We start from the raw sequence: 72089 nt of genomic DNA, 5'->3' as shown, positions 1-72089 counted from the left end.
CATCGCTACATGCGATCTCCTCTTGCTGCACTTGAAGTTGGCCAGGCGAGAGGCCCGAATCTATAAATGGAAAAGTGAACAGGTCTTCGGAGTGTCCAAATGTGGGATCATTTGTCTCTGGGCACTCGGCAGGGTGGGAGGAAAGAGGATCAGGGTGAGGAATATGCGGTCCAGACTCATGGCTACTGAGACTAGACCGTGTGAAAGACAGTGTACTGGTGGTGGTGTCAAAGTGACTGGAAGGATTATCTACTATCCAACCAAGAACCTTTTGACACTGCTCTTGGTTCAATAGTGTTGTGCTAGTAATTGGGACAGGAACGTCGAGTGACAAGATGTGCATGTTTCTTGTGGCACAATTTCAGCTTGCCCACGGCCTCGGCCTCTGTATCCACCATCAGCATCACATCCACTTCCCCGTCACTTGCCACATGCCTTGCCCATTTTAAATGGAAGATAATATTTTTCACGGTTGCTAGAAATGGCTTGAATTGTATCGTTGTTATATGTGATACGTCTGACACATGACTTTGGTATCGTCAATCTGAGGTGTGTTGGTCATCTCCTCCTTTACCCCCCAATAACGACAGACACCATGGCTTGGATGCAGTTGGCCACAGTGGCCTTTATTAACGAATAGTTAGGAAGCATTGTGTATTCTAGACATAAAGACGCGTTACGGTCCTTGAAGCTAAGAAGGGTCTTGTGATCCCAATGACACAATTCCACTTGCTCCCAGCCACCCACCACGAGCCCAAGAGCACCACAAACCTCCCCCCGAACCGTTGTGGGGGTCCAAACGGTTTAAAACCGCCACACCCAGGACTCGACATCCATTTGTCGTAAGTCTCACAAATCACCAGTTCCCAATACCACATATAACCTGAGGGATCCATGTCCTGTGGACATTCCCATACCAATTTAGAACCTACTTCAAGGACCCTAAGCACGCATGCCCACTAAGGGTAGCCCGGGCACACCTCCAACTCACAAAGAGTCGTCCTACAGCACTCAGGAGAGGAAAAAAAACCTTTCGGGGAAACCTCCAGGGAACCATGGCTGACGGACTGCCTTCCCCTGGGCTTAGAAGGATGGTGCTCCTAGCGATTCCAGGCTATGCACCTTTTTTTTTTATACATATATGACGTGGAGTACCCAATTACCAAATACATAGCAAAGCATCTCTCGCATTCCGGATAGGCTGCCCATCGTAGGCAATTGTCACTGCGACCCGTCTGGTCTACCAATCACTAGGGGAGGGCGGACGGGACTTGTGTTGTGGCCTGAAGATAGGAAGAAAAGACCAAGCCACTCCCCCGGTGGCCTTATAAGCTGCCCCCACCTTCTCTATACCTTTCCACACCTTTGCCATACCCCCGTCATGCCGGCTTCCGCTCTATTGCCTTGGGCCAATTGCTCCAGCCTTTTCTTGATGTTGGCACCGTCAATCTGAAGTGTGTTGGTCATCTCCCCCCTTACACCCCAAAAACGACTGACACCATGGCTTGGATGCAATTGGCCGCAGTGGCCTTTATTAACGCATAGTTTGGAAGCATATATTTATATACATAAAGACGGATTACGGTCCTTGAAGCTAAGAAGAGTCTGGTGATCCCAATGACACGATTCCACTTGCTCCCAGCCATCGACCACCAGCCCAGGAACTCCACGAATCTCCCCCCGAACCGTGAGGGGGTCCAAATGGTTTAAAACCGCCTCACTCGGGACTTGACATCCATTTGTTGTAAGTCCCACAAATCACCAGACCCCAATACTACATATAACCGAGGGATCCATGTCCTGTGGACACTCCCATATCATTTTAGAACCAACTTCAAGGACCCTAAGCACGCCACCATGAGAGCACTTGACGCCTTAAGTACTCGAGACCCCCACCCCCAAAAAGCTGTGAAAGAGACGTCAGGCACGATTTAACTAGTTCCCTACAGGGCCGAATTCCCAAGCCATTACCCCCGCGTGCAGCACCAGTATATTCGGGGGGCGGTCTAAGCGTACAACTTTTGTTACCTCCTGCAATACCCTGCTCCACCTCATCCCTCTAAACCCCAACCAGTGTATAGTGGCCGTGTCCCTTGGGATGCCGAGTTGTTTTCGTCTCGCCTCACGTCTGCTCGTGATGCCTTCTTGGGATGCCGAGTTGTTTTCTTCTCGCCTCATGTCTGCTCGTGATGCCCCCAGTGGACGTAGGAGTGTCCCATTATCCAGGCCAGCAACAGGGATCCTAAGCGGAAGACAATATTGATATTATAACATGAACACACAAATTTATTGCAAGTTAACTGTTGCCTCTGGTCTCACATATGATAAAAATTGTTTTGATTCCCACCTTTCTAAGCGTTTGATGGTCTCCGAGCTTAGACAGCATGCCTCCGACTCTGTGGCGGCCCCTATCCTGAAGAAGTGAGGGGCAAAACTGATCCAGTCCCACCTTCTTTAGGCATTTTCTAAAAATGCTGGTGAATTGTTATCTTGATAGAAATTTGCTATGTTCATGACATAAATGGGGCCCACTTGGATTCTCCCCAAGCTTCTTGAAACTCTCAAGTCATGTCACATGATCTCCTTTGATAAATCATGTGATAGGTCATGTGAGTAACACACAGAAGCTTTGGTCACATCTGTAGACGGTAAATGACGGAAATGTTTTTCCATTATGTACACAGCCCTATACATAACATAGCGCTATACATAATAGAGCAGGGTGGGAGATTAATTTTCCCAAAGGGGCCACATGGGAGACTGTGACTGTTGTGGAGGCCGAACCAAGAGGCTGAAATTAATTCTGCTCAATAATAATATTAACAAAATAATAAAAAATAATTCTATTAATTGTATGACTTAATATTGAGCAGAATTAAGTATGCTGACATCCCCTTAGATACAGTATGAGCCCCCACATAGCCTCCTAGATACAGTATGAGCCCCTGCATAGCCTCCTAGATACAGTATGAGCCCCCACATAGCTCCCTAGATACAGTATGAACCCCCGCATAGCCCCCTGTATATAGTATGAGTCTGTACATAGCTCCCTTTTCTGATCAACTGTAGGTTCCACAGCCAGCTCAGAGAATGGTCGAATGCAAAATGCAGCTGCCTGGGAGACACCTCTGACCACCGCATGAGGTGGCCTGAAGGCACCCCCCTGGCGGCTGTACCCAGGTCACATGCCCCCCCTTCAGTCCCCTAGGTATGGCCCTATACAGTCTATATGACAATACATGACTGGTTATCTATAGTATAATCAGGGATGTGTCCATCTGTCAGAAGCCTCTATAGACTGCACAAGCACAATACCTGCGCAGTCTGGCCGCAGACAGAAAGACACATCCACATCCCAGACAGGGATGAGGAGTGTGGCACCGGAGATCGCGGTATGCGAAGGCACTGAATGCATACCGCGATCTCTGGAACCATAAACACATACCTGTTCGGTCCTATCATCTCTGGACAGGCCGGGGGAGGAGTGTGGCGCCAAGATCAGAGCCCGCGCATAGCGCGATTTTCAGCGCCATTTTAGTGAAGACAAATATGCACAGTGTCTTCAACAAAATGGACAGCGTGGTATACGCAGGCGCGTACTCTAGCACCATTTTGTTGAATACACTCTGCACAATTGTATTCATTAAAATGAAACCAGTTATCGCGATATGCGTGGGCGCCGATTCCTGTGCCATTTTAGTAAAATAACGCAGGTGATGCGCTGCAGTGGAGCGGTGGAAAAGCAAGTAGGAGTGTTTTTTTATTTATTTATGGATGGGGGAGCACATATCAGGATGGGGGACCAGGACTGGGGAGCATATACCAGGATTGGGAAGCATGGACCAGGATGAGGGGGGAGCATGGACTAGGATAGGGGACCAGGATGGGGGGGAAGCATATACCAGGATAGGGGACCATGATGGGGGAGAAGCATATACCAGGATAGGGGACCAGGATGGGGGAGCATATATCAGGATGGGGAACCAGGATGGGGGGGGAGCATGGACCAAGATGGGCGAGCATATAACAGGATGGGGGGGGAGCATGGACCAGGATGGGGGAGAATATACCAGGATGGGGGACCCGGATGGGGGAGCACATACCAGGATGGGGGGGCATATACAAGGGTAGGAGACCAGGATGGGGGAGCATATATCATGGTAGGAGACCAGGATTGGGGAGCAGATACCAGGATGGGGGACCAGGGTGGGGGAGCATATACCAGGATGGGGGATAATATACCAAGCTTGCCACCCGGGTGTAGAGCAAGTTCAATAGCTAGTACGATATACTGTGATACAGACATCAGATGTTATATTCTATACACATTGTTAAATCCCATCTGATGTCTTTACCACAGTATACCATACAGTAATCTGTATACTGGATGTGATTTATTATGTACAGGGATATACACTGTACTGATCACACCTGCCTATAGGACCTCACATATTATATATGGAGCAGTATAGTATGTGATGTCCTGTAGGTTCAGGGTTGATCAGTCAGTGCAGGATCCTGTATGCTATGTCTGTGGTCGCTATGCTGGGGCTCACTGTGATTTATTGCCGGACTGTGAATTTTCCTGCGGATCTGGTGACAATGGAGCCGATGACCCAGAGTGACCTGATCTGCAGCAAAGGTCAGACCCCTGCAATAGGTCGCACTGAGCCCCAGCAGAGCAACTGCTGACCTGACAATATGGAATCCTGTAGCATTCTTCAGGAGTGGAGAAGCATCCTGCAGCCCCCTCCTCACTCCAGACAACCTCCCGAGATCTCATTTTTACTGCATTACCGCCATTCACTGAAGTCTGATGCAGGAGATCCTCTCCGGCAGAATGATAAGCTCCAGGCGCCGCTGTATGACGTCAGCTCTAGAGACGCAGCCACAACGTGCAGGGGGCATGTCTGCCTCCCTGTGATGCGGCCGGCATCTGAGGCACAGTGCGGTCCTCCTGCCTCTGCCGAAAACATTATAATGAGGGCAATCTGGCCATGGGCCCCGTCAGAGCCACGGGCCCCAGGCGGTAGCCCAGATTGCCCTCATTATAATCCGCCTATGCTTATACCCCTTTTCCGACCCTCCCACAGCCCCCAGGCTCTCTGATATGCCTTCCACGTGTTAAGGGATAGGGATGATTTAATTAAAGGTTGGGCTGCATGAATGACAATTTCCCTAATTGTTGTGGGCACTCGGGCCCCTTCTCCTCCACTTCTAGGGCCATTGACCAAAAGCGATTGTACTGAAAACGAGAAAGGGCATCAGCGATCGAGTTTTTTTTTCCCCCTGGTATGTGTGAGGCCGTTAAACACTCCAATACTAGTTGCCTTAAAACCCTTATCACTGGTGGGGAAGAGGCGGACAAATTGTTAACTGCCATTACTACCCACATTATCGCAGCTGAAACAAATCCGTTTGTTGCGCACCTGCTGGCCCCACAATGTTACTGCTACCATGATGGGGAAGATTTCGAGCAACGCTATGTTTTTTACTAGATTTCGAGCAACGCTATGTCTCCGTCCAATCGTTGGGCCACATCCCTGCACACCATTAGCCTTTGAAGTAAGCGCCGAACCCTGTGCTACCTACCGAACCATGAACAGTTCTAAATCAACATTGTCCGTCACCTCCTCCATTATCAACGAACGCCTGTTATATCGTTCTAAGAATGTGGCCCACACCGTCAAGTCCTCTCTTTGATCTTTTGTCAGTCTGATGTAGTGATGTGGGGCCCACACCCCTGCCAACCTTCGGGAGAAGATGCGTCCCATGGGTATCACCCTGCATGCGAAGTTCAGCTTGCCTAATAACGATTTCCGGTGACTACCTCTTGAAGCTCATCAAGAGAATGCCAAGAGTGTTCAAAGCAGTCATCAAAGCAAAAGTTGGCTACTTTGAAGAATCTAGAATATAAGACATATTTTCAGTTGTTTCACACTTCTTTGTTAAGTATATAATTCCACATGTGTTAATTCATAGTTTTGATGCCTTCAGTGTGAATAAACAATTTTCATAGCTATGAAAATACAGAAAAATCTTTCAATGAGAAGGTGTGTCCAAACTTTTGGTCTGTACTGTAGGATGTCACCCACCTTATAATGCCCCATGCAGGATGTCACCCCCCTCCCTTATAATGCCCCATGCAGGATGTCACACCCCCATATAATGCCCCATGCAGGATGTTACACCCCCATATAATGCCCCATGCAGGATGTCACCTCTCCCCCCCATATAATGCCCCATGCAGGATGTCACACAGCCCCCCTCCCTTATAATGCCCCATGCAGGATGTCACACCCCCCCTTATAGTGCCCCATGCAGTATGTCACCCCCCCTATAATGTCCCATGGAGGATGTCACCCCCCTTATAATGCCCCATGCAGGATGTCACTCCCCTCCCTTATAATGCCCCATGCAGGATGTCACACCCCCATATAATGCCCCATGCAGGATGTCACACCCCCATGTAATGCCCCATGTAGGAAGTCACCCCCCCCATATAATGCCCCATGCAGGATGTCACACAGCCCCCCTCCCTTATAATGCCCCATGCAGGATGTCACACCCCCATATAATGCCCCATGCAGGATGTCACCTCTCCCCCCCATATAATGCCCCATGCAGGATGTCACACAGCCCCCCTCCCTTATAATGCCCCATGCAGGATGTCACACCCCCATATAATGCCCCATGCAGGATGTCACCTCTCCCCCCCATATAATGCCCCATGCAGGATGTCACACAGCCCCCCTCCCTTATAATGCCCCATGCAGGATGTCACCCCCCCTTATAGTGCCCCATGCAGGATGTCACCCCCCCTTATAATGTTCCATGGAGGATGTCACCCCCCCCCTTATAATGCCCCATGCAGAATATCACCCCCCTCCCTTATAATGTCCCATGCAGGATATCACCCCCCCCCCCTTATAGTGCCCCATGCAGGATGTCACCCCCCCTCTCTTATAATGCCCCATGCAGGATGTCACCCCCCCCCCTTATAATGTCCCATGCAGGGTGTCACACCGCTCCTCCCATATACTAATGTGCCACAAACAGGAAGTTGATATCACCAAACATTCCCATTTTATTTAGGTGTATCCATATAAATGGCCCACCTTGTACATAATTAGATATGTTGTGGAACCTATACTAACTAATTAACAAGCAAATCTCTCCGTGGCTCAGCAGCACCTCTCCCTACTCTGCCTGTTTTCCGTGGTAGACTGTGACGAGCATAGCGGCGCCTGGTCTTAAATAGACCCGATGACGCTATGTGGCCAGCCAATCACTGTAATGCCACAACCAACATGGCTACAGCATTACAGTGTGTGGCAAGCAATCCCTGCATGTTGATTGGCTCTCTAAAGAGCGCCAAACATGCAGGGAGGGGACCCAAGCTCCCGCCCGAGCAACCCGGAAATACGCCGAGTGCCAAGCATGTCGAGCAGGGTGAGGCTCGGGTGAGTACCGAGTAGTGGCGAGCACGTTCGCTCATCACTACTAGTTACTCATATTTTAAATTTAACAATTAAAAGTTATGATTGATAAAATGGGATTTTCTGGCCTTTAACTGTTGCAAAAACTGTTGTAAACAGGTTTTTTTCTATGTAATCTGAGGGCTACATGCGGTAGGGCCTGCGACATAGATTTCAGTGATGTGTCACTTATTAGGCTGTGTGCTGTTGTTTCAATACAATGAATGTTTTTTCACCAGGAGATTATCACTGCCAGGACTGCAGCTCATGTGAGCCCTGCTCTAATCGCGCCAGTTCCTGTGATAAGCAGCTCACTGTCAATATACAATGTACACAAAAGCAGTGGTGTGGGTGGGGATAGCTTTCTGAGCTCTGCTACATCTATAAACTCTGATTGTGTCACAACTGCTGCACCCAGTAATCATGGTTCCTTTTCCTGCATCATGCTGCTCTCAGATAAGGTAGCAAAACCTAGTGACAGATTCATTTTAAATATTAGTTAATCCCTCCCGATACCATTGAGCAATTTCGGTGTAATCAAATATTTATCTATATACTGTAGATGCAATATACACACATATATAATTCTAGACAATCGTGTTAGAAATGCTGGTCGGCTTCCAGAAAAAAAAGAGATCTCCCAGACAAGTAAGCAAATGTCCTGGGCACAGCCAAACTCTACTGAAACCTAAGCTGCTTTTCCAATACTTCTTATATGTGAACCTGAGATGCTTCATTAACAGATGGAGCAACATGTCCTTAGGACCACCACTTTTATGGCCTGGTATTATTGTAGCTTGGATTAGGGCATACAACAACCATGCTTTGTGCACTGCAGTCTATACTAGTCCAGTCCAGACCTACCTCCCTGACTGTTAATCAGTATGATATGTGTATTTTCTGTATGATACAGTTGGTACGGAAAGTATTCAGACCCCTTTAAATTTTTCACTCTTTGTTTCATTGGAGCCATTTGGTAAATTATAAAAAGTTCATTTTTTTTCTCATTAAAGTACATTCTGCATACCATCTTGACTGAAAAAAAAAACAGATATGTAGAAATTTTTGCAAATTTATTAAAAAAGAAAAACTGAAATATCACATGGTCATAAGTATTCAGACCCTTTGCTCAGTATTGAGTAGAAGCACCCTTTTGAGCTAGTACGGCCATGAGTCTTCTAGGGAATGATGCAACAAGTTTTTCACACCTGGATTTGGGGATCCTCTGCCATTCTTCCTTGCAGATCCTCTCCAGTTCCGTCAGGTTGAATGGTGAACCCATGGTGAACTTGGCTAGAAAACCCTTGCACAAGTATGTTAGCCCAGCTGAAAACAGTTTGGCCGATTTGAGAAGCTATAAAATTGACCTTCCTTTGAGCTAGTTGAGAATCTGAAGCATTACATTTGTTTGTTCAATGAAACTCAAAATGGCCAGAAAAAGAGAACTTTCATGTGAAACTCGACAGCCTATTCTTGTTCTTAGAAATGAAGGCTATTTCATGCGAGACATTGCCAAGAAACTGAAGATTTCCTACAATGGTGTGAACTATTCCCTTCAGAGGAGAGCACAAACAGGCTCTAACCAGAGTAGAAAGAGAAGTGGGAGGCCCCGCTGCACAACTGAGCAACAAGACAAGTACATTAGAGTCTCTAGTTTGAGAAATCGACACCTCACAGCTCCTCAACTGGCAGCTTTATTAAATAGTACACGCAAAACGTCAGTGTCAACGTCTACAGTGAAGAGGCGACTCCGGGATGCTGGCCTTCAGGGCAAAGTGGCAAAGAAAAAGCCATATCTAAGACAGACTAATAAAAGGAAAAGATTAATATGGGCAAAAGAACACATACATTGGACAGAGGAAGATTGGAAAAAAGTTTTATGGACAGACGAATCAAAGTTAGAGGTGTTTGGATCACACAGAAGAACATTTGTGAGACGCAGAACAACTGAAAAGATGCTGGAAGAGTGCCTGATGCCATCTGTCAAGCATGGTGGAGGTAATGTGATGGTCTGGGGTTGCTTTGGTGCTGGTAAAGTGGGAGATTTGTACAAGGTAAATGGAATTTTGAATAAGGAAGGCTATCACTACATTTTGCAACGCCATGCCATACCCTGTGGACAGCGCTTGATTTGAGCCAGTTTCATCCTACAACAGGACAATGACCCAAAGCACTCATCCAAATTATGCATGACCTGTTTAGGGAAGAAGCAGGCAGCTGGTATTCTATCTGTAATGGAGTGGCCAGCGCAGTCACCAGATCTCAACCCCATTGAGCTGTTGTGTGAGCAGCTTGACCGTATGGTACACAAAAAGTGCCCATCAAGCCAATCCAACTTGTGGGAGGGGCTTCAGGAAGCATGGGGGGGAATTTCTCAAGATTACCTCAGCAAATTAACACCTAGAATGCCAAAGGTCTGCAATGCTGTAATTGCTGCAAAGGGAGCATTCTTTCACGAAAGCAAAGTTTGAAGGAGAAAATTATTCTTTCTAATAAAAATCATTATTTCTAACCTTGTCAATGTCTGGACTATATTTTCTAATCATTTTGCAACTCATTTGATAAATAAAAGTATGAGTTTTCATGGAAAATACAAAATTGTCTGGGTGACCCCAAACTTTTGAACGATAGTGTACATAACCTCATATTTAAGTAACCCTCCAAGGGAGCATCATTATGAACCCTAAGGTGTCATTAGAGGTGTCTCATATGGTCATCAGCTAAAACATTGAAAAAAATGATGGGACATCTGAAATGTAATCCTTCTTAGGCTATGTTCACACATCATGTTTTTTTCAGCATTTTTTGCTACAGATTTTTATGTACATTTTCTGCTGCCTTTTGCAGTATCAGCAAAGTCTATGAGAAACCAGAATTCTCTGTTCACACATCTTGTTTTGTTTTTTTGTTACGTACTTTGTGCCTTGGTTGGGTTTTTGGAAAATAGAGCATGTCACTTCTTTCAGCGTTTTTCCACCCATAGGAAGTAATGGGTGGTGAAAAAAATGCTGAAAAAAACGGACCAAAAAAGCACCAAAATTTGCATCAGCGTTTTTAAAGCGTTTTTGATGGGAAAATAGAATAAGGTTCTTTTTTTTTCACAGAACTTTATGTACATGCATAAACAGAGACAGAAAGACAGTGAAAAAATGCTAAAAAAAACACTGAAAAATGCAGCACAACCTGCGTTTTTGACGCAGCTTCTTTCCTGCCAGAGATCAAGTTTTGCTGCAGATTTGTGACTCCAAAAAAACTATGATGTGTGAACATAGTCTTACATGGGAAATGTAGACAATCAACCTTCCATTTATCCTGTCTCCTATAGCTATACTGACCTATTCTGTAGTATGTGTGCAGATATTGTAATCTTTTGGCCACTTTACCTGCATACAAATATACTTGTATGTCTTTCTGTGCTACAGCTCTGTGTGCTGCTTGGTCTGGAATACGTGAGCTGCGGGGACTTTAACACCTTCCTACTGGAGAAGGGGCGGCTTGACATCCCCAGCGCAAGGTACATTTTATGTTACTTACAAACCCGATTATAACTATATAAATGTCTAAGATTTGCTCTGTTCACTTCGGTGCTGAATTATTGGGTTCTGGTGTTTTTACTATAAAAATATTGAAGATTTCTGTGAAATTAACAAGAACATTGACGGAAACCTCAGAGGATCCCATTATTCATCAGTGGGATCTGGCAGGATTTGTTGTATCTTCTGTATATGCTCCTCTTATTCTAGTCGATCATGTAGATAATATTGGCTGGAAGAAATATCTACACTCATTCATGTCTTTTTATCAGATTCTATGCCGCTGAACTGGTCTGTGGAATCCAGTACCTCCACTCCAAGGGCGTCATCCACAGAGACCTCAAGCCCGAGAACATCATGGTGGCTGAAACGGGCCATATTAAGATCACAGATTTCGGTCTCGCAATTGACAACATGCACGGAGACCGAACAGCCACCGAATATGCTGGAACAGCAGGCTACATGGCTCCTGAGGTGGGACAATAGTGCTTTCCTATTTAGTTTTCACAAAAATTACAGTCCATGGGAATGTTAACATTTTGACCTTTTTGTTCTCTCTTCCGTGATAGATTTTTGCTGGCGAGGAGTATAACGCCGGAGTAGACTGGTATTCTCTTGGTGTCATCTTAAAAGATATGGTTACCAGTGAGTGTACGTACCATCTGACACTCGATGAGGCATCCTCCGGCATTGATGACATCATTAAACAGGTCAGTATAATTCCAGGTTATTAGTACAATGGGTTGTACAATATTCATTTAAATGGTGATGTTGTGAGAATGTTTTATTGTCTCTACCGCTTACCTTCATGGGTTTTACTTTATTGTTTTTAGCTCCTACAGAAAGATCCTGCCAGACGCTTAGGAGCCCATGGTAACATCAGAGAGCACATGTTTTTCCAGTGTATTGACTGGGTCTCTGTGGAAGCCCTGAAAGTGCCTCCACCACACATCCCTGTAGTAAGTATATGGCCAGATCACATTGCACCATCATCTCTGTACAGGGGAACACTGATGGGTAGAGAACACTTATTGAAAGCTGATAGTTGTTTCTATCATTTTTTGGTGTTGACTTTCTGTTAAGTATTACTTACCGCTGACACTAACATTGGAAAATCAACATCATCCAGTGCTGCTGGTCCTTATCTGATGATTCAGATCATTTCACTTTAGCTGTATGCAAGTTAATGTGGACATCATACTTCTCCAGAAGGTTTAAGATTTTGGTCATTTTAGTTCAGCTTAAAACAAGGACTGTAATAAAAAGTCATAATCCCAATGTTATAATTCTTTTTTTTTTGTTTTATAGCCAACTAAAGCTCATCACAGTTCTCAACCACTCCATCTGGAGAATTTAGAAGCAGCAGAGGCCCAAAGGTCACCTCTTTCAGCAAAGGACCAGGCCATGTTCAAGGGATTTTCTTTTGTCAACTTGGAAACCCTTGACAAGACACCAGCTCTATAGTCACCAGAGCCAGCTGTCTTCCTCAGCCTCCAGAAGACCGAGAAGAACTGAAGATTGGACATCACTTCGATGATCATCTGGAAGCACTGCTGGAATGAAGATGACCATGGACATGACAACGGGGGGACCCCAAAGACAGATCCTAAAGATGGAGAAGCCAGATAGTGTAATCATATTCTGGCGGTAAGTATAAGCGCCACAACATCTGCGCTTCCCTATACTCCTAGGCATGTGCAGAACTTTTTACACTAACCGGTAATTGGATTTCCTCTTGCTCATGACAGCTCCATTTTTCGGTGCTGTCTTGGGCTAAGAAGAAATAACATGGTGCGCGATGGCCGGCTATTAAGGGGAGGAAGGAGGCCGGATTTTTTTTTTTTTAAATAAACATCATTGCACATGTCTATGATCATTTTTACCATTACCGGTAGTAAGATTTCCTCACACTCATGAAAATTCTGTCATGGGTGTTGGGAAAAGGTGTGTGATGGCCGGCTATTAAGGGGAGGAAGGAGGCCGGATTTTTTTTTTTTTGTTACAGGTGAGCATAAAGAAGACAGCAGATCCCAGTGGAAGACATGGAAGATAGAGATGCCAGCAGATCTACTCATACGCTGGCGGTAAGTATAAGCGCCACAACATCTGCGCGTCACTATACTCCTAGGCATGTGCAGAACTTTTTACACTAACTGGTAATTGGATTTCCTCTTGCTCATGACAGCTCCATTTTTCGGTGCTGTCTTGGGCTAAGAAGAAATAACATGGTGTGCGATGGCCGGCTATTAAGGGGAGGAAGGAGGCCGGATTTTTTTTTTTAAAATAAACATCATTGCACATGTCTATGATCATTTTTACCATTACCGGTAGTAGGATTTCCTCACACTCATGAAAGTGCTGTCATGGGTGTTGGGAAGAGGTGTGTGATGGCCGGCTATTAAGGGGAGGAAGGAGGCCGGATTTTTTTTTTATTACAGGTGAGCATAGAGATGACAGCAGATCCCAGTGGAGACATGGAAGATAGAGGTGCCAGAAGATCTACTCATACGCTGGTGGTAAGTATAAGCGCCACAATATCTGCGCTTCCCTATACTCATAGGCATGTGCAGAACTTTTTACACTAACTGGTGAATAGATTTCCTCTTGGTCATGACCGCTCCAGTCTTTGGTGCTGTTTTGGGCTAAGAAGAAATAACATGGTGTGCGATGGCCGGCTATTAAGGGAAGGAGGAGGCCGGATTTTTTATTGTAACTAACATTGCACATGTCTATGATCATTTTTAGCGTTACCGGTAGTAAGATTTCCTCACACTCATGAAAGTGCTGTCATGGGTGTTGGGAAGAGGTGTTTGATGGCCGGCTAATAAGGGGTGGAGGAGGCTGGATTTTTTTTATGCAGGTGAGCATAAAGATGACAGCAGATCCCAATGGAAAACATAGAAGATAAAGGAGTCAGCAGATCTACTCATGCACTGGCGATAAGTATAAGCGCCACAATATCTGCACTCCATTATAATAATAGGTATGTGCAGAACATTTTACACTGTCAGTCAGTGCCAGGGTGCAGTTACAGCAACCCATTACTATGTACTGAACAGTGGCTTTATTAAGCCCCGGGACGCCAGTCACTCACAGCCGCAGCTACTTACATTGTATGGCCGCTGCAGAGGGGGCCGGCCGCATCCTACATCAGTGAAGTCAGACGCTGCCGGCCCTCCTTTTGTTCCTAGGCTGTCGGCGCGATAGATGCAAATGACTCGCCCCCTGGGCCATGGGGCACTCGGATCCGGGCAGTAGGGGAACGATGGGAATAGTAGTGGCAACCCGGTTCCGTGGCTCAGGGTGGTCAGGCCAGTGGTAGTCCGTTATGTGCTATTGATTATGTCCGACTACGCCACCCGTGGATTGCGGTTATTAGGAACCGCCGCTGCATGCAGACCGCTGGGGCTGATGAGGTGTGCAGCTAGGGTAGTATGACTCCCCACGGGAAGAGTGCGGCCCCAGGGCAGTATAATGGATGGTGGGAGTGATGGTGGTGAGAGTCCCAGTACCGGTAGTGCTGGAGGAGCAAGGAGCACGCAGACAACAGGTTGCAGTCCAGGGTCTTTACTAGAACAGGTAAATTGACCCACAAACAGTCCCAGCTAGGAGGGGACCTGGATGTCTGAGAGCAACGGGGAAATTGGTGAGGGTGTAGGCCTACCGTGCTTTCTGTGCTCCTTCTGGCTATCTCCTCGTTATAGGGTAACAGCCCACGCTTCCGAGCTTTCCGTGTATTCTCGCTTGTATGGCCTGCGCGTGGGTTCCTTTCTGCTCCCAGCCTTGTACGACTTTGCTGGTCCCTTCTGTTGTGGCAGGGCCTCCAGGCTTCTTAGGCCAAGGAATATACCGTCCCCTGCGGACTGGTTATCTGCTGGGGGATGTGGAATCCTCCCAGCCTCAGACACCAAAGTCTGGTAAATTAAGTCCGTTATCTGCCAAGACAGGCTCTCTTCGCCTCTTGTCTCTGGCTTGTGGCTCTCCTCCTGCCACACTTCCTCTTAGGTGCAATACAACTGTCCCTCTCTGCTCTGGCACCTGAATCCTGAGACAGGTCATCCAGCTCTCGCTAACCCTGCCCCCAGTACCAGCTTTTATAGGGGCAGCCAGCTCTCCCTACTGGCCTGAGACAGGAGGCATTGCATGCTAATGTTCCCCTGACTAGAGAACCTCCCCCTTGCTCTCAGACACAGCTTTATTACATTTTGTGGCATCCAGGCCAGGGTGACACACAAACGTCTCATCAAATGCTTGAACATACTGCTTCATCCAGTGAAGTGGCTGCCCCTTCAAGCATTTCTTCAGTAATGGAAGAAGAGGCTGCAACTATACCAACTGGTGCGGTAACAGAAGAATCTGCGGAAACACGGTCCAGTACCATGTCACCAAAGAGTCCTTCTCACAAAAAGCTCCCTCCCACTGTTTTTATAGACATGGAAGAAGTGCCAATGCCTTCATGTTCAAGTTCCATTTTAGAACATGTGTATGAAGAGCCATCTTGCGGCCAGAGTGCAGAGTGTCTTTCTCCAGAGGAGTGCACTCATGTAATATTACAAGAAGAAGAAATCGATTGGAAAGACCCAGCAATGTGGCCAGATGTCCTCATGGATAAGGAATGGGAGAAGATTGTTCTTTCAAGGCATTCTAATGAAGAAGAATTGAAGCAGATGGTACAATCTCTTCCTAAGGATGATGATGACCATACTTCTAGTGACTTTCTCCTGTATGCCAAGTCATCTAATCAGCATGAAAATTTTTCAAGGGATTGGCTAAGATGGAGCCCAAGTAGGAAAATATTGTAATGTGTAACATGCATGGAGTTGGAGTTGGAGAACACTCGAAAAGGCCCTAGGTGGCCATGCTGTTGACTTTGAGATGCAAAGAAGCAGCCTTCTTGTGGCAATGGACACTATAATTTCTGATTTTTAACAGCACTTCAGATCAATGGAAGATGTCTGCAAGTTGTTTGCTCCAGTTATTAAGATGAGGACAATTAGTGAAGAAAATCTGATGGCATCCACTGAAGAATTGATCTCTGCATGCCTTGAAGATCTTACATCATCGTTACTTTCGAAGTTGCAACATCTTCGGAAAGTTTATGAAGCTACATTTACAGAAAACATGGGTCCACTGGATTTACTAAACGCCATCTACAAATTTGTGCTTCAAGGAATATTTGGAGAGGAGTGTATTGCACTCAGAATTTTTATCACCCTACAACTTTCATTAGCAGAAGGAGAGATAGCATTTAGCAAACTCTCTTTGGTCAAGAACTATCTGCATTCTAAAATGACGGAACAACGGTTGAACAGCCTAGCCCTTCTGTCAATTGATTATGAGCTCGCCAGATGCCTGAATTTTAAAGACCTGATTAAGGATTTTGCTAACCATAAGGTAAGATGACTGCCTGTTCCACACATGTAAATTTGCACTTCACATCTTCTACATGTAGCCTGTTTTACATTAGTGTATTATTGCCATGTACACGCGTGGTCAAAATTGCTGGTACCCCTCGTTTAATGAAAGAAACACCCACAATGGTTGAATCTGACAAAAGTAATAATAAGTTAAAAATCTATGCGACATGGTGTGTACCACACTCAACATGGACCAGAGGAAGCAAAAGAAAGAGTTGTCTCAGAAGATTAAAAAGAAAATTATTGACAAGCATGTTAAAGGTAAAGGTTATAAGACCATCTCCAAGCAGCTTGATGTTCCTGTGACTACAGTTGCACATATTATTCAGAAATTTAAGATCCATGGGACTGTAGCCAACCTCCCTGGAGGTGGCCGCAGGAGGAAAATTGATGACAAATCAAAGAGACGGATAATACGAATGGTAAAAAAAGAGCCCAGGATAACTTCTAAAGAGATTAAAGGTGAACTTCAAGCTCAAGGAATATCAGTGTCAGATTGCACCATCCGTCGTTCGTTGATCCAAAATGGACTTCATGGGAGACGACCAAGGAGAACACCATTGTTGAAAAAAAATCATAAAAAAGCCAGACTATAATTTGCCAAACTACATGTTGACAAGCCACAAAGCTTCTGGGAGAATGTCCTATTGACAGATGAGACAAAAATGGAAGTTTTTGGCAAGGCACATCAGCTCTATGTTCACAGCCGGAAAAATGAAGCATATCAAGAAAAGAACACTGTCCCTACTGTGAAACATGGAGGAGGCTCTGTTATGTTCTGGGGCTGCTTTGCTGCATCTCGCACAGGGTGTCTTGAATCTGTGCAGGGTACAATGAAATCTCAAGACTATCAAGGGATTCTAGAGGGAAATGTGCTGACCAATGTCAGAAAGCTTGGTCTCAGTCTCAGGTCATGGGTCTGGCAACAGAATAATGACCCAAAACACACAGCTAAAAACACCCAAGAATGGCTAAGAGGAAAACATTGGACTATTCTGAAGTGGCCTTCTATGAGCCCTGACTTAAATCCTATTAAGCATCTTTGGAAAGAGCTGAAACATGCCGTCTGGAAAAGGCAACTTTCAAACACGAGACAACTGGAGCAGTTTGCTCATGAGGAGTGGGCCGAAATACCTGTCTAGAGGTGCAGAAGTCTCATTGACAGCTACAGGAATCATTTGCAGTGATTGCCTCAAAAGGTGGTTCAACAAAATATTAAGTTAAGAGTACCATCATTTCTGTCCAGGCCTATTTCATGAGTTTAATTTTTTTTTAAATTCTGTGGAAGCAAGGTTGAAAAGCAATGTCTGACTTTCATTTGTTCATTTTCATAGATTTTTAATTTATTATTACTTTTGTCAGATTCAGGCTATTTCTGTGACCATTGTGGGTTTTTCTTTCATTAAACGAGGGGTACCAACAATTTTGACCACTTGTGTATGTTCCCCCGTGTTATGGATGAGTGTCCTAGCCTGACTATGGGTTTACTGACCCAAAGTCATAGCATTAGAGATGTAACAGATCAGTTAGTAATGTTTCAGTTGTGGGACCTGCACCTGACTGACCCTGCGATGCACTGTCAGTACCCCAGATGACAATATACCCATTTAATATTAGGACTCAGTTCTTAGGATAGAGCGTACTATTGTTTGTTGTTCTTAGATATATGGAAATACGTCTTTATTATTATGGTTCAGCTCCTTAGATCGTGAGCAATACTGTTTGTTGTTTTTATATTATGTTTTTCTGACCTCACAAAATGACCTTATTTTCATTGTATTAATTGTTTATAGATGTTGTCTTTGTTTTTTTGTGTGTTTTTGTGTGTTTGGTTTGTTTTTTGTTTGTTTTGTTACTGGCACTATAATTTTGCACTTGACATAATTGACCAAAAGATTTAACTAAATGACTCTTATGAAAAATAGATTTAGTTAGTGAAATGTTTAGTGGGAATGTTTTTACGAAGCTTTTATGTTAAGGGCATTGACCACTCACTGGTTATTGTTAACCAATGTGTTTGCGAGATGATTAAAAGGCACTTAGTGCAGAAATTCAACAAAGCCCATATTTCTATTTCCCATATTTGGTATTTAGTGCTGAAGTTCAAGAAAGGCCATAATAGTAAGTGCATTCTCATCATCTCATACACACTGGTCAACAATAACCAGAAAATTGCCAATCCTTTTAATCATAGTTTAATGTTTTGGAAGAATTTACTTTAAAGTTTGTCACTCCTTATATCATAAATAATAAATAAACAGAAACTGCTTTTCTAATAGACTAACAGGTCCAGAAGAGATTCCTTTGCAGCAGTCACCTCATTATCATAACAAGCAGGATTACAATGAGAGATAACAGAGTCCACCATTCACATTAGGTCGTGTCACAGCTCACCTCTTCCCTCTTCCTGCACAATGACATCTGCATGTCACTAAACATGAGAACATGTATAGAAAACTCTCCCTAGGAATTAGAGTCCCCTATTTTGTCTTGTGATATATATACATCCATATATCTAATGTTCACATCTCCAAACAAGCAAGAAAGCAGCTTCCATAAATGTACAGAAAACAGAATACAATAATCTGAAGAAATACAGATTATAAAAAAATTATCACAGTCTGGTTTCAATTAGTTTAAAAAATGTATGTGACTCATTCCCTTAAAGAAAAATAAGTAAAATATACCTAAAAACAGTATTGTATATTTTAAGAAATATGTAATAGGATAGAGTAGAGTAGGGCCCTGCCAAAAGAGTCTACCTTGTCGTGGTGGCCGGCTTAAAAAATCTTTTGGCCAAAACAAAAGCTGATGGCTATGTATGTGATATGGTGTTCGATGGGAACTGTTAATGTGCAACCCTTTGGCACCCCACAACCACGATGTAAGGGCGATGATGGGCAGTTAGAACAGTGCGACCCACCTGGGCCAGTCGCTGTAAATGCTGCCGTCAGAGACTGTTAGCGGCATTTAACAGTATAACTGCCGCAGGTGGAACTTCTCTCCACTCACAACTTTTAGAGGCAGATGATGGCTGAATAACGCTGCCATCATCTGCCGGCTCAGTTCCCAAGTCCATATCAAAGAACGGGACCTGGGACGTATATATATATATTTTTTTATAAACCATTTTGCTTTTTACTTTTTTTATTTTAGTCCCATTACAGAACGTGAACCTGGTGGAGCTTCATTGCATGATCCTGCGAGGCATGATTTAACATTGCTGCTGTGGGGGCCATTGTGTGAGTTGGCTGACTAAGAGAGCCCCGTACCTTTATTTGACAACCTAGATGCCACTGGTATGTAGGTTGCGGCATCAAAGGTGTTAATTAAAGATAACAGCTAGGATCAAAGACATTGACTGCTCAGTTCCTGCAGGAGCCCCTCAGTGATCCAACTGGAATGGCACCAGCATCGGAGGTGAGTATAGCTGTTCCTACTTTACTTTGTGGAAACATAGTGATTGAGAAGGGTTGCTCCTAGTAGTGAACAACCCTTCACGTCAGAGAGAGACATGCAGCCTAACGGGAAAGCCCGGTGACCCCTGCTAGGGCCAGAGCTTCAGAGAGAACTTATGTGGTGACTCCCACGACTGGGCGCACCACCTTTGTGAAGAGAACATTAACGTTAAATGGTGAAAGACTTTCTCTGCTATTGCATCCAGACACCTACATTACATCAACATGCTCACTATACATCTAAATTAATAGAAGGGTACAGCTATTTTTTTTAAAATGGGGTAATTTGGGGGGGGTGGTTCTTCTTTTCTGGTACTTCAGAGGTTCTTCTGATGTGGCAAGGCACCCCAAACCATTCCAGAAAAGTTTGCACTCAAAATTGACACACCTTATCTTTGCAGTGGCCGAATAGTATTATCTTGCCACATATTAAAGATTTGCATTTTCAGGAGAATTTGTGTTATGATTTCCATGGTTCAATCTCTCTTGATGTCCTTGTCAAAATGCTAAATTTGGGGCTAAAAAAACATTTAAGTGGAAAAATGTAATTTTTCAATTTCACCTCCAAGTGTTTAGTGAATCGTCACCCAGTTGAAGATGCTCACTATGCACAGAAATGAATTCCTTGAGACATACAGTTTCCAAAATGGGATAAATGATGGGAGTTTCTGTGGTTTTCTCACCTTAGGGGCTCTTCAAATGTGACATGTCATCTACAATCTATTTCAGGTAAAACTGAGCCAAATGTTTTATAAAGCTTCTTCCCTTCCGAGCCCTTCCATGTGCCCAAAGAGTAGTCTCTGACCACATATGGGGTATTGACGTACTCAACGTTTCCCTTGTAAAAACTAAAAAAACATATTAGTGGAAAAAAAAAATATTTTTCTTTTTCACGGCCCAGTGTTCTAAAATTCTCTGAAGTGGATGTGGGTTCAGGATGCTCACTACACCCTTAGATGAATTCATAGTAGGGCGTAATTTCCATAATTTGGATCATTGTGGGAGTTTTTTGCTATTTTGGCACTACGAACAGAGGCTCTACAAACATGACACGGCTTTACAATCTATTACTGACAAAATAGAGCATCAAAAGCCCCAAAAATAGATTTGAGTCTCTTATGGGGTATCAGAGTACTATGGAGAAATTGTTCAACACATTGTGGGGTCCATTTTCTACTGTTACCCTTATGAAAATGAGAAATTTGATGCTAAAGTAACATTTTCATGGAAAACATTTTTCACGTCCCAAAGTTATTAATTTTTGTGAAGCATCTTTGGATCTAAAATGGCCATCACACCCCTAGATTGATTCCTTGAGGAATGTAGTAACTAAAATTGGTTCTTTTCTTGGGGCTTTCTGTTGTTTGCGCAACTCAGGTGCTCTGCAAATGTAACGTGGCATATGGAAACTATTCCAGCCAAAATTGCCCTCCTAAGTAAAATTGCCCTCCTAAGTAAAAATTTTGCTCCTTGCCTTCCAAACCTTGCCGTTCATCCAAAAAGTATCTTCCAGCCACAAATGGGGTATTGGCCTACTCAGGAGAAATTTCACAACAAACTGTATTGTCCATTTTTTTCTGCTCCCTTATTGAAATGACAAAATTTGGAGCTAAAGTAACATTTTTGTGCATAAAAAGTAATTTTTCATTTAACTATGAATCCCTGTGGGGTATACAAAATGGTCCCGAAAAACTGAGGGATGGGAAATTTCATTGGCATACAAAATTCAAAGTTCAGAAATTGAGAATTTTTCTAAATATTTGTAAAATTTCCAATATTTTTTATATAAATGTCTATCATATTGACCTAAATTTACCACGAACATAAAGTACAATGTGTCAAGAAAAAAATGATTACCACATAAAATGACACATATTAGTTTAAAAAATTTGGCCTGGTCAGGAATGTAAAAACTAACAGGTGGGAAGGGGTTAAAGAGTTATTCCCAATATATGTAATAACTCTGAAGTGGAGCAGACTCAACAATACAAACGGTATATATTATTAAATAAATTTCTTAGACCTGATGAGGCTTGTTTGGTTACATTGAAAATCCACTTGCTTTTGAGCTGAAATATTTGTACCTGTTCACACGGGCCAATAAATACACCATTTTTTATGTAATTTTCTATTAAGTACTATCATCTTTTTGCTTACTTACAGGTGCATATCACAAAATTAGAATATCATCAAAAAGTTAATTTATTTCAGTTCTTCAATACAAAAAATGAAACTCATATATTATATAGAATCATTACAAACAGAGTGATCTATTTCACGTGTTTATTTCTGTTAATGTTGATGATTATGGCTTACAGCCAATGAAAACACAAAAGTCATTATCTCAGTAAATTAGAATACTTTATAACAACAGCTTGAAAAATTATTTTAAAATCCGAAATGTTGGCCTACTGAAATGTATGTTCAGTAAATGCACTCAATACTTGGTCGGGGCTCCTTTTGCATCAATTACTGCATCAATGCGGCGTGGCATGGAGGCGATCAGCCTGTGGCTGCTGAGGTGTTATGGAAGCCCAGGTTGCTTTGATAGCAGCCTTCAGCTCGTCTGCAATGTTGGGTCTGGTGTCTCTCATCTTCCTCTTGACAATACCCCATAGATTCTGTATGGGGTTAAGGTCAGGCGAGTTTGCTGGCCAATTAAGCACAGTGATACTGTTGTTTTTAAACCAGATATTAGTAGTTTTGGCAGTGTGGACAGGTGCCAAGTCCTGCTGGAGAATGAAATTTCTATTTCCAAAAATCTTGTCTGCAGAGGGAAGCATGAAGTGCTCTAAAATTTCCTGGCAGACGGCTGCGCTGACTTTGGTCTTGATAAAACACAGAGGACCTACACCAGCAGATGGCATGGCTCCCCAAACCATCACTGATTGTGGAAACTGTTAGAACCTTGCTCTTAGGTTTTTTCCTTTGCTGGTCACATGACCTTGTTGGCCTATTTAATCCTGCTCCGCCCTTCTGGCTTTGCTGGACTTCATTGTATAACTACTTTCTAGCTAGCCTGTGCTCTGTATCTAACTCTGTTAGTTTGCTTGGTCTACGGACCTCTATGTTCTATATATTTTGTTTGTTCGTCTGTCTGCTACTATTTCTGTTAGGAGGTGTCCAATTTTCCTCCCAGTCCTTAGTACTTGTAGGGATTCCTTCCCCACATCTATAGGTCTCCGTACAGACTAGCTTAGGACTTTAGCAGGTCTGATCGCAGGATCAGGTTCCCTGTTCCATCGTAGGGATTCAGCTGAGTTCTATCGTAGGGACAGATCTCCTCTCTTTCCTTAGCTCTGGTAGCAGAACATAACAGTAAGTCCAGCCTGCAAATTCTCTAAGGAAAGATTTTTCTGTTCCATCATGGTGTCGGTTCAGGATTTGGCTCATCGCCTGCAGGGACTCTCTCTGGAGGTGGCCGAGCTCCGTCAGCACGTGAGTAACTGTCCTGGAGCACATTTCTTGGAGCCTAAGGTATGTTTGCCGGATTTATTTTTTGGTGAACACCGAGAATTTTTTTCATTTAAAAATGCTTGCTTATTGTATTTTCGTTTGAGACCGAAGTCCTCTGGGGATGAATCCCAGCGCATAGGGTTCATAATGTCACTTTTGCGCAAAGAGCCTCAGGAGTGGGCCTTTTCTTTGCAACCTAGTGATACATGCTTTAGATCAGTGGATAGTTTTTTTTCTGCTTTGGGACTATTATATGATGATCCTGACCGTGTCGCATCAGCTGAGACTGAGTTGAGACGTTTGAAACAGGGATCAGGTAATGTGGAAAAACATTGTACTCATTTCCGTCGTTGGTCTACTCAAACAGGGTGGAACGATTCTGCTCTGAAAAGTCTATTTCTTGCTGGGCTCAATGAAAGGGTTAAAGACCTGCTAATTGCTTATCCTACACCTGAAGATTTGCAACAGGCTATGCAATTAGCTATACGGGTGGATAGGAGACTGCGTGCAAGGGTTAATGAGAGCAAATCCTCTGCTATGTCAGTTTCTGGTTATGAGAATGTGTGTACTAACAGTGGTGAACCGATGGAGATTGGATCGGTGGCACCTCGCTCTCAAGAAAAAGACCGTAGATTTTCTGAAGGCTTGTGTTTCTATTGCGGAAAATCTGGTCATTTGATTAAAGGCTGTGAGCTTCGTATGAAGAAAGAAAAAAAAATGGTCAGTCATGCCCGTATTGCCTGTTTAAATTCCAAGGGTGTATTTTTAGCTGCTTCCACGATTGCTCAGGAAAAATTAATGGAATTTCGGGTGTTTGTTGATTGTGGGTCTACTCTGAATGTAATTGATGGGGGATTCTTGGAAAGACTCAATTTAAAACCCGAACCTTTATCATCCCCCATTGCTGTGGTTTCTGTGGATGGTTCCCCTTTGAAGAATATTACTCTCAAGGTCTGTGAATTTCCCCTCACTATTAATGGTGTTCACCATGAGAAATTGGATTTGGTAGTTTTGAATAACTTGCCTTCTCCAGTAATATTGGGATTGCCCTGGTTAAAATTTCACAATCCTGTACTGGATTGGTCTACCAGTGAAATTAAATCCTGGAGCCATAAATGTTATGACAAGTGTTGTAACGGGCGTATTGCAGCTTTGGATAGGGGAGAATTGCCTGTTCCTATTCAGGATTTTTGGAGAGTTTTTTCTGAGAAGGAATCGCAGGTTTTGCCTCCCCATAGAGACTATGAATGTTCTATTGAATTTGTCCCTGGAGCGACTCTTCCTAAAAGTCGTTTATTTAACCTTACTATTCCTGAGAGGAAGGCTTTGGAGGAATACATACAGACAAGTTTGGCCGCCGGTCACATTAGGCCCTCTAAGTCTCCTGTGGCGGTTGGATTTTTTTTTGTAAAAAAAAAGGACGGCGGTTTACATCCTTGTCTGGATTTTCATGAGATTAACAAAATTACTGTACGCAATCCTTACCCACTGCCATTGATTCCTGATCTGTTTAACCAGTTAATGGGGGCCAAGTGGTTCTCTAAAATTGACCTTAAGGGGGCATACAATCTGTTGCGCATGAAGGAGGGTGACGAATGGAAGACTGCTTTTAACACTCCTGTGGGTCATTTTGAGAATCTGGTTATGCCTTTTGGTCTTACTAATGCTCCTGCATTTTTTCAGAATCTTATTAATGACATCCTTAGACCTTTGATCGGCAAAAATGTGGTTGTGTATTTGGATGACATTTTGATTTATTCGCCGGATCTGGAGTCTCATTGGCGGAGCGTACGTGAGGTATTACAGTTATTAATGGACAATTCGCTTTTTGCTAAGCTGGAGAAATGTGAGTTTGCTGTACAGAGAATTAGTTTTTTGGGTTACATTATCTCCAGCGAAGGTTTTGAGATGGACCCGGTTAAAGTTCAAGCTGTACAGGAATGGCCTAGGCCTATTGGTTTGAAATTGATACAGAGGTTTTTAGGTTTCGCCAATTATTACAGAAAATTCATAAAAATTTTTTCTAGTATTGTCAAACCTCTGACCGATCTCACCAGGAAAGGTGCTGATGCGGTTCAGTGGTCTTCTGAGGCCATTGAAGCTTTTGTGTATCTCAAGGAGAGGTTCACCTCTGCTCCCATCCTTATGCAGCCTGATGTGACTAAGCCGTTTTTGGTTGAGGTTGATGCTTCCTCTGTGGGGGTTGGCGCAGTATTGTCTCAGGATAATGGGGATGGATTACATCCCTGTGCCTTTTTTTCAAAAAAATTTTCGGAGACTGAACTGAATTACGATATTGGTAATCGGGAATTATTGGCTATTAAACTCGCATTTGAACACTGGCGACACTTCTTGGAAGGTGCGGAATTTCCCGTTCAGGTTCTTTCGGATCATAAAAATCTGATATATCTTGATGCTGCCAAGCGCCTAAATGCCCGTCAGGCTAGGTGGGCACTGTTTTTCTCGCGGTTTAATTTCTCCGTTACTTACATCCCTGGTACTAAGAATGTTAAGGCGATGCCTTGTCTCGCAGTTTTTCTCCCATAGTCGGTGCTGAGAAAGAGAACATTTTACAAGAAGGTGTTGTGATAGCTGCTTTGGACTCTGTTTTGGAAGATGAGATTCTTAAAGCACAGGAGAATGCCCCATCTAACACTCCTCATGGGAGGTTGTTTGTGCCTGGGACCTTTAGGAGAGATTTGTTTGTTGAGTGTCACGAATCTCGGTTGGCAGGTCATCCCGGAATCTCTGAGACCAAGAGACTGGTGGGTCGCAGTTTTTGGTGGCCTGGATAGCAGAAGGAAGTCATTAAGTGGGTGCGTCAATGTACTATATGTGCTAGATCTAAGTCCTCACATACTCCTGCTGCGGGGTTGCTTTGTCCTTTGGAGGTTCCCAGTGCTCCTTGGACACATTTGGCTATGGACTTTATAACTGACCTTCCCCCCTCTGAGGGTTTCACTGTCATCTGGGTGGTCGTGGACCGTTTTAGCAAGATGTGTCACTTGGTTCCCTTCGTCAAACTGCCCTGCGCTAAAACTCTCGCTAAGGCCTTTGTCAAGGAAATTGTCAGACTTCATGGCGTTCCTGCTGACATTGTTTCTGATAAGGGTCCTCAGTTCGTGGCTCGTTTTTGGCGTGCCTTTTGTGACAGGTTGGGAGTTCATTTGTCGTTCTCGTCCGGATATCATCCTGAATCTAATGGCCAGACAGAAAGGAAAAACCAGGATGTTGAGCAGTTCTTGCGTTGTTTTGTGGCAGACAATCAAGAGGGGTGGTCTGAGTTTCTGCCACTTGCTGTATTTGCTCTGAACAATCATACATCTTCTTCTGCTGGTTGTTCGCCTTTTTTTTGTTGTTCTGGGAGACATCCGTCGTTTGGGTCGTTCTCCAAGTTGGGATCTGCCGTGCCTGAGGAGGAGAATTTTTCCGGTGATTTGGAGAGAGTTTGGACGGATGTGCGTGGTAATCTTCAGGAGGCCAACAGAAAATCTAAAGACTACTTTGATAGGAAACGACAGGAGGTTTTGTTCGCTGTTGGTGACATGGTTTGGTTGTCCTCTAGGAATCTGCGGTTGAGGATTCCTTCTAAGAAATTGGGTCCCAAGTTTGTAGGGCCCTTTAAGGTGCTTCAGGTTGTCAACCAATCTGCTGTTAGGTTGGAGGTTCCTACCTCCTGGAGAATTAATCCGGTATTTCATGTCTCTCTGTTAAAAAAAGCTGTTGTGTCGGATGGTGACGCCTCTGCCTCTGTTCCTCCGGTGGTGGAGGACGGGGAATATGAAATTTCTCGCATCCTTAACTCTAGACGGTATAGAGGTAGTTTGCAGTATCTTGTGGCCTGGAAAGGTTTCGGACCCGAGGATAACTCTTGGGTGAGGTCTGATGATGTTTCCGTGTCCAGACTTATCAGAGCGTTTCACAGGAGATTTCCTGATAAGCCTGGTCCTAGGGGATCCGGAGGATCCTCTTAGAAGGGGGGGTACTGTTAGAACCTTGCTCTTAGGTTTTTTCCTTTGCTGGTCACATGACCTTGTTGGCCTATTTAATCCTGCTCCGCCCTTCTGGCTTTGCTGGACTTCATTGTATAACTACTTTCTAGCTAGCCTGTGCTCTGTATCTAACTCTGTTAGTTTGCTTGGTCTACGGACCTCTATGTTCTATATATTTTGTTTGTTCGTCTGTCTGCTACTATTTCTGTTAGGAGGTGTCCAATTTTCCTCCCAGTCCTTAGTACTTGTAGGGATTCCTTCCCCACATCTATAGGTCTCCGTACAGACTAGCTTAGGACTTTAGCAGGTCTGATCGCAGGATCAGGTTCCCTGTTACATCGTAGGGATTCAGCTGAGTTCTATCGTAGGGACAGATCTCCTCTCTTTCCTTAGCTCTGGTAGCAGAACATAACAGAAACTTCATACTAGACCTCAAGCAGTTTGGATTGTGTGCCTCTCCACTTTTCCTCCAGACTCTGGGACCTTGATTTCAAAATGAAAATTGGAACTCTGGGACCTTGTGGAGTATGTCAATGACTGCCTTCTGGACATCTGTCAAGTCAGCAGTCTTCCCCATGATTGTGGAGCCTACTGAAACAGACTAAGGGACCTTACACTTAGGAAGCCTTTGCAGGTGTTTTTTGTTAATTATTCTCATTTACTGAGATAATGACTTTTGTGTTTTCATTGGCTGTAAGCCATAATCATCAACAGTAACAGAAATAAACACTTGAAATAGATCACTCTGTTTGTAATAACTCTATATAATATATGAGTTTCACTTTTTGCAATGAAGAACTGAAATAAATTAACTTTTTGATAATATTCTAATTTTGTGAGATTCACCTGTATGTGCCATAGCTTGGTGGGTTGCAGTCTGTGTGCTGGAGCCAGGTCCGGTCCGGGGTCCCCCTTCTTGTGCTTCTGCTCACCGTGCTCCAGGGTATCGTGTGCCGGGGCCTGCCGGCAGTGGCATACATCTCCTCGGCGCAGGGAGCCTTGGAGCTCTCACAGCCGTCAAAACTGAACGGCCATGCAGCTCCAAGGGAGTCCTCCGCCTCTTTTGTGACGCGTTGGTGAAGGTGTGTACGCGATAATGTCATCGCATACGCGGCTACATAGAGCACCAGGATGCCAGTACAAAAGTGCCGCTGCAGAGGATCATATGAGAGGTAAGTATGAAAACTTTTTTTTTTTATAGAATTAATTAAATGGTCTTGGCGGAGAGCAAATGATGAATTGGGAGTGGGGGTGGGGAGAGCAAATAGTGAAGTGTGGGATGGGGAAAGCACATGATGAACTGGGAGTTGGGGGTGGGGAGAGCACATGGAGAATTGGAAGTGGGAGGTGGGGAGTGCACATGGTGAACTGGGAGTGGGAGGTGGGGAGAGCACATGGTGAACTGGGAGTGGGGGTTGGGGAGAGCACATAGTGAACTGGGAGTAGAGGTTGGGGAGAGCAAATGGTGAATTGAGAGTGGGGTGGTGAGGAGAGCAAATGGTGAATTGGGAGTGAGGGGTGGGGAAAGCACATGGTAAATTGTGGGTGGGGAGAGCAAATGATGAATTGGAAGTTTGGCTTGGGGAGAGCAAATGATGAATTGGGAGTTGGGGGGAGAGCAAATGATGAATTGGGAGTGGGGGAGCTGGAGCTGGGGTGGAGCCTGGGCAGAGTCTCAAGGGGGCCCGAAAATTTTGCCAGGGAATAGGGACTATGGGGATGATGGGTAGGGACTGTGGGGATGATAGGTAGGGACTGTGGGGATGATGGATGGGGGCACATCCAGGGTGGTGGTTATGAAAGTCCATGGCATATCACAGCTCTTTCTTTCTCGCAGCCTATGGCATGCGCTCACATACTACGCTGCTATCTCCACTGCACTCTCTTCTTCCCGCAGTAGGATATATGTTTTCTCTTCCTCCTTCATGGAGTTGAAATCCGGGAAGAGATCGAAGGTTCTCCTGAAGTGAGTGTCCCTCACTGCTGAGCATTTGGTGTAGTGTAGCAGGAAGTGGGTCTCATCCTCCAGGGCCTCCAGGTCACAGTGTGGGCACAGTCTGTCCTCCCTGGGCTTGTAGTTCTGTATGTGCCAGCTGGATTTTATGGCCAGATTGTGGGCAATGAGTCTATACTGGCTCAGGATCTGGCGGTCTCTGGGGTCCGGGAGTTTCTCCAGATATGGAGCCAGTCTGTAATCTTTCTGTAGACTCCTGTATATGGTTAGTTTCTGTGAGGTGATGATATTGTTCCTCCAGTTACTGACATACCTCTCCTGACCCTCGTCTAGCATCCTCCTGATTCTGGCTTTTGTCAGGCTGCTGTGATTGGTGTTTTGGTCTGGATGGGTTTGGGTGAGCTGTTGCGGGGGTCTTGGTTCGTGTGGACCACCTAAATGTAGCAGGGCTTTATGGTGATGGGAGCTTGGACTTATCACTATGTAGGACAGCGTCCTCTTCAGAACTGCTAGGTGTAGAGGGAATCTGCCAAACTCAGTCCGACAGGCACTGTTGGTGGTGCTCCGATGGATCTGGAGAAGGTGCTTACAGAATTACAGGTGGAATATTTCTGTTGGGCTGAAATCCCACCTTGACCAGACTGAGTATGTGTGAGGACCCCAGATTTCGCTACTATACAGAAGGATTGGGGCGATGATGGCATAGAAGATTTTTAGCCAGACCTTCACTGGTGGCTTCAGATGGTAGAGTTTCCTACGGATGGCATCGAAGGTTTTGCAGGACTTGTTCTTCAGGGTCTCTATGGCTTGTTTGACGATCCCCGACTGGTGAATTTCCAGGCCCAGGTAGGTGTATTTGTCCGTTCCTGTAAGAGTACAGTTGTTTAGCACAAATGAAGGATGCTGGTCCGATTTTGGCTTTCTCCTCTGGAACACTATGATGTTGGTTTTCTTTGGGTTGATTGGTAGTGCCTACGTGGAGCTGAATTTCTCCAATATTTTCAGGTAGTCTTGGAGGTCTTTTTCGGTTGGTGACAGCAGCAGTAGGTCATCTGCATACAGAAAGAATTTCACCTGGGAGTCATGGAGTGTGAGACCTGAAGCCGTGGAGGATTCCAGAGCAGTGGCCAGCTCATTGTTAAAGAGAGATGGACTAAGGCTGCGTGCCCACTATGCGTTTTTCAAGCATTTTTGATGCGGAAATTCCACAGCGAAAACGCTAGCAAAACGCTTTGTAATCAGTGCCCCATGATCCCCAATGAAAATCTGCATGTTCTGTGCCCATGCTTCGGAATTTTCCGCAGTGGATATTCCTTGCGGAAAAATCCGCAGCATATCCTTTATTTGTGCGTTTTCACATGCGGATTTGAGGTCCCAATGCATTTGAAAAACGCAAGTCAAATCCGCATGTAAAAATGCTGCAAAAACGCATCAAAAACGCGTGTAAAATCCGCAAGGGTTTTTACTGCCAAGAACATGCAGAAACGCTGCGGAAATTTTCTGCTTCAATTCTGCAACGCGGGCACATAGCCTTGCGCTGCAGCCCTGTCAGGCACAGCGACTCTGCTGGAAATCAGCCGTTCTTCTATTGATCACACGCACGCTTGCAACGGTTTACGGTGTAGGAGCTTTTGATGACATCATATGTCTTTCCTCCTATCCCTCTCTCCAGCAGTTTCAGGAACAGGCCCGAGTGCCATACTGAGTCAAAGGCCTTTTCAAAGTCTACAAAACAGGCATACATCTTCCCATGTTTTATGTTGTGGACATGGCTCTAAATAAGGCTGTGCAGGGTGTAGAGGTGGTCAGTAGTACGGTGGGTTAGCATGAACCCTGCTTGGCTTTTGCTGGGAATGTTGTGCTCGGTGAGGAAACTTAGGATCCTCTTATTCAGGATGCAGTTTTTCCAGGTTGCTGCTGACACGTATGCCTCTGTAATTGACAGGGTCATACCTGTTCCCACTCTTGTGGATGGGAGTGATGAGGCTTTGGTTCCAGGTATAAGGGAAGTATCCAGCACTCAGCACTATGAATAGTTTAACCATTGCAGCCTGTATTTCTGGTGGGCTGTACTTCAGCATTTCTGGTGGGATTCCATCCAGGCCACTGGCTTTTCTACACCTAATGGAAGAGATTTTCTCTGTAACTTCCTGTAATGTAATTAGTGTATCCAGAGGGTTTTGGAAATTGTTGACTTTTTCCTCCATTGCCTTTAATTTTGCCGTTATGTTTTTCTGTTCTTGGCTTACTCCTTCCTTTGAGATGTCTTTATAGACGTCTATGAAATATTGGAGTCAGATGTTGCCGTTTTGGATATGGATGTTGTTTTTTCTTGTTTTTTGTGCCCATGTGGTTCCATAGTTCCCAGAAGGAGTTGTCTTGGAGGGCGTCTTGGAGTTGGTTATGTTTTGTAGAGATGTAACTCTGCTTCTTCCTCCTGAGGATTGTTTTGTACTGCCTTTGTATGGTTTCAAAGGCATCCCTTACACCCGGGTGGTTGGGGTCTCTGTGTTTCTTGTTTGAGGCTGTTCTCAGGATCTTCCGTACGTCTTTGCATTCTCTGTCAAAACAACCATTGATCGGTTTTTCTTTTGGCCTCTTGTAGTTGACTTTTTTAAGGTCGGATAATCTGACCATGGTTTAGAAAATCATTGAGGTCTTTTGCAGCTTGACTCATTCCTTCTGGGTTAGGCTTGTAGTCGTAGTTATAGAAGTGGTGGAGCATCTCCTGTATTCCAAGTCTGCTTGGAATCTCTTTGTATGTTATTGCCGATGTCTTGGACCATTTACAGGATGGAGGCAGGTTGAAGAGTCTACTCGGCTGAGGTTGTTGTTTGGATAGTTTCTATGTAGATTTAATGTACAGAAGAAGTTGGCTGTGATCTGACAGGTGCGTTTGTGGGGTGACTATAAAGGCGCTGATATTTGCCAGGTATATATCTGTAATGGCATAATCTACTACACTCCTTCCTACATGGGAGTTTAGTGTACACCTTCCTAGAGAGTCCTAAACTTCTACATAAGCTCAGGAGCTTTTTTCCACTTTTGTTGACTGTACGGTCATAGCTGTTTCTCTCTGTGTGTACTGAGTTATGGCCATCAGTCTCTGCTCCAAATATATAGATGTTTCCATCCGTGGTCAAAAAGTCTTTTTCTCTCCCTGTTTTTGCATTGAGCTCTCCAAAGATGAGAACTTTGCCCAGGACCTCATAATGGTCTTCTCCTTGTAAGATCTCAAAGCTGTCTGGATTGAAGTAGGGTGACTCTGGTGGTGGTATGTAGGTGACGCAGAAGTAAACATCAGACTGAGAGGTGAGGATGGAGCTGCTGATTCTGATCCATATGTGGCTTTCTCCTCTATCACTGGTTTGATGTACTGGTGGAGCTCTTCTTTATATCAGATCAATATTCCTCCTGAGCAGCGGCCCTGTTTGATGTTTTTATTTTTCTGGGCAGGGACAGAGATTTCCCTGTATCCGATGGGTATCAGGGATTTGTTTTCAGCTCTAATCCATGTTTCCAGGAGGATCTGAATGTCTATAGGTTCAGTCTTTGTATAAAGTCGGGGTAATTTGTTTTACATCCAAAGGCCTTGGATGTTCCAGCTGCTGATTGTAAGTGAAGTCTTTTTTTTCTTCTATATACTTTGTGTATATATACCTTGGAATGAGTGTGGCTGTGTAGGACCCACCGCATTTCTGACTGGTTTATTAATGACGTTGGTTACATCCAGTCATATTAGTTTCCTGCACAATGTATTGAGCAGGGTCTTTATCTCCTCTATATCTCTAGTCTGCATACCTCGGCTCTGGATGCCTCTGTTTTGCATGGCTCTGTGTGTCCCCTCCATGGTGGTCTCTTCCTCTGATGGCTAGATTTTGGGTGAAGGGCTTTGTTTCCAGTTTCCTGTGATAAATTGGGGTTTCCTGTCTTTTCTCTGTTGGTGGTATTTCCATGGGATTTTGCTTGCTGTTGGATCCAGTCCTAGGGTCTCTGTTTAATACGATGTCCTTCAGTTCTTTGGCCAGAAGGCTGATCCTTAGTTTATTCAGGTGCTTGTTGTCATACAGGTGATGGTGATTTATAGAGTGTTGGGCCAGAGTCACGTCTGGCACTGACATTATTCTTGCTGTCAGGTCCATGTTGATGCTCTGGATGGTTTTACTGGATACATCCTTTCTTCGGAGCAGAGGTGATTGAATGATTTTGCTGTCCGGGAATTTTAGTTTTGCCATCATTGCTAGTTGGGTCAGTTGTCCTACAATCTGCTGGTGCTGGTCTGGCAGATTGTTTGTACCTGTGTGTATAATAATATGGTTTGGGTTGGTGAACCGTGTATTACGGCATATACAGTGCAATTTTGCTCCTATTGAAGACCCTTACTGTTATCACTTCCTTTTTATGGCCCCACAAAGTATGATGCTTCCAAAAATGCATCTAACACATTGCATGATACACACACAGTACATTGACCCCATTGTCTCCAAAACAGTATGACAGCCCCACAAGTAAATACGTCCACACAAAATGAGACACCCATATCACCTCGAACAGTATAATAGCCCCATCAGTACAATTCCCCCAACACACACTGTATGAGCGCTCCCTCAATGACCCTCACCACAGAGTATGATGGCCCCCTATAAGTACTGACTGATAAAAGGAAAATACTACTTGCCTAGACATGTTCCACTCTTGCGCTGCTCCGCTCTGTGCAGCTTGTGGACTGAGGCTGACCCACCCGCTGCCAGTGTCACGCGGTTACAGTGACAGGTTGGAGTCAGGAGACCTCAGCGCCGGGCGACTCCTGCTCCAGCTCAGAGAAGAAGCACTTCTCCGTCATTTTAAATGTATTTAATGTATTTATTTTATTCTTATTTTTACACCAGGACACAGTGGGAGCCGCCTACTACTCTCAACATTGTCCCCTTCTGGCTCTGATCACAGAGCCGGCAGAGAACAATGATGAGAGCAGCGTTCAGCAACCGGCGCTTGGGAACAGCGCAAACTGTACAGTGATTCACAAGCGCCGGTACGTGTCACTCTGATGATCCGTGGATGTCATCCACGTGTCATCAGTGTGGGACGTTTTGCGGCCCGCAGCCACCCCGGAAATAATTTAAAAAAAATTGACGTGGGACTTCGCACTATATTTGTGCCCAGCCAGGTACAGCAGGCAGGAACGGGCTGCGCCCAACCGCCAGCTGCCTATTTGTACCTGGCCGGACACAACAATATAGGGAAGCCCTTTTTTTCTTTATTATTTCATGAATTTCATGAAATAATTAAAAAAAAAAATACGTGGGGCTTCTCCCTATTTGTGTGTCCAGCCAGGTACAACTAGGCAGCTGGGGGATGGAATCTGCAGCGCAGGGAGGCCCAAGCTTTCTGCCCCCCCCGGTGCAAATTGCAGTCCGCAGCCACCCCGGAAAATGGCGCGTTCATAGAAGCTGGATGCTGTACCTGGCTGGCATACAAAAATATGGCAAAGCCCACGTCAAAATTTTTGGGAAAAATTAATTAAAAAATAAATAATAATTTAGGGACTGCATCTTTATTAACTCCTCAAATGTCATTTAGTGTTAAAATAAAGGATTTATTTAAAAAAAAATTGGCGTGGGATCCCCCATAATTTTAGGCTCTAGCGGAGGTTAAGCAGACGGCTGGGGCAGATGTTTGAAGCCTGGGAAGTGGGTAATACCCACGGAGCTTCCCAGACTACTAATATCAGCCCCCAGCTGAATACCTAGCCTTTACTAGCTATTAAAATGGGGGACCCCCCAAAAAAAATGACGTGGGGTACCCCCTATTTAATAGCTAGCAAAGGCTAGGCAGACAGCTGGGGGCTGATATTAATAGCCCAGGAAGGGTGCCATGAATATTGGCCCCCTCCCAGGCTAGAAACACCAGTCGTCAGCCGCCCCAGAAATGGCGCATCCATAGGATGCGCCAACTCTGGCACTTAGCCTCGCTCTTCCACGCTGCCCTGGTGCGGTGGCAGGGGGTAATAGGGTTGGGGTTCATGTCAGCGCCAGCTGCCATGAAGCCCAGGTTAGTAATGATGGGCGTCTATAAGACACCCCCATTACTAACCTACAAAGTGTTAAAAAGAAAAAACACACTACACCCAGAAAAAAATAATTTATTTGAAATAAAACACACAATTTTATTTATTCTTAGTTTACTAAAAAAAAATAGTTACCTGTCCACGTTCCAGCGCTGATCTCCCATGCACAGCTGTCACATCTGGAGATGGTGACAGCTGTGCATGGCTGCTGTAAGCTCACACTGCCGGGAACACGTCCGCTCCCGGCAGCGGGAGCCACTGACTGAGGTCACCGTAGTGCATTCAGGCAGCGCAGCTCCGGAGACCTCCTTTACGGCACTGCTGTACCGTGGGAATTTCTCACGATACAGCAGGGCCGTAAAGGAGCTGACCGGAGCAGCGCTGCCTGAACTCCGGCGAACCCGCTTATGCAATGACGGGGCTGCTTTACGGCCCCATCATTCTAGCGGCGGCAGCGGTTCAGAGCGGTCACATTCTATGTGGCTGCTCTAAACTGGAGATCATCGTGGGACACTCGTGGACTACTACGGAGGGGTAAGGATAAGGTTGTGGTTTATTATTTTATATTTTATTACAGGAGATCGATGGCTTCGGGGAATTAGGTGTCTAGGTGAGTATAGGTGTAGTTTTTTATTTTTTACTTTATTTTAGGTGGCGATCGGCGGGGACAGGTAATGTATGAACTAATTTATTGTAGGTAACCACTGGCCACCAATGACATGTATTTAAAATTTATTGGGGAAACAGTAGGGCAATTTAAATAACAGGATCAGGCTGATGGGAACTACTGCTCCCATCGAGCTGATCCTGCTGGCACGAGTGGACGGGGGACAGACATAGGCCGATGGGAGTAGTAGTGTCACATCGGCCTATGTCTGCCTGCACCACACACCCGCACACACTCGCAGACATCGCACAGACACCGCACACACCCGCAGACATCGCACAGACACCGCACACACTCGCAGACATCGCACAGACACCGCGCACACCCGCACACATCGCACAGACATCGCACAGACACCCCGCACACACTCGCAGACACACACACAGACACCCCGCACACACTCGCAGACACACGCACAGACACCCACACACACCAATCATGACGGGCTGATCGTCTGGGAGGTGAGGCTGACCTGCGCGGCCGTGGGAAAGTTCATGTGAGTTCGTGCAATGCAGTCAAGCATGAACTCACGTGAACCCTCTGAGGGCACCGCGGCTACTTCAAATGAACAGCTGATCAGCATCACCTGATACCTCAGCTGTTCATTTGAAATAACCGGCGGGAAAGCGCAGCACAGAACGGGAAAGCCGGCGGTGAAGTCTTTTCACTGCCGGCTTCCCCGCCCGGGTCCTTCGCTCCCCGCTACTTGGTGCTGCGCTCCCCGCCCGGTCCTAACTTACGATCGGGATGGGAGGTGGCGAGGGGAGCGGAGGATCGGGGTGGGAGGCTGCGGGGAAGCAGTATGGGGCTGTGTGATTGTTTAAAAGCCGGCGGCTTTTTACCGCCCGCCGGCTTTTAAACGATCAGGAGAATTCTCCCACGCTGGGATGGCATTCTGATGACAGGCTGGATCGCAGCTGAGCACTGCCATCCAGCTTGTCATCCTTCAGAGACACTGCAGAGCGCAGGCATTATGGGAACTTCCGATTCCGGTATTCGATATTGTAAAAGTATCGGAATTAAGTATCGGAATTCCGATACAGCGAATATCGGCCGATACCCGATATTTCAGTATCGGAATGCTCAACACTACTCCTGACCCATAAATTGTAGGCTTTCAGTCCAGGAGAGGTGACAAAACAGGACAGGGACCCAACAATGAAAGACGACCTTGACGCTAGCTGTTGGGCACACATATATTGGCCAATGTATGCACTAAGTGCTTTCCTTTACTGTAATTTTTCATATTAATATTACAGTAAATGTCATGTGCACATTTTGTAGCGCTTTCTTATGTTTCTATTGTAGTAATTCAGTTTCAATGTCTTAGAGCAATCACTCTTAGCAATTTAGGAGACAACGTTGACCTTTTTTATATGAGATATGTGTTCATTCCCCAATTACCTACATATATTCCATGTACATTCCCTACCTACCAAGTACAAGGAATATAATATACACCTGTTTCTATGGGATATGTGTTCATTCTCCTATTATCTACATATATTTCATGTTCATTCCCCTCCTATCAAGCACATGGGATATAATATACACCTGTTTATATGGGATATATGTTCATTCCCCTATTATGTACATATATGTTCATTCCCCACCTATCAAGCACAGGGAATATAACATACACCTGTTTCTATGGGATATCCGATCATTCCCCTATTATCTACATATGTTATATGTTCATTCCCAATCAAGCACAGGGAATATAATCTACACCTGTTTATATGGGATGTGTGTTCATTCCCCTATTATCCACATATATTATATGTTCATTCCCCTCCTACCAAGTACAAGGAATATAATATACACCTGTTTATATGGGATATGTGTTCATTCTCCTATTATCTACATATATTATATGTTCATTCCCCATCAAGCACAGGGAATATAATCTACACCTGTTTATATGGGATGTGTGTCATTCCCCTATTATCCACATATATTATATGTTCATTCCCCTCCTACCAAGTACAAGGAATATAATATACACCTGTTTATATGGGATATGTGTTCATTCCCCTATTATCTACATATATTATATGTTCATTCCCCTCCTACCAAGCACAGGGAATATAATATACACCTGTTTATATGGGACATGTGTTCATTCTCCTATTATCTACATATATTATATGTTCATTCCCCACCGATCAAGCACATGGAATATAATATACTCCTGTTTATATGGGATATCTGTTCATTCTCCTATTATCTACATATATTATATGTTCATTCCCCATCAAGCACAGAGAATATAATATACACTTGTTTCTATGGGATATCTGTTCATTCTCCTATTATCCACATATATTATATGTTCATTCCCCTCCTATCATGAACAGGGAAATATAATATACACCTGTTTATATGGGATGTGTGTTCATTCTCCTATTATTTACATATATTTCATGTTCATTCCCCATCTATCATGAACAGTGAATATAATATACACCTGTTTATATGGGATATGTGTTCATTCTCCTATTATCTACATAGATTTCATGTTCATTCCCCATTTATCAAGCACATAGAATATAATATATACCTGTTTATATGGGATGTGTGTTCATTCCCCTATTATCTACATATATTATATGTTCATTCCCACCTATCAAGCACAGGGAATATAATATACACCTGTTTATATGGGATATGTGTTCATTCCCCTATTATCTACATATATGTTCATTCCCACCTACCAAGCACAGGGAATATAATATACACCTGTTTATATGGGTTATGTGTTCATTCCTCTATTATCTACATATATTATATGTTCATTCCCCTCCTACCAAGCACAGGGAATATAATATACACCTGTTTATATGAGATGTGTGTTCATTCTCCTATTATCTACATACATTATATGTTCATTTCCACCTATCAAGCACTGGGAATATAATATATATCTGTTTATATGGGTTATGTGTTCATTCTCCTATTATCTACATATATTATATGTTCATTCCCCACCTACCAAGCACAGGGAATATAATATACACCTGTTTATATGGGATATATGTTCATGCTCCTATTATCTACATATATTATAGGTTCATTCCCCACCTACCAAGCACAGGGAATATAATATACACCTGTTTATATGGGTTATGTGTTCATTCCCCTATTATCTACATATATTATATGTTCATTCCCACCTATCAAGCACTGGGAATATAATATATACCTGTTTATATGGGTTATGTGTTCATTCTCCTATTATCTACATATATTATATGTTCATTCCCCACCTATCAAGCACTGGGAATATAATATATACCTGTTTATATGGGTTATGTGTTCATTCTCCTATTATCTACATATATTATATGTTCATTCCCCACCTAACAAGCACAGGGAATATAATATTCACCTGTTTATATGGGTTATGTGTTCATTCCCCTATTATCCACATATATTATATGTTCATTCCCCACCTATCAAGTACAAGGAATATAATATTCACCTGTTTATATGGGATGTGTGTTCATTCCCCTATTATCTACATATATTATATGTTCATTCCCCACCTACCAAGCACAGGGAATATAATATACACCTGTTTATATGAGATGTGTGTTCATTCTCCTATTATCTACATATATTATATGTTCATTTCCACCTATCAAGCACTGGGAATATAATATATACCTGTTTATATGGGTTATGTGTTCATTCTCCTATTATCTACATATATTATATGTTCATTCCCCACCTACCAAGCACAGGGAATATAATATACACCTGTTTATATGGGATATATGTTCATGCTCCTATTATCTACATATATTATAGGTTCATTCCCCACCTACCAAGCACAGGGAATATAATATACACCTGTTTATATGGGATATATGTTCATGCTCCTATTATCTACATATATTATAGGTTCATTCCCCACCTACCAAGCACAGGGAATATAATATTCACCTGTTTATATGGGATATGTGTTCATTCCCCTATTATCTACATATATTATATGTTCATTCCCACCTATCAAGCACTGGGAATATAATATATACCTGTTTATATGGGTTATGTGTTCATTCTCCTATTATCTACATGTATTATATGTTCATTCCCCACCTAACAAGCACAGGGAATATAATATTCACCTGTTTATATGGGTTATGTGTTCATTCCCCTATTATCCACATATATTATATGTTCATTCCCCACCTATCAAGTACAAGGAATATAATATATACCTGTTTATATGGGTTATGTGTTCATTCTCCTATTATCTACATATATTATATGTTCATTCCCCACCTACCAAGCACAGGGAATATAATATACACCTGTTTATATGGGATGTGTGTTCTTTCCCCATTATCTACATACATTATATGTTCATTCCCCACCTATCAAGCACAGGGAATATAATATACACCTGTTTATATGGGATGTGTGTTCTTTCCCCTATTATCCACATATATTATATGTTCATTCCCCACCTATCAAGCACAAGGAATATAATATTCACCTGTTTATATGGGTTATGTGTTCATTCTCCTATTATCTACATATATTATATGTTCATTCCCCACCTATCAAGCACAGGGAATATAATATACACCTGTTTATATGGGATGTGTGTTCATTCCCCTATTATCTATGTATATTATATGTTCATTCCCACCTTTCAAGCACTGGGAATATAATATACACCTGTTTATATGGGTTATGTGTTCATTCCCCTATTATCCACATATATTATATGTTCATTCCCCACCTATCAAGCACAAGGAATATAATATTCACCTGTTTATATGGGTTATGTGTTCATTCTCCTATTATCTACATATATTATATGTTCATTCCCCACCTACCAAGCACAGGGAATATAATATACACCTGTTTATATGGGATGTGTGTTCTTTCCCCATTATCTACATACATTATATGTTCATTCCCCACCTATCAAGCACAGGGAATATAATATACACCTGTTTATATGGGATGTGTGTTCTTTCCCCTATTATCCACATATATTATATGTTCATTCCCCACCTATCAAGCACAAGGAATATAATATTCACCTGTTTATATGGGTTATGTGTTCATTCTCCTATTATCTACATATATTATATGTTCATTCCCCACCTATCAAGCACAGGGAATATAATATACACCTGTTTATATGGGATGTGTGTTCATTCTCCTATTATCTATGTATATTATATGTTCATTCCCCACCTATCAAGCACAGGGAATATAATATACACCTGTTTATATGGGATGTGTGTTCATTCCCCTATTATCCACATATATTATATGTTCATTCCCACCTATCAAGCACAGGGAATATAATATACACCTGTTTATATGGGATATATGTTCATTCTCCATTATCTACATAGATTTCAAGTTCATTTCATGTTCAAGATGCAGAAGCTATCTGTAATGCCTCTCCATATGTTTGGACCTATAAGTTATTAGGTTCATTCTTATTTATTCCTTTTCTTCATTCCTTTTAGTATGTCCCCATACCAAGAGCTGTAATGCATTGAATATTAGAGAAGCCGCTTATCCCCAGCAGCCCTGTGTATAGGCCACAGATGGGAGTCGTACTTCGGTACTACGCCCCCCACCGTACACGACCCAGCAGAGCGCCCGTGCAGTGTGTGCACAGCCATATCACAGCTGAGGCCGCGGCAGCTCCTGGTGCTTTGTTCTCTAGCACCGCAGGAGGTGAGTGTGTACAGTGACAGGAATACAGTGTGAGCCCTGGCTGCCATGTGCACGTAGTGGAGGGCGCGGACAGCGGCACCACAGCAGCTTCTTCACATCCCTGACAGCCGCTGCAGAGCTCCTGGTGCAGGTAAGACATTGGGGGCTGTCTGGTAACATGTGGTCATGCACTGACATTAGCCTTAGTGTCACCAGGCTCAGAGCTAGGGCCGGGAGCCACAAACCTCCTGATTGGATGTCAGGATCTGCATGGGCGGGGCTTAATCTTACAGCAACCAATCACTGTCCAGTGGTTTTTGGTTATGAAGCTGTAATGTAATAATCACCATGAAGCACATTATTATTATTATTAATATTATTAATAATAATAATAATCTGGACAATGTTACATTTACTGCAGGCATATTTCTAAAGGTTCGTGATTTTTATCTAATATTTATTTTACTTTGATAGATCTGTGTATTTATTTCTACATTTATAAGAAATGTTAAAGGGTTACTCTAAGTATTATAAATGGCTAAAATTGCAAAGTGTTTGCAATTTTTTTTTAAATAAAAAATCTTTTCTATTCTCAAAAACAGTTTTTTTTTTATTTTATTATTTACTGATTGTAGCATAGGGAACTTCTGATAGCGGTGATCAGGTTCCAGACAAGGCGCTCAGCACTTGTAGGCTCTTTTCTGTCCAGCTTGTAAGCGCTGGCCGGATTGCTTAGCTTCAGTGACCTCTGCACTCCTCCAATGCTGCAGAGACAGCGCTGCCTCTAGTGGCAGCATGGGAAAGTGCAACGTTCGGACCAGCAGCTGAACGAAACCTCTTGTCCAATCTGTCAATCAAGCATAATCGCACCACCCCGAAGTAGGTAGGAAGCCAGGAGGTAGGGGTGCAGTACACTGCTGAACATGCAGGATCAGGTAACAGCTTAAGCTCCAAATTTGTAAAAATATTCTTAGTCTTCAACCACTCAACTAAAAACATTTTCCTGCTCATAAATCAATACTAACCACATTGGAACCAAATATGTATTTTTTTTTAAATCTTTACTGTCTTAAAGAAAATGTTTTGTCCAAATTGTCTTGATTAAAAATAACTTAAAGGGAACCTGTGATCAGTTCACATCGAACACCATATCACATATATAGCCAGCAGCTTTTGTTTTTGTTTTGGCTATGCTGTCTCCCACTCTCAATCCATCATTATCTGTGCTCCCCCACTGCACCCTCAATACATCATCATTCACTGTCCCCAGTCACCCACCTTCAATCCATAATTATTTGCTGCTTCCTAACCCCAATCCTCAATCCATCGATATTTGCTGTCCCCGTCACCCATTCTCAATCCATCATTATTTGCTGTCCCGGTCACCCATTCTCAATCCATCAGTATTTGCTATCCCCCACCCTCAATCCATCATTATTTGCTGTCCTCCGCCCCCAATCCATTATTATTTACTGTCCCCCATCCCACACCCCCAATCCATCATTATTTGCTGTCCCCGGTCTCCCACACTCTATGCATCATTATATGCTGTCCCTGGTCCCCCACCACCAATCGATCATTATTTGCTGTCCCCCGTCCCCCACCCTCAATCCATCATTATTTGCTGTCCCCCGTCTCCCACCCTCAATCCATCTTTATTCGCTCCCACCACACCCATTTAATTAGTTTTATTAAAAAAAATCACGATCCCCTGCAGGTGCAGCTCCTCTTCTGATATCCTCCTGGCGAGTGGAACACATACATGCCGGTGTGTATGCAATAACGTCATCGCGCACGCGCTGTTACCAGTGTGTCACAGAATAGGCGGAGGGACTCCCTTGGAGCTGCACGGCTGTTCCATGGAGCTCTAGAAAGGCAGAAAGGCTCCCTCCGCCTAGATCTGCGCCGCCTACATTATTATACCCTGGGGCCCGGTGAGCAGAAGCACAAGAGGGGGAAACTGGTCTTGGCCCGGGCCCCCCCCCCTTTGTTTCAGCTCACTGGGTCCCATACAGTAGTAAGGGCAGTAATGCCCTGATAGCGGCCCTGGACGTAATGAAGACCTTACTGAGCTTGCACCTTTTTTGCCACCTAATCTGAAAGCAGTACGATGTAGAGACAGACTGAGACCCTGATTCCAGCAATGTGTCACTTACTGGGCTCCTTTCTTTGGATATAATCACTGTTTTATCAGTAGGAGATTATCATTAGAGGACTAGTAAACTTGTTGCCGTATAGTTCTCCAGATTCACGAGATCTGTATAAACTCACACCCATCACTGACTGGCAGCTTTTTGAGCACACTGTGCATAGGCAGAAAGCTGACAATCAGTGGTGTGGGTGGATTTATACAGAGCTCAGCATTCAAAAACAGCAGAGAAAACATTCTTATCAAAACTACAGCAAGCAGCCCTGTAAGTGATACATTACTGGAATCACAATATCTGCCTACACATTATGCTCCACTCAGATGGGGTAGCAAAAACCTGGTGACAGATTCCCTTTAAGCCCTTACATGTAAGGAGCCAGTCAATAGCAGGTGTATGGAATGGGATCACAGGGTGAGGCCGCCCCATACCTGGCAGGTAATGGGTTGTGTGTTACAGCCAGGACCTGCCTCTAACAAGCGCTGCCTGCGATTGTTACCCTCTAAATGCGCCAGCAGGAGGGAATGTCATTTAATGTAATATGGGGTGTAAACACTTTCAGAAAAGTCTGATCTATCAAAATATAAAGTAATTAACCCAATCAGTAAAAATAGATTTTTTTTTCACAATTTCACTGCACTTGGAATTTTTTTCCTGTTTTCCAGTACACTATGTGGTAAAATGAATGGTATCACTCAAAAGTACAACTCGACCCGCAAAAACCAAGCCCTCATATGTCTATGTGGACAGAAAAATAAAAAAGTTATGAGTCTGGGAAAAAGGGAGAAAAAAAAACAGAAACGCAAAAACGGAAATTGCTTTGAGTAGGTGTTAAAAGACCTTTGCATAAATGGCATTAATTTGGGATATAAAATCCTGATGACAGGTTCCTTTAATGTTTTCTGTCAGCTCTCATACAGGTCTCTTATGTAATCGTTTTATATAACGAGATTGCTAACTAGGCCGGGTTTAGACGAGCGTATGAAAAATTGTCGGCTTTTCATCTAGGAAAAAATGGCTTTTTCATCCATATGGTTTTCTGTATGTCTGTTTTATACATCAAAAATGAAAAAAATATACAAGGCCAATAAAGTTTCCTACCTTATCAATTGCAGTGGATCCAGTAAAACCAGATGGCACATGGATGGTGTCCATATGGTTAGTCATTTGTTTGACACCCCAATTAGATTTAAGGGGTCAGATTAGCGTATGCTTCAATTACCGAGGACCATCGATCCCTGTATAAAAAACAAACATTTATTCGAGGTACGCCGTGACGGCTAGATTGTGAATGTCACAACCCCATTGTATGCCTGTAGAGTATACAGCTGCTGGTGTCACGGCTGCGGAGTGAAGGCAATCTTCATCTGCGAATGTATTGAGGAGTAATAGGAGATGGACGTTCCTGGTAGACCGCGCTGCTGCTGGAATAGTAGTCGTTCCACGCATTGGCAGTATTAAATAGTAGCTTTATTACCCGTTTCAAGTTCATATCGAACTTAATTTTAAAAAATAGAATACGTACATCTGTGAAAAACGTCTTGATGATTCAGGGCTATAGGGTTTTGCCTTTACGGAGAGAGGTCAGATTGCAACCAGAAGGGATCTAGAGGTATCAATACAAAAGTGCTCGTTATATCAACAGTGCAGTGATGAAAACCAGGTCAGTCTTACCTATCTGGTCCATAAGAAAAGGCCAAGTCAGGGAAATACTGCATTAACCCTTCTTTATTTTAAAGGGGCCCTCAACTGTAACGTAGCCCTAAAATTACACTGCCTCAGTGAAAGATGTCATCTAACAACACAAGAAATGTGCAGATATCTTGACTTGTAAAAGAGTTTGAACTAGTCGGTCCTTTCTTTTAAAGGATGTAACAATTCAAACTATTTTCCAAATGAAGCTATCTGCAAATTTCCGTGACATGACATTACATGAGGCGTCAATGGGTTGTTCTAACGTTCTCTTATCGGAAGTGCACCACTCCCACCCCCTGATTTTCTGCTTTGCTCCTGAAAATAGACAATTTGGATCAGTGGCATAGTCGTGCTCCTGGACCTAACTGTGCGCTCTCCAAGGCTGCTACCATCGTTAGCTTTACCTGTGCTGTAGGGGAGAAGCTGTTGGATCCAGCTATCCAGCAAGCTTCAGAGCGGTGCAAGGAGGCACTAAAGCGTAGCGCTCTTTACAACTGGGTAACCGGCCTCTCTGAGACTGCAGCGTGGCTGATAACCTAGGCAATGAGCTGTATAAAATTAAAAATCCCTCAGTTTTCGAGACCCTAGAGCATTTCTAGTAGAAAGTTAATAATAAAGTTGCTTGTTTTACCAGCACTTTGCAATTTTGCCTATTTAAGAATGTAATGTAAGCCCTTTAAAGGGAACCTGTCATCACGATTTAGTATGTTAATATAAAGGTATGGCCATAATGGTGCTTTTATACTGGTTTAATAGATACCTGTAGGGAAGAAATCCGGATCCTGATTCTTGTTTAATTCATGTTAGAAGTTTTGGTGCAATATCCTGTTCGTGCATCAGGGCAGGACTTTGGGGTGGGACTGTGGGTAGGGTTTTTGGCTCTTCTGCGGCCCCTCTGCACTTGTACGAGCCTTCTTTTTTAAAGTTCGCACTAGCACCTCCCTTGCTGCTGTTGGCGCTTCAGCACATTCATCTCCCAGTGTTTTTCAGCAAAATAGTGGCGGTGGTGGCGCATGCGCAGATTGAGATCTCGGCTCGTAATTGAGCTGAGGTCTGAATCTGCGCATGCGCCGTACCCGGCTCCATTTTACTGAAGACATTCAGATGTCGATCTGCGCATGCTCTGCCATTGGCGCCATTTTGCTGACTACAACTGGGAGATAAATATGCGCAGGTGCCGCCAGCAGCAGGGGCGGCGCTAGCGCAAACTTTAAAAAAGGAGGCTCGTACAAACAGAGAGGTCGCGGCAGATATGAAAACCCTACCCACAGTCCCGCCACAAAGTCTCGCCCTGATGCACGAAGAGGATATTGCACCAAAACTTCTAACTTGAACTAAACAAGAACCAGGATGCAGATTTCTTCCTTACAGGTATCTATTAAATCAGTATAAAAGCACCACTAAGACCGTACCTTTATTTTAACATACTAAATTGTGATGACAGGTTCCCTTTAAAGGGATTTTGTCACCCTGAATCTTCAGGAGCACACTGCTCTCCTGCCTCCCGACTTCCTGCAGCACTCCTCATTGACAGATCAGAGCAGCGATGTCATTGAGCCACCTTGCCTCTCCAGGGCAGCAGCAGCACAGGGGCACGGTGACTGGCCAGATCCAGCGATTTGACCAGCTCATACAATGCAGCAGTGGCAGGTAACGTAGGCGACGAACAATAAACAATAAAATTAGGGAGCCCTTCATTCTTGAGAATGAAGAGGACTTTTAATAAGGAGTACATTGCAGAGTTGCTTGTTTTTATAAGCACTTTGTCATTTTATCAATATATGATAATAAGATTAACCCTTTAGCAACTGTGACTACTTTTAGTATATAGTGTAATCTTTGGGTTTTTTTTTTGAACAGGGAAATGGCGAACTTCCCATCAGCCATACTGTCTATGTACAATGAAACGCTGGAAAGGAAAGAAGCAGTTAAACATTTCATCTCATCCTTGGAGTCAATGGTAAACCATATTCCTATGATGCCTTACAGAAAAATGTGCTTGCCTGTCTACGAGTCCTAATGCAGATTTTCCATAAGGCCCTCCAACTATCACTGATCTTTTTTATAAATTATTTTTTTTGAAAAAAATTCTTCATAATAAAAATTACAGTTATGCAATGAATGGTACAAATTCTGATCTTGTTACAGATATCTGCAGATATTAATTACACTACAATGTCTTATATCATATATTAACCAATGATAACTACTATACAGTAGAATAGATTAATGTACAAATCATTGCAGTCATCTGATGCATCGAACTTATATAGATGTAATGGAGATCCAAGTACACATTAATCAAACACAAGGGTACACTGTTTAATCCATGAAAAATCATGGATCTCATCACATATATGAATGAACCTGGAGCACACTAGGGTATATAACGCGAAAGTGAGGAAGTCAGTGCATTAGGAGATAAAGTTTGTTAGAGGTGAGTTACACCATTTCCACAGACTTTATGGAACTTTTGGGGACACCCCTATTTCTATATACAATATTTTCATATGGTATGGCATGGCATGTCAGAGTGAGGGGACTTATATGCCTTTCATGCTGTTCTGAGAAATTAAATATGCAACTTGCCTCTTTCGAGAAGAAGAGGACTAGAACTCTAGTGCCACCTATTGGAAGTAGTCAATATTGACCTTTTAACGGACCTTGCCATATGACTTACTGTAGGATAAAAGCCAAACCATAATCTCAATTTGCAGACATGGTGTTTCGGTATATTGCCCCTCGTCAGTGGACCATCCATGGCGTATAAGTCTCCTCACTCTGACATGCCAGGCCTGGCTTGTCACTCTCCACAAGGAGAAACGTTACCCCTTAGATCCCAGTCTTAAGGCTATCACCTAGTCAAATCAGATCTCATACTTTGCACTGACGAGGGGCAGTACCCCGAAACACCGTGTCTGCAAATTGAGATTCTGGTTTGGCTTTTATCCTAAGTCACATAACAAGGATTGTTAAAGGGTCGATAGTGACTACTTCCAATAGGTGGCACTAGAGATCTAGTCCTCTTCCTCTCTGAAGAAGTAATTTGCATGTTAAATGACAATAAAACTTCATTTTCAATAACATGGTCTAGCATTGCTATGTGACATCGTATCCAGAATATAGGGTCCTGTAGTATTTTAAACTGCAGAAATTCGGGGATATCCCACAACTGAGTCTCACCCATTTGGTCAGTAAACTTTAGGACATGCTTATTCTCTTTCCATACCTGTATCGCCTGGCTGTGTGCATTTAATAAGCCCTGAGGTGGTTTCTAGCATCCTTCTAGTATCACCCACACAGAATTCCCATTCTAGAATTGAATGAGATGGGCCAACTATCACTGATATTTAAAGGGGTTGTCTGATACATTTATTGCCCTTTATAAATATGTATCTTTAAGCCATAACCACTTTTATATGACGTACTGTTTCGGGAGGGGGGATAGAAGCTGTGGGAAAGTCGTTGTGGGGCCATCCTCCTGTGATGTCCCATTTAAACTTCCCTCAAACAAAACTTCAACGGAAGTAAAAACATTAGCGAATAGCAGGATAGGGAGAATGGTAGGGAATTTTATAATAAAGCTAAATGCAAAAGTGGTTAGTTCTTAAAGATAGATATTAGAGATGAGCGAGCGTGTTCTGTTAACCCTTTCGGCGAGCATGCATCGGTGCTTGCCGAGTATTTGCGGCGTGCTCGAATGTTATGTTTGAGTCACTCCGTGTGCATGATTTGCAAATGTTTGACAGCTTTATATGCATGTGAGGAATTCCTAACAAACAGGCATTCCTCACATGTATTAAAGCTGTCAAACAGTCGCAAATCGTGCACACGGGAGTGACTCAAACATAACATTCGAGCACATCGAAGATACTCGGAAAACACTCGCGCATGCTCGTAAATCTCAAGTAACGAGCATGCTCACTCATCACTAATAGATATTTATGAAGGGCATTATTGGTATCGGACCACCCATTTAATAGTTGTTTTTATTTGGGTCTTAGGGACCTTTTAGGCCCTCTCTAGCTGCTTCACTGTATTACAGGATTATTTGAATAGAAAAGAATAGCTCTAGAACATAATGGATCATGTTTCCTGCATAATCAGCACTGCATCTGCGCCAGACTGCTGGGATCAGTATCCGGCAAGGACATGAATACTGCAGCCAATCAGCATTGCTGACTGGCTGCAGAGTTCACATTTCCTCCTATTGGAACAAACAGTGTTCTTTGTGCTCTGACAAAATTTGAACGCTGCAGGCGATCAATGGATGACCTCCCCAGAAGTTGATCCCAACAGAATGGCTGACGGCGCAGTGTTATTGGTCTGTGATGTGAGTATATTTTTATCACCTCCCTGGGCCCATTAAAAGGGGTTATACAGTAGTGGAAATCACCCGTAAAGGAGTACAGAGAGTAGTCAGGAACTTTTTACACTGTTGGCTCATATTAAGATCTGAGAAAAGTGAAGGAAAGCATAGCTAGCTGCAGGCAGATACTTGCACCCCCCCCCCCCACCACACAATGGATATATGTATGACAAATGATAACTGTTATAAATGTTTTCACATATATAACATATTGCTGTATTCTTTTACAGTTAATCTGAATTTTTCCACTTTTCTCTGCAGTGCAAGCAGTTTGCCAGGGTGAAGGCAGAAGTAGCATGCATTGCTGTATGTGATTCAGAAGCGTTGGTTGTTGGCAGCAGGAAAGGAAAAGCCTTCTTTGATTCCAGGAAGGATCTGCAGAACGATTTCATACAGTATTGTGAGTATTTTGGAACATTAAATGCAATGATGCTCCATAATTCTTCTCAAAAACTTTTGTGCACAGTAAAAAAAAAATAACACATATGGTAGAAATTCTATGCTTCTTATCCTTGGATTTCTTGCAGGCAATTTGGATGAAGTTTGTGTTTCAGAAACTGTAAAGAAGACGCTTAGATTGAGATCGAATCACGCAGAGATTGAGTCACTCCAGAAATGTGTTGAGGATTTGTTCTGTCTTTGTTATGGTATGATGCATTACTGTGCTTCTTTGTAATGTCTATTATATATAGTTTATGTATAGTTAATCTTAGCAGTGGTCACCATTTAGTTTCTCCCACTTTCCTCTGTTGCTTGTAAAATATGATATCTGAGAGCCGCTGTTGGTATCTTCTCCAGACTGTAATGGACATAAACGTCATATTCATGTTATTGCCCTATTTGTCTAAGCAGATCATAAATGACCCACAGATTCTAGTTGAGGAATTGTAACCAGAAACCTCCAAAATAAAATAAATTTGTTTTTATTGAAAAAATATATTAAAAACACCATAATATACAATTAGAAATGATCTCAAAAGAAGAAAGAAAGTACAAACACCCATGGTACAACGGGAAAAAAGCAATTCACATCAATTTCATAATTGTGGTTATATGAACACAACCTCAGCTAAGTCTATGAAGAGTAAATAAGTGCACATACGTATCCTAGTAAACATGCGCAAATCAGTGTCTAATATATAACTTACCGATGATGCCAGAGGTGGAGAATCCTCCTTGCTGCACCGACGCGCGTTTTGCTTGTTACTTTCCTAAGGGATAGTGCACTGTAGGATGCCTTGCTCTAGTTAATATAGGCTCCTTCATTATTGCCAATTAATTGGCACATCAGCACCGCAGACCAGATATAATGCTTCCGCCTTCAGTCATCTTTACGGCGCGCGCATGTGGGTTAAAACTGACTCGGTGACGTCATTTCCATGCGAGCGTCGCTCTACGGATGTTCCAGGCGGAAGCAAACATGGTGAGGGTTACAACGCGCATGCGCACATCGGCAGCCATTTTACAGAAGATCAAAGGGCACATTCATATTCATACCACTATTATGAAATTGATGAGAATAGTTTTTTTCCTAATGTACTATGGGTGGTTGGATTTCCTCTTGTACTTTCTTCCTCCTTTTGAGACTATTTCTAATGGTATATTATGGTGTTTTAAATATATTTTTCAATGAAAACTAATTTATTTTATTTTAGTGGTTACTTCATAGTCGTTCTTTGGTATACATAATTTTGGGCGTACTCCATCCCTTATCCAATTATGTGCATTGATTGGGGGAACTTAGTGTTGGTATGTTCCTAGCCTGGAAATATTATTGGTGCTATATGGGATTGTTCAATTAATCATTTGTACTCATAAAACATTTCTTCTTATGATTTACTAAGGTTCTGTTCACATTGCTGTCAAGAGACTAAAATAGCGGGCACCACAACAACACCCTGACAGCAAGAAGCACTGTAAGTCATTGGGGGCTGTCAGATGCAGCAGCTATGTATAGGAGCCACAACACAAATGTGAACACAGCCTAAACCATTCATTTTATTTAATAGAATAATTCTTGTTATTCCGTACACTAAAGAGATGACTGCCACTCATATACAAAAACCTCTGGCTGCGTACACAAAAAACTGTAACCTGCCTGAAAAAGCGCTAAATAACGGCTATAAGGAATGAACCTATGCACTGCAGTGTATAAATGACTTGCTGTTCTTAGGTTCATACTTTTGAGCTTTTTTTAATTGCTTCATGTTTCCAAAGCTATGATGTGACCTGACCATTCTTCTCCTCTTGGAAACCGCTCAATAGTTTATACAGGACAAGTAAAAAAAAACATTGGTGGCCAAAGACATCACAATAAACACTAAGAAAGTGACCTAAAAAGCTAAAAAAAAAGATGCTTCAGGACAAAAGTCTTCGGCGTGTCCTGAAGAGTCTTCTGAGAAACTCATGGGGCTTGCACACATCTTATAGACGTCTTGTGTAACATAACCTAACTTCCCTTTCTGCATTTTTTTACGCAACGTAAATTGACTTGCGTTGCTGTTACGGGTCCAGGTGGTGGAACCTCTGTGCCGAGGTGCAAGGAGGGACCCAGAGGGGCGTGACTAAGTATCCACCCGAACCGACCCTGGTCGTACGGCAGCTAACGACACTGTGACCAGGGAGGATCCGGGCTGAGGGACCAGGTGCTACTCTGGGGACGACCTTGTAAGAGAGCAGGTGGCTCCCACGGGTCAGATGGCTGGGACTGACCGGTATGGCGGATGGACACGGCAAGTAGGCGGAAGTCTCTGGTAGCTGACAGGTGGTCACAGTTCGAGAAAGCAGGGCAAGAAGCAGTCTTTAGGTTTACCAGGAAGGTGGTCACAGCAAGTGACGGCAGGGTCTCCAGGCAGGCTGGCAGGAAACAGGCGGGTGCTCCCAGGTGAGCGGGCAGACAGACGAGGCAGGTAACTGGCAGGTAACTGGTGGGCGTTCCCAGGTGAGCGGGCTGACGGACACAGCAGGTAACAGGCGGGTGCTCCCAGGTGAGTGGGCAGATAGAAGAGTTCTCTCCTCAGGACCAAACCCCTTCCAATCTACCAGAAAAAAAGGTCTTTCCTCTTACCCTCTTGGTGGCCAGAATACTCTCTACTAGAGATGAGCGTTGTTCGACTCGAACTGTTCGCCAATCTCAAATTCGAGCTGTTTTGGGCGGTGTTCGAGCTGTTCGGCGAACACGAACGATTTGAGAAAAATTCGGCTGTTCGAGGTTATGTTCGATAACTGTTCGTGCACCAAAATCATAACTGGATTTTTTCTCAGTAATGATGAAAATTAATGTTAATACGCAGTTTGAGTGTACAGCGGGGTGGGGGGAGGGGCAGGAGATGGATCTCTGCAGGAATAATGAAGATCTCCATTTTTTTTTCTCTTTCCCGCATTTACAGTGGGCAGGTGCAGTCTGTCAGCCTATCAGCAGCGCACACACGGAGCGAAGTGCTTTTTTTCACACAAGCAAGGGCATGTGTCATTGGCAGTGTATGTCACATGTCCTTGCCCTATAAGACCAAGCCATTTTCCCCGTCGCCACCATTTTCTCACTGCTGCAGCTGCGTGTTAGACGGCACCGCTGTTGCTGTGTGCGCTATACCTTGTTAATTTCAAGCCAATTATCGCACAAATCTACAGATAGCTTGGGAGTAGGGAATAGTTGTGATTGCAGTCCTTTTAAGGACTAGGTTACAGCATTTCCTACGACTTTTATCAGGCTGGTCTGTGCTCTTAAATAGATAGGTTGGGAGTAAAGACTAATTGTAATTGCAGTCCTTTTCAGGACTAAGTTACATCAGTTCCTATCAGTTTTTGCCAGGCAGGTCTGTGCCAGTTGCTGTGCAAGTTTTTTTTCACAGCATTTGGCTGAATCTAGCAAAGCTAATCCCTTTTGGCCTATTGCAGAGTGTGTTAGTCAGTGGAGTAGCCTATCTGTGTTGCAAGATACACCACCTGTGTATAGAATACCAATTTTTTTACTGCACCTAGTGAAGTAAAACCTTTTGGGCATAGCATCATTCTATTAGTCCATCTATACTGACCTCCATAAGGTTGCAAATTGAATATCATTTTTTTCTGCATCTAGCTCTGAAAAAATATTTGTCCTTCTAGCAGTGTGTGGGACTTGTTCTACTAGTCCATCTATACTGACCTCCATCAGGTTGCAAATTCAAAATATTTTTTTGTCTGCATCTAGCTCTGAAAAAATATTTGGCCTTCTAGCAGTGTGTGGGACTTGGTCTATTAGTCCATCTATACTGACCTCCATCAGGTTGCAAATTAAAAATATTTTTTTGTCTGCATCTAGCTCTGAAAAAATATTTGGCCTTCTAGCAGTGTGTGGGACTTGTTCTATTAGTCCATCTATACTGACCTCCATCAGGTTGCAAATTAAAAATATTTTTTTGTCTGCATCTAGCTCTGAAAAAATATTTGGCCTTCTAGCAGTGTGTGGGACTTTCTCTATTAGTCCATCTATACTGACCTCCATCAGGTTGCAAATTAAAAATAATTTTTATCTGCATCTAGCTCTGAAAAAATATTTGGCCTTCTAGCAGTGTGTGGGACTTGTTCTATTAGTCCATCTATACTGACCTCCATCAGGTTGCAAATTGAATATAATTTTTTTCTGCATCTACCTCTGAAAAAATATTTGGGCTTCTAGCAGTGTGTGGGACTTGTTTTATTAGTCCATCTATACTGACCTCCATCAGGTTGCAAATTAAAAATAATTTTTATCTGCATCTAGCTCTGAAAAAATATTTGGCCTTCTAGCAGTGTGGGGGACTTGTTCTATTAGTCCATCTATACTGACCTCCATCAGGTTGCAAACTGAATATAATTTTTTTCTGCATCTACCTCTGAAAAAATATTTGGGCTTCTAGCAGTGTGTGGGACTTGTTTTATTAGTCCATCTATACTGACCTCCATCAGGTTGCAAATTAAAAATATTTTTTTGTCTGCATCTAGCTCTGAAAAAATATTTGGGCTTCTAGCAGTGTGTGGGACTTGTTCTATTAGTCCATCTATACTGACCTCCATCAGGTTGCAAATTAAAAATATTTTTTTGTCTGCATCTAGCTCTGAAAAAATATTTGGCCTTCTAGCAGTGTGTGGGACTTGTTCTATTAGTCCATCTATACTGACCTCCATCAGGTTGCAAACTGAATATAATTTTTTTCTGCATCTACCTCTGAAAAAATATTTGGGCTTCTAGCTGTGTGTGGGACTTGTTCTATAAGTCCATCTATACTGACCTCCATCAGGTTGCAAATTAAAAATATTTTTTTATCTGCATCTAGCTCTGAAAAAATATTTGTCCTTCTAGCAGTGTGTGGGACTTGTTCTACTAGTCCATCTATACTGACCTCCATCAGGTTGCAAATTAAAAATAATTTTTATCTGCATCTAGCTCTGAAAAAATATTTGTCCTTCTAGCAGTGTGTGGGACTTGTTCTACTAGTCCATCTATACTGACCTCCATCAGGTTGAAAACTGAATATAATTTTTTTCTGCATCTACCTCTGAAAAAATATTTGTCCTTCTAGCAGTGTGTGGGACTTTCTCTATTAGTCCATCTATACTGACCTCCATCAGGTTGCAAATTAAAAATAATTTTATCCGCATCTAGCTCTGAAAAAATATTTGGCCTTCTAGCAGTGTGTGGGACTTGTTCTGTTAGTCCATCTATACTGACCTCCATCAGGTTGCAATCTGAATATAATTTTTTTCTGCATCTACCTCTGAAAAAATATTTGGGCTTCTAGCAGTGTGTGGGACTTGTTCTATTAGTCCATCTATACTGACCTCCATCAGGTTGCAAATTGAATATAATTTTTTTCTGCATCTAGCTCTGAAAAAATATTTGTCCTTCTAGCAGTGTGTGGGACTTGTTCTACTAGTCCATCTATACTGACCTCCATCAGGTTGCAAATTCAAAATAATTTTTTGTCTGCATCTAGCTCTGAAAAAATATTTGGCCTTCTAGCAGTGTGTGGGACTTGTTCTATTAGTCCATCTATACTGACCTCCATCAGGTTGCAAATTGAATATAATTTTTTTCTGCATCTAACCCAGCCAATACTTTTGGGCTAATACCACAGTTTGGCCACTCAGCTCTGCTCGGTTCCCATCCATTGTTTTTTTGTGCAAACAACTCCAGAGTTGTGAATTAGTTAACCACCAAAATGAGTGGAAAAAGGCCTGCTGCTGGTGGAAAGGGGAATAGGCGTGTTGGGAAGGGGAAAAAAGGTTGTGTCTGTGGGGTAGGTGTTAAAGCAACAATAACTTCTGCAGAAGAAAGACCATCTTCCAGCCAAACTAAAATGTCTACTTCTTTTAGCGGACAATGTGATAAGATCCCTTTCTTACGGCCACGCCAATCGCTACAAATTCCAGATGAGGCACAAAAACAGCAGGTGCTTCAACGGATATCAAGTGTTCCTTTAAGTGAGCTCTCCTCCACATCAACTTCAACATCACAAATACTCCAGTCCTCAAAGGTGTCACCCCAATCGCACTTGCTTCCTCACAGCTCCCAAATCTCCAGCTGCCCGTCTGAGTATGAGGTAGAACAGATGGTTGAGTCTGCAGAGCTGTTTACTCATACTATAGCCTGGGAATCAGAGGTCGGCTCCAGCGCTTCTGTGAATCCAGTAAGGGAAATGATCTGCACTGATGCCCAGAATCTTTATGAGTCGGATCCATGACCAGACGCTGAAGGTTCTGACCATAATGTAGACCCTCATTCCCAAACTGTAACTCCTGTTGGTGGAGACAATGAGGAAGACGATGATGAGACTCAAATACCTGATTGGAGCGACAACTTTAGTTTTTTGTCATGGCAGGAACAGGTTGGCTCTGAGGACGACGGGTGTGATAACGCACAGGGTGATGATGATGAGGTTGGAAATCCCACTTACTGTCAACCCACAGTCAGCCAATAGATGAGGTCAGCAGAGGAGGTGGAGGAGAATGCTAGTGACGACGAGGTCAGGTTGCGCCTTCCTGGACAGAGAAATAGTACTGGAAGCACGTCAACAACTGCATCCTCAAACACAACTCTGCCTCTCACCACAAGTCGTGGTGGCTCTTTAGGTCGCATGGGTGCTAAGTAGTGTTGAGCGATACCTTCCGATATCAGGAAATATCGTATCGGATTGGATCGGGCCGATACCCAAAAAGTATCGGATATCGCCGATTCCTATACCGGAAACCAATGCAAGTCAATGGGACACAAATATCGGAATGAAAATAAACCCTTTCTTTCCTTGTAGGTTAATTCTACATGAAGTAAAACAACTAAGAATAATGTAGAATGACATGAAAAGCCGGCAATTCATCAGCGGCATTCACCGGTACCCGACAATTTACAACAGAAAGAATAGAGCATCACACATAGATTAGGTAGATAGGACCATGTCAGTCACATATATATGAAGTACAGTGACAGTGTTGCTTACTGTACTTGTCATTTAGTGTAAAGGATTTATTTTAAAAAATATTAGTGTTTTCGTGCACCGTCTCTTTAAAAAAGCCGGCCGGCAATTCAGCAGCGGTACCCGACAATTTATAACAGAAAGATAGAGCATCACACATAGATTAGATAGATAGAAACATGTCAGTCACATATATATGAAGTACAGTGACAGTGTTGATTACTGTACTTGCCATTTAGTGTAAAGGATTTATTTAAAAAAATATTAGTGTTTTCGTGCACCGTCTCTTTAAAAAAGCCGGCCGGCAATTCAGCATCTGTACCCGACAATTTAGAATAGAAAGGATAGAGAATCACACATAGATTAGATAGATAGAAACATGTCAGTCACATATATATGAAGTACAGTGACAGTGTTGATTACTGTACTTGTCATTTAGTGTAAAGGATTTATTTAAAAAAATATTAGTGTTTTCGTGCACCGTCTCTTTAAAAAAGCCAGCCGGCAATTCAGCATCTGTACCCGACAATTTAGAATAGAAAGGATAGAGAATCACACATAGATTAGATAGATAGAAACATGTCAGTCACATATATATGAAGTACAGTGACAGTGTTGATTACTGTACTTGTCATTTAGTGTAAAGGATTTATTTAAAAAAATATTAGTGTTTTCGTGCACCGTCTCTTTAAAAAAGCCGGCCGGCAATTCAGCATCTGTACCCGACAATTTAGAATAGAAAGGATAGAGAATCACACATAGATTAGATAGATAGAAACATGTCAGTCACATATATATGAAGTACAGTGATAGTGTTGGTTACTGTACTTGTCATTTAGTGTTAAAATAAAGGATTTATTTAAAAAAAAATTGGCGTGGGGTTCCCCTTAATTTTAGGCTCTAGCGGAGGTTAAGCAGACAGCTGGGGCAAATGTTTGAAGCCTGGGAAGGGGGTAATACAAACGGAGCTTCCCAGGCAACTAATATCAGCCCCCAGCTGAATACCTAGCCTTTACTAGCTATTAAAATGGGGGAACCCCCCAAAAAAATAACGTGGGGTCCCCCCTAATTTAATAGCTAGCAAAGGCTAGGCAGACAGCTGGGGGCTGATTTTAATAGCCCAGGAAGGGTGCCATGAATATTGGCCCCCTCCCAGGCTAGAAACACCAGCCATCAGCCGACCCAGAAATGGCGCATCCATAGGATGCGCCAATTCTGGCACTTAGCCTCGCTCTTCCCACTGCCCTGTAGCGGTGGCAGTGGGGTAATAGGGCTGGGGTTGATGTCAGCTTATAATGCCAGCTGACATCAAGCCCAGGTTAGTAATGGAGAGGCGTCTATAAGACACCCCCATTACTAACCCCATAGTCAAAGTTAAAGAAAAACACAAACACCCAGAATAAAGTCCTTTAATTGAAATAAACACACAATTCTTTATTGTTCTAAATTAAACCATACTTACCATCACGCCCATTCCAGCTGAAGCCAACGATCTCCTGGAATAAAAGAAAAATAATAAAGCAACCTCATCCTTACCTTTCCATGGTTCCCACGACAGCTTCAGCTCTGCTACATCGAGATGACAGGCTGGACCGCAGCAGAACGCTGCCATCCAGCCTGTCATCCCGCAGACACTGAGAAGCGCAGGCATGCTTGCGCTCCTCAGTGTCTCTCTGTGACGTCATCCAGATGAGCCGAGTTCATGTCCAATGAACTCAGCTCACCTCATGCACGTCACTGACAGCGTGGGAAAATTCTCACGCTGAAGCGCTGAGTGCAGGAGAATTTTCCCACGCTGTCAGTGACGTGCATGAGGTGAGCTCATGTCCAATGAACTCAGCTCACCTCATGCACGTCACTAACAGCGTGGGAAAATTCTCCTGCACTCAGCGCTTCAGCGTGAGAATTCTCCCACGCTGTCAGTGACATACATGAGGTGAGGTCATGTCCAATGAACTCAGCTCACCTCATGCACGTCACTGACAGCGTGGGAAAATTCTCACGCTGAAGTGCTGAGTGCAGGAGAATTTTCCCACGCTGTCAGTGACGTGCATGAGGTGAGCTGAGTTCATTGGACATGACCTCGGCTCATCTTTATGCCGTCACAGCCAGACACTGAGGAGCGCAAGCATGCCTGCGCTTCTCAGTGTCTGCGGGATGACAGGCTGAATGGCAGCGTTCTGCTGCGGTCCAGCCTGTCATCTCGATGTAGCAGAGCTGAAGCTGTCGTGGGAGCCATGGAAAGGTAAGGATGAGGTTGCTTTATTATTTTACTTTTATTGCAGGAGATCGTTGGCTTCAGCTGGAATGGGCGTGACGGTAAGTATGGTTTAATTTAGAACAATAAAGAATTGTGTGTTTATTTCAATTAAAGGACTTTATTCTGGGTGTTGTGTTTTTTTAAATACTTTACTAGAAATTCATGGTGGTCATGTCTAATATTGGCGTGACCCCATGAATTTTGGGCTTAGGGCCAGCTGATAATGCCAAGCTGGCCTTAACCCCTTTATTACCCAGTGAGCCACCGCACCAGGGCCCTGGATGAGTTGGGTACAGCGCCAGAAGATGGCGCTTCTATGAACGCGCCATTTTCCGGGGTGACTGCGGACTGCAATTTGCAGCGGGTGGGGCCCAGAAAGCTTGGGCCTCCCTACGCTGCGGATTCCAGCCCCCAGCTGCCTAGTTGTACCTGGCTGGACACAAAAATAGGGCGAAGCCCCACGTATTTTTTTTTTTTAATTATTTCATGAAAATCATGAAATAATTAAGAAATAAAGGGCTTCCCTATATTGTTGTGTCCAACCAGGTACAAATAGGCAGCTGGTGGTTGGGGGCAGCCCGTTCCTGCCTGCTGTACCTGACTGGACACAAATATAGTGCGAAGCCCCACGTCAATTTTTTTTAAATCATTTCAGGAAATTCATGAAATAATTAAAAAAAATTGATGTGGGGCTTCGCCCTATATTTGTGTCCAGTCAGGTACAGCAGGCAGGAACGGGCTGCCCCCAACCACCAGCTGCCTATTTGTACCTAGCCGGACACAACAATATAGGGAAGCCCTTTTTTTCTTAATTATTCCATGAATTTCATGAATTTAAAAAAAAAATACGTGGAGCTTCGCCCTATTTTTGTGTCCAGCCAGGTACAACTAGGCAGCTGGGGGCTGGAATCTGCAGCGCAGGGAGGCCCAAGCTTTCTGGGCCCCACCCGCTGCAAATTGCAGTCCGCAGCCGCCCCGGAAAATGGCGCGTTCATAGAAGCGCCCTCTTCTGGCGCTGTACCCAACTCATCCAGGGCCCTGGTGCGGTGGCTCACTGGGTAATAAAGGAGTTAAGGCCAGCTTGGCATTATCAGCTGGCCCTAAGCCCGAAATTCATGTGGTCACGCCAATATTAGACATGACCACCATGAATTTCTAGTAAAGTATTTAAAAAAAACACAAACACCCAGAAAAAAGTCCTTTAATTGAAATAAACACACAATTCTTTATTGTTCTAAATTAAACCATACTTAGAGTCACGCCCATTCCAGCTGAAGCAAACGATCTCCTGCAATAAAAGTAAAATAATAAAGCAACCTCATCCTTACCTTTCCATGGTTCTCACGACAGCTTCAGCTCTGCTACATCGAGATGACAGGCTGGACCGCAGCAGAACGCTGCCATCCAGCCTATCATCCCGCAGACACTGAGAAGCGCAGGCATGCTTGCGCTCCTCAGTGTCTGGCTGTGACGGCATCCAGATGAGCCGAGGTCATGTCCAATGAACTCGGCGCACCTCATTCACGTCACTGACAGCGTGGGAAAATTCTCACGCTGAAGCGCTGAGTGCAGGAGAATTTTCCCACGCTGTCAGTGACGTGCATGAGGTGAGCTGAGTTCATTGGACATGACCTCACCTCATGTATGTCACTGACAGCGTGGGAGAAGTCTCACGCTGAAGCGCTGAGTGCAGGAGAATTTTCCCACGCTGTCAGTGACGTGCATGAGGTGAGCTGAGTTCATTGGACATGACCTCGACTCATCTTTATGCCGTCACAGCCAGACACTGAGGAGCGCAAGCATGCCTGCGCTTCTCAGTGTCTGCGGGATGACAGGCTGGATGGCAGCGTTCTGCTGCGGTCCAGCCTGTCATCTCGATGTAGCAGAGCTGAAGCTGTCGTGGGAACCATGGAAAGGTAAGGATGAGGTTGCTTTATTATTTTTCTTTTATTGAAGGAGATCGTTGGCTTCAGCTGGAATGGGCGTGACTGTAAGTATGGTTTAATTTAGAACAATAAAGAATTGTGTCTTTATTTCAATTAAAGGACTTTTTTCTGGGTGTTTGTGTTTTTTTTAAATACTTTACTAGAAATTCATGGCGGTCATGTCTAATATTGGTGTGACCCCATGAATTTCGGGCTTAGGGCCAGCTGATAATGCCAAGCTGGCCTTAACCCCTTTATTACCCAGTGAGCCACCGCACCAGGGCCCTGGATGAGTTGGGTACAGCGCCAGAAGATGGTGCTTCTATGAACGCGCCATTTTCCGGGGCGGCTGCGGACTGCAATTTGCAGCGGGTGGGACCCAGAAAGCTTGGGCCTCCCTGCGCTGCGGATTCCAGCCCCCAGCTGCCTTGTTGTACCTGGCTGGACACAAAAATAGGGCGAAGCCCCACGTATTTTTTTTTTTAATTATTTCATGAAATTCATGGAATAATTAAGAAAAAAAGGGCTTCCCTATATTGTTGTGTCCGGCTAGGTACAAATAGGCAGCTGGTGGTTGGGGGCAGCCCGTTCCTGCCTGCTGTACCTGACTGGACACAAATATAGGGCGAAGCCCCACATAATTTTTTTTTAATTATTTCATGAATTTCCTGAAATAATTAAAAAAAAATTGACGTGGGGATTTGCACTATATTTGTGTCCAGCCAGGTACAGCAGGCAGGAACGGGCTGCCCCCAACCACCAGCTGCCTATTTGTACCTGGTTGGACACAACAATATAGGGAAGCCCTTTTTTTCTTAATTATTCCATGAATTTCATGAAATAATTAAAAAAAAAAAAAACGTGGAGCTTCTCCCTATTTTTGTGTCCAGCCAGGTACAACTAGGCAGCTGGGGGATGGAATCCGCAGCGCAGGGAGGCCCAAGCTTTCTGCCCCCCCCCCCCCTCGCTGAAAATTGCAGTCAGCAGCCGCCCCGGAAAATGGCGCGTTCATAGAAGCTGGATGCTGTACCTGGCTGGCATACAAAAATATGGCAAAGCCCACGTCAAAAGTTTTGGGAAAAATTAATTAAAAAATAAATAATAATTTAGGGACTGCATCTTTATTAACTCCTCAAATGTCATTTAGTGTTAAAATAAAGGATTTATTTAAAAAAAAAATGGCGTGGGATCCCCCATAATTTTAGTCTCTAGCGGAGGTTAAGCAGACGGCTGGGGCAGATGTTTGAAGCCTGGGAAGGGGGTAAAACCCACGGAGCTTCCCAGGCTACTAATATCAGCCCCCAGCTGAATACCTAGCCTTTACTAGCTATTAAAATGGGGGACCCCCCCAAAAAAAATGACGTGGGGTCCCCCCTATTTTAATAGCTAGCAAAGGCTAGGCAGACAGCTGGGGGCTGATATTAATAGCGCAGGAAGGGTGCCATGAATAATGGCCCCCTCCCAGGCTAGAAACACCAGCCGTCAGCCGCCCCAGAAATGGCGCATCCATAGGATGCGCCAATTCTGGCACTTAGCCTCGCTCTTCCACGCTGCCATGGTGCGGTGGCAGGGGGTAATAGTGGTGGGGTTCATGTCAGCGCCAGCTGCCATGAAGCCCAGGTTAGTAATGATGGGCGTCTATAAGACACCCCCATTACTAACCTACAAAGTGTTAAAAAGAAAACACACACTACACCCAGAAAGAAATAATTTATTTGAAATAAAACACACCATTTTATTTAATTCTTAGTTTACTAAAAATAATAGTTACCTGTCCACGTTCCTGCGCTGATCTCCCATGCACAGCTGTCACATCTGGAGAAGGTGACAGCTGTGCATGGCTGCTGTAAGCTCACGCTGCCGGGAACACGTCCGCTCCCGGCAGCGGGAGCCACTGACTGAGGTCACCGGAGTGCATTCAGTCAGCGCAGCTCCGGAGACCTCCTTTACGGCACTGCTGTACCGTGGGAATTTCTCACGATACAGCAGGGCCGTAAAGCAGCTAACCGGAGCAGCGCTGCCTGAACTCCGGTGAACCCTTACGGCCCCGTCATTCTAGCGGCGGCAGCGGTTCAGAGCGGTCACATTCTATGTGGCTGCTCTGAACTGGAGATCATCGTGGGACACTCGTGGACTACTACGGAGGGGTAAGGATAAGGTTGTGGTTTATTATTTTATATTTTATTACAGGAGATCGATGGCTTCGGGGAATTAGGTGTCTAGGTGAGTATAGGTGTAGTTTTTTATTTTTTACTTTATTTTAGGTGGCGATCGGCGGGGACAGGTAATGTATGAACTAATTTATTGTAGGTAACCACTGGCCACCAATGACATGTATTTAAAATTTATTGGGGACCATGGGGCAATTTAAATAGCAGGATCAGGCTGATGGGAACTACTGCTCCCATCGAGCTGATCCTGCTGGCATGAGTGGACGGGGGACAGACATAGGCCGATGGGAGTAGTAGTGTCACATCGGCCTATGTCTGCCTGCACGCACAGACACCGCACACACCCCGCACAGACACCCCGCACAGACACCCCGCACACACACCTCGCACACACACACCTCGCACACACACACCCGCACACACACACCCGCACACACACACCCGCACACACACCCCGCACACACACCCCGCACACACACATCCGCACACACACCCCGCACACACACCCCGCACACACACCCCGCACACACACACCCGCACACACACACCCGCACACACACACCTCGCACACACACTTCGCACACACACTTCGCACACACACACCCCGCACACACACCCCGCACACACACCCCGCACACACACACCCCGCACACACACACCCGCACACACACCCCGCACACACACACCCGCACACACACCCCACACACACACACCCGCACACACACACCCCGCACACACACTTCGCACACACACTTCGCACACACACCCCGCACACACACCCCGCACACACACTAATCATGACCGGTCTGATGGTCTGGGAGGTGAGGCTGACCTGTGCGGCCGTGGGAAAGTTCATGTGAGTTCATGCAATGCAGTCAAGCATGAACTCACATGAACCCTCCGAGGGCACCGCGGCTACTTCAAATGAACAGCTGATCGGCATCACCTGATACCTCAGCTGTTCATTTGAAATAACCGGCGGGAAAGCGCAGCACAGAACGGGAAAGCCGGCGGTGAAGTCTTTTCACTGCCGGCTTCCCCGCCCGGGTCCTTCGCTCCTTGGTGCTGCGCTCCCCGCCCGGTCCTAATTTACGATTGGGATTGGAGGTGGCGAGGGGAGCGGAGGATCGGGGTGGGAGGCTGCGGGGAAGCAGTATGGGGCTGTGCGATTGTTTAAAAGCCGGCGGCTTTTTACCGCGCGCCGGCTTTTAAACAATCAGGAGAATTCTCCCCCGCTGGGATGGCATTCTGATGACAGGCTGGATCGCGCTGCCATCCAACTTGTCATCCTTCACAGACACTGCAGAGCGCAGGCAATATGGGAACTTCCGATTCCGGTATTCGATATTGTAAAAGTATCGGAATTAAGTATTGGAATTCCGATACCGCGAATATCGGCCGATACCCGATATTACAGTATCGGAATGCTCAACACTAGTGCTAAGCCTTGCATAGCCTGGGCATTTTTTCAGATCGATAAAGATGACCCAACTCGTGTTATCTGTAACATTTGTCAGCAAAAGCTAAGTAGAGGCCAAAAAATACATAGTTTGAGTACTTCATGCATGAACCGGCACATGGACATGAAGCATAAGTTGCAGTGGGAAGTTCACTGTGCTACAATGCGGCCTAGCCGACCGGGCCAACCACCGTCTGCCATATCTTGTGCATCCACGGCCTCTTCATCCTCTGTGACTGGGGGGACAGCAGTCACACCTGTTTTGGGGCGCAGACCTGCCACCTCTTTACCCGCAACAGCCAGCGTGATTGGCAGGTCATCATTTTCTTTGGAGGTGGTAACACCAGCTGGTGTTGAGCGCTGTCCGACATCGATAGCACCACCTTTGGATCAAGGCAACCTAACATGTCCGCCTGCATCTTCCTCACAGACCGGCAGTTTGCGGGGACACCCTTATCAACCCCATCTAAGCACAATAGCCAGCCCTCAGTCCCTCAGATGTGGACAAGTAAAAGACCATTTCCTCCTAGCCATGAGAAAGCTAAGAGGTTGAATTTCACCATCTGCAAGCTCTTGGCTACAGAAATGCTGCCTTTCCGCCTGGTGGACACAGAGGATTTTCGAGACCTTATCTCCGTCGCAGTGCCCCAGTACCAGATGCCCAGTCGGCACTACTTCTCAAAGAAAGGTGTGCCTGCGCTCCACCAGCATGTCGCACACAACATCACCGCTTCTTTGAGAAACTCTGTGTGTGACAGGGTGCATTTCACCACAGACACTTGGACGGGTAGGCATGGACAGGGGCGTTACATGTCGCTGACTGGGCACTGGGTAACTATGGTGACAGCAGGACAAGGGGCTGCTGTCCAAGTCTTGCCGTCCCCACGAGTTGTGCGTCAATCCTCTTTATCTCAAAGTTCCTCCACTGCTTCTGCCTCCTCAACCTCCTCTCGGTCCTCCACCTGCACCCAAAGCCTGTCTGGTCATGCCACAAGCTTTCTAACTGCGCAGAAGGGATCCTGCACACCTCCTTACTATGCTGGCAGTAGGGCTCAACGTCATCAGGCGGTTTTTACTTTGAAATGTCTGGGAAATGTGAGTCACACAGCTGAGGAATTGTGGTCAGCTCTGGAGAACCAATTTCATGAATGGTTGTCTCCACTGGACCTGAAACCAGGGAAGGCCGTGTGCGACAATGCTGCAAACCTGGGTGCGGCCCTTCGCCGGGGCAATGTCACACACGTGCCTTGTATGGCTCACGTGTTGAACCTGGTTGTCCAGCAATTTTTAGCCCACTATCCCGGACTAGATGGCCTTCTGCAGAGGGCACGGTCGCTGTGTGCTCACTTCCGCCGTTCGCATCCCGCAGCTCAGCGACTTACATCTCTACAGAAGTCGTTGGGCCTGCCACTTCACCGGCTAAAATGCGATGTGCCTACCCGGTGGAATTCAACTCTGCACATGTTGCAGCGACTGAGGCAGCACCGACAAGCCCTGGTGCAATACGTTCTGACTTATAGCCTGGGCCAAAGAGATCCAGAGGTGGGGCAAATCACGCTGGAGGAGTGGTCTCAGATCAGGGACCTATGCACCCTTCTGCACAGTTTTGAAATGGCGACGAAGATGTTTAGTGCTGACGATGCCATTTTCAGCATGACTATTCCGGTGATTTACATACTGGAGCACATGTTAAACAGAATTCGGAGTCAGGTGGTGGCACAAGAGGAGGTGGAGGAAATAGAGGAGGAGGAGTTGTATGCGGAAGGGCTAACATCTGCAAGGTCCAGACGGTCGGCAGCACCAAGGCGGCAGGCATGTGAGGGTGGGGGAGATGGTTTTACCAGGGCGCATGGTAGCAGCCAAACTAGTGAGGAAGGTGCAGGAGCCCAGGAAGAAGTGGAGGACGAACTGATGGAAGACTCATCAGATGAGGGAGACCTTGATCACTTTTCTGTTGTGCGAGGTTGGGGGGAGAGGACAGAGGAAGGAAGCATGATTGTTACCTCGCCACCAACACAACAGGGACTTGGTGCTCCTGGATGCGCAACACACATGAGTGCCTTCTTGCTGCACTACCTGCAACATGACCCTCGAATTGTGAGAATTAGAAATAATCCTGACTACTGGGTTGCCACACTGTTAGATCCCCGGTACAAAAGTAAATTTGCAGAAATTATTCCTGCCATAGAAAGGGATGCACGCATGCAGGAGTATCAGCAGAGACTGTTGCAGAATCTTACATGTGCTTTTCCACAAAACACCAGTGGTGCACGTACTGAATCTCACAGTTCCAACTTGCCAACCGTGGGACCGTCGAGTGTTCAGCACTCAAACCGTAACAGAAACACAGTATCTGCTGGTAACATCAATTTTGCGGAATCATTTCACCACTTTTTTAGCCCATCCTTTGCAAGGCCACAGGAGACAAGAAGTCTGACACATAGTCAACGCCTAGAGACGATGGTACAGGAGTATCTCCAAGTAAACATTGAAGCCACGACTGTGTCACTGGACCCTTGCTCTTTTTGGGCTTCCAATCTGGATAAATGGCCGGAGCTAGCCACTTACGCCTTGGAGATCTTGTCATGCCCCGCAGCCAGCGTTCTGTCTGAACGTGTGTTCAGCGCTGCTGGTGGTGTGCTGACAGATAAGCACACGCGGCTCTTCACTGATAATGTAGACAGACTCACGTTTATAAAGATGAACAAATCATGGATCCGAAACGACTTTTATACCCCTGTGTCATTCTGGGGAGAGTAAAAGCTTGATGATTGGTTAAAATCACCTCACCAACCATTTTAAGCTTTCAAATTACTAATCATGTTTATCTGTATCTTGGCTGGAAAATTATTTGGGCTTTGTAGCAGTGTGCAGTACTGATTCTATTAGGCCATCTATACTAAGCTCCACCAGATTTAAAATTACTAATCATGTTTATCTGTATCTTGGCTGGAAAATAATTTGGGCTTTGTAGCAGTGTGCAGTTCTGATTCTATTAGGCCATCTATACTAAGCTCCACCAGATTTAAAATTAATAATAATTTTTAGCTGCATCTAGCCCGGAAAATAATTTTGGGGCTCCGAGATGCGCAAGACACATAAGTGCCTTCTTGCTGCACTACCTGCAACATGACCCTCAGATTGTCAGAATTCGAAGTAATCCTGACTACTGGGTTGCCACACTCTTAGATCCCCCACACTCTTCGATCAACCTTTTCATTTTAATAAAGACCAAAAAAATGGTCATTTTTTAAATTATAAGCATTAGCAGGTTATTAGAAACTGAAATCAAACAGTTTTCAACTCAAAACTTTATTCTAGGTGATGTTACATTTGCACATAGGACCCCTTGTTCGAAAGGAGCTTCTGAACTCTCTCGTCCATTGAATTTGTCAGGTTTTGGATGGTTTCTGCTTCAATTGTTTTGCATGAGGACAGAATACCCTCCCAGAGCTGTTGCTTAGATGTGAACTGCCTCCCGCCATCATAGACACTCCTTTTGATGATGCTCCAGAGGTTCTGAATGGGGTAGAGGTCAGGGGAGCATGGGGGTCACACCATAGGTTTGTCCCCTTTTATGCCCATATCAGCCAGAGATGCAGATGTGTTATGTGCAGCATGAAACGGTGCATTATCATGCATGAAATGATCTTGCTGTGGAATACACGGTTCTTCTTCTTGAACCATGGCAGGAAGTGCTGTTTGAGAAACTCCACATACATTATGGAGTTCATCTTTACCCCTTCAGGGATCCTAAAGGGGCCGACAATATCTCTCCCCATGATTCCAGCCCAAAACATTACTCCACCTCCTCCTTGTTGGCTCTGTAGCCGTGTTTGCGTGGGGTGTCCATCAACCAGCCATCCTCCACTCCATCCATCTGGACCATCGAGCGTTGCACGGCACTCATCCGTGAACAAAACAGTTTGGAAATCAGTCTTCATGTAATGTTTGGCCCACTGGAGCCGTTTCTGCTTGTGTGAAGTGGATAGAGGAGGTCGACAGGATGGCGTATGCACAGCTGCAAACCTCTGAAGGACCCTGCATCTTGTTGTTCGGGGGACGTTGGAGGCACCAGCAGCTTCAAAAACTTGTCTGCTGCTATGACAAGGCTTTTTTGCCACTGCTCTTTTAACCTGACGTAATTGCCTGTAGGAAAGAGTCCTCAATTTGCCCTTATCAGCACGCACACGTGTGTACTGTGAATCAGCTACATACTTCTTGATTGCCAAGACACTTCATCCTGATCATCGCACAATGTTGATTGTAGTCATGCCTTGACCTAAACACTCCACAATTTGTTGCTTCTCAGCAGCCGACACATCCTTTTTCTTTCCCATTTTGGCAGAAAATGTAGGCTGCTTAGTAATGTGGGACAGCCTTCTTAAGTAGACTTGCCTTTCATTGGACACACCTGCCAAACTAATTAGCACAGGTGTCTGCAATTGCTTACAGTGATATAAAGAGCCCTGACACACATCACCATCAATGAGTTTAACTGACAAACAAACAAATTCTTCCCTTATCACTCCTAAACACTTTTTGCATAATAATTTGGAACACAGTGTACATGTGCTTTTCCACAAAACACCAGTGGTTCACATAGTGAATCTTACAGTTCTAACTTGCCAACCGTGGTTTGTATGGAGTTGTTCAATAAAGGGCCCAAAATTAAGATAACATAGATGGGAGAGGTCTCTATGAATAGGAATTCCTAAGTATTTGATACCCTGTGAGGGCCAGGCAAAGGGAAAGTTGGACTGGATGGAATCCTGTATGGATTTGGGGAGGGAGACATCGAGGGCCTCAGACTTCGCTGCATTGATTTTAAAATTTGACCATGTAACAAAGTGATCTATTTCAGCCATAACAGCAGGGATGGATATATGTGATTGAGTGATATATACTAGGTCATCATCAGCAAATAGAGAGCACTTGTACTCGGTGCCTCCCACCTCAATCCACCTAATATTGGGGTTATGGCGAATTGATGAGAGCAGGTGCTCCGTCACTAGGATGTATAAGAGAGGGGACAGAGGACATCCCTGCCTTGTCCCATTGGTGATTATGAAAGGTGATAAAAATGTTCTGACGCGCCCTCTGGGCCTTGGGACACCCGGAGCCGGACCCTTTTTGGTGGATGCTGGTGGTTGTAGTCTCCATGGCGGCGACCCGGTTCCGTGGCTCAGGGCGGTCAAACCAGTGGCGGAACTATTTATGTGGTTTTGATGTTTAAATGTCCGACTACGCCACCCGTGGTTTGCGGTCAGAGTGAACCGCCGCTGCAGGGCAGACCGCTGAGGCTGGTGTTGTGGGTGCAGCAGAGCGTAGCATAACTCCCCACGGGAGGAGTATAGCCTCAGGGCAGTGTATGCGGAGGATGGGGGTGATGGTGCAGGGCAGCAGCAGTAACGACACGGAGTCAGTGATGCAGTCCAGGGCCTTTACTCACAGTTCTTATTATCCAGACCACGTCTGCAGGTAACGGCTGCCCACGTCGTACTGTGCTCACCAGGTGAGGGGCTCAGACAACTCCCAGATAACTTTGGAGCGCTTCACAGGACCCCCTTTGTGTGTCCTTTGTCTGGCCTTAATTACCAACCCTTCTGTCCGGCTGCCTCGGGCCTCCTCTTGGTAAACTTGGCGCCAGTTTCTCTGACCCTATGTGGTGCCTTCCTAGCGGGTGTAGCGAGGGGCTGCGCCACATAAAATGTCAAAGCCTCCGGTTTCTAGCTGAGGGTCGTTTCCCGCCTCCACTAGTTTCGGGGACCGGTCTCCCCCTTTGGCCTGACCCCTCCACGCAGGTGGATTCGGGCGTGCGGTGGCGACTCGCCCGTCCGCACCCCTGGGATCCCTTCGTTCCTCGTTCCTGGAGCCTTCTCCGCTCCTCTTCCTTCCTTCTCCCTCTTCCAGGCCTGGGCCTCTGTTACTATGCCCGCCTCCGGAGCAGAGCTCATGCAGAGCCCCTGCTCCCTGTCACTTCTGCTCAGACTTCTCTGCACTGAACTAAGATGGTGCCCACCTTTTATACTCCCTTCTCAATGCACCCAGGAACTGCTTCCTCCCTGCTCCTGCACTACAGGGTTCCCCTTCCTCAGTGTTCCCTCCCCCCACTCCAGCCAGGGACAGGGACTGTCGTGCCCATCTCAGGGGCATATTGGTCGCCCTGCCCCACGGAAATGTGGTGTAATGCATGCAGGTGTCGGGTCCTGATCCACACTCCATCCTTACCTGAGAGTGAGATATCACACCTCTGGGTGAGGTGCAATACCTCTGTAGCAACCGAGCCCTCAGGGTGCTACAGTTCCATTTATCTTCAGCCTAGGTGACGTATTGCGATACAGGGCCGTGATTTTGGCTATAAAAGGGTCCCCTAGACCTCTACCCCAAACATTTTAAGAGAATAATATATGGCGTGCCAGGAGACTCTATGGAATGCTTTCTCAGCATCCAACGAGAGTATCTAATTACAAATTTTTAACTGCATCTAGCCCAGGAAATACTTTGTGCCTAGTAGCAGTGTCTGCTAGTCAGCGGATTATCCCGGCTGTTAAGCAAGCTACACCACCTGTAGTTTGGACACTTAATTTTTTCAAAGGAAATGCTTCGGGACCATGGGATAGTCAGTGAAGAGCATCAGGAGGCACCCCAAGGCATAGGGGCTGGGACTGGCAGTAGGATTCCTTGCGGTGGACAGCCGAGCTCGATCCTTATAAAAGCTTTTTAACTGCAGCAGCTTTAGTGGACACTACTGGAGCTGGAATTACGCGGCTGCTGGCATGAGACTTGCCCTCCAATAGATCCTTGTAAATGGATTTAAAGTGTATTCATTCAAATTAGAGAGACAATTTAAATTAAAAAGCTTAGAGCTGCCTCCACCACAGGGGGGCTCGCTCGACCCACCAGCGGACAGGCACCAGTAT

General features: G+C 44.4%; 1 long non-coding RNA gene across 1 annotated transcript; it reads left to right on the top strand.

Moving 5' to 3' along the window:
* Positions 1–41741: 41741 nt before the first annotated feature.
* Positions 41742–50316, top strand: LOC141247493 (uncharacterized). The gene is made up of 3 exons (XR_012310947.1): positions 41742–41861; positions 47413–47512; positions 50183–50316. It is a non-coding gene; the product is annotated as an uncharacterized lncRNA (long non-coding RNA).
* The last annotated feature ends 21773 nt before the right edge of the window (positions 50317–72089 follow it).

Source organism: Phyllobates terribilis, unplaced genomic scaffold (genome assembly GCF_046119375.1).
Source record: "Phyllobates terribilis strain yellow unplaced genomic scaffold, ASM4611937v1 Scaffold_3042__1_contigs__length_93109, whole genome shotgun sequence".
Taxonomy (NCBI): Eukaryota; Metazoa; Chordata; class Amphibia; order Anura; family Dendrobatidae; genus Phyllobates; species Phyllobates terribilis.
Note: the sequence above shows the minus strand (reverse complement) of the source record. Positions and strands in the feature narration are given on the sequence as shown.